At 46.6% G+C, this 72,089-nt stretch overlaps 1 protein-coding gene across 8 annotated transcripts; it reads right to left on the reverse strand.

The window, feature by feature from the left end:
* Positions 1 to 6,294: 6,294 nt before the first annotated feature.
* pbx3b (pre-B-cell leukemia homeobox 3b) lies at positions 6,295 to 58,269 on the reverse strand. Of its 8 annotated transcripts, none has more exons than XM_029160908.2 (11): positions 56,779 to 58,269; positions 56,151 to 56,230; positions 17,753 to 17,994; positions 16,737 to 16,927; positions 15,658 to 15,793; positions 14,870 to 14,899; positions 11,145 to 11,310; positions 10,531 to 10,608; positions 10,056 to 10,168; positions 9,167 to 9,256; positions 6,295 to 7,954 (listed from the first exon to the last, which is right to left on the reverse strand). In XM_029160908.2, exons 1-11 carry the CDS (start codon positions 57,024 to 57,026, stop codon positions 7,862 to 7,864), a joined length of 1,467 nt encoding a protein of 488 aa, XP_029016741.1. In that variant the 5' UTR covers positions 57,027 to 58,269; the 3' UTR covers positions 6,295 to 7,861. The 8 variants fall into 8 exon arrangements, with proteins under 8 accessions (XP_029016741.1, XP_029016742.1, XP_029016743.1 ...); XM_029160909.2 differs by having other exon boundaries at positions 56,151 to 56,224; positions 56,779 to 58,267; XM_029160910.2 differs by lacking the exon at positions 14,870 to 14,899 and having other exon boundaries at positions 56,779 to 58,268.
* Between the last annotated feature and the right edge of the window lie 13,820 nt (positions 58,270 to 72,089).

Genomic DNA, 72,089 nt, shown 5'->3' on the forward strand with positions numbered 1-72,089 from the left:
ACAGCAAAGCTTAAAGTGGAAAAATGTAAATGGTCAACAACACAGTATTGTTTCTGTCCCTCTCCCTGATTTACCCTGAAGCATGAGATCACTCAGTATAATCACCGATGTTGCTCTTTAAGGACCAAAGCACGGGGTCTTGTTGAAAAAAATATACAAATAAAGTATCATTCATGCCTTTTATTGTTCCAGGATATGGAAGTTACTGTATGTAGTCAAACTTGCCAGACTTGTCCTGTTTGGCAGTTGCAGTGTAATTTAAAATGGAGGTTTCCAGTTAAAAAGAATTTTAAGCAAGCTCAAGAAAAAATGACCCTGATTAAATTACCCAGAACCACATGAAAAGTGAAGCCTCTGTTTTGTTTTTCTGGGGCTGAGTGGTTCTCCAGGAGACAGGTACCTGAACGTTGGGTATATAATAGGTAGAGAGTCCTCATTAATGGGTCTTCAGTGTGTACTTCACTGTGAAGTGTACAGACTCCTTAAAACTCTCCCGTGACGTCTAAATCAAAATCCAGTAAAGCTTCATAAAAAGTGAATACAACTAAATTTGAGGAATCCTGGGTTGATTTGGAAATTTAAGCACACGTGTAGCATCTCCTGAGCGTCAGAGAGTCTTATGAAAGCCAGATGTTCACTCGCTGCAAGAACGTGGTTCAAGATGCACATTTTGCAAACAACAAATCGCACAAAAATCATGAAACGTGAGTTTCGATGTAGTAGAAATGTGTCTTTATTTATTGCTCTTCATGACGTCAGTGGGCAGCAGTCACCTCCTAATCACTGCCTCATGCTCGTTCTCTGTGGTCACTGGTTGGTGATGCTGATTATTCCTCTGTCATAGTCACAGACTTGTGTCATTGCTGCTGTCCATCCCCATATTGATCCCGGTGACCTGTGAGTCCAACTCGGGTGAGATCCAACCGTGTGATGATGTTTGCCAGCAAGGACTCTGGTCCTGGACAAATATGTCCTCAGCGTAACCACCTCACATCTGTATTGGCTCTGCTCTGAATCATAGGTGGCCCAAAGCTGTCTTGATAAATAGCTACTCCAGGCAAGTATGGCGTATGCTCTCTGACACCATAGGTCACATAACCTTGTTGTCGGGACTAAGACTAATGCAATGTGAAGTGTCAAGTTATTATACCGAAACTAGAGTGTGGAGCAGAACCGGAGCCACCGTGGTGATAGCAAGTAGGTGAAACAAGGCAAGGTGAGTGTAAAAAGGTCATAAAAGGAGGAGATACGCAGCAAATGAGAGCGTATAGAAGGGAAAATATGAAACGCTAAGTGGGTCTTGTTGGAGGTGAGAAGGGGCACGGGGGCTCTCGGCAGGCGGCGTAAATCATAATTGGCTGCTGCGAGCGGGAGCGACGCCATGCAAAACACGGCGCCGACTCGCTCGTCGCACACGATGCCAGGAAGGGAGCGCGTTTGTTTGTTTCAGGAGGACTAAATAATGCAGCAATAATCCTCGGCGCCGTGTCTCCCGAGCAAATGCCTCGGCACCTGTCAAGAATTTGCAGGATGTTGTCTGTTGAGAGGATCGCGAGACGAAAACATGTTATTATTACAAAGCCAAGTAAACTAAAGTAATTGTCTGCAGATGGCAAAAACAAGCCGCAGCTGTTAATACAGTGTGAAACATAAGATATGAAATATAAATGGAGCGGCGAGGGATTGAGAACAAACTGCATCGGAGCAAAAGCTAACGACTTCCCATTACACCAGGTAGCCCGTAGCCGCGCCGCGCTAGCTCGCGCAGGCAGCACCAAACGGCTCAGGAAGGTCCTATTGTTAGTCATTACGTACGTTAGATTCCACGTCGGCCGTCACTTGTTGACAGAGAGGTTTCCAGCACCCGAACCCAAAGCTAGCGGTTCTGTAGCGTACGCCGCTGGTCGTAGAGAACAGGCTTCTAAGCCTCAGGGATGCCGCTGAAGCTGGCACCTGGCGATGCCTCAGGGTGATATTCAAAAGTGTGCGACCTGAACCCGACGGACAGCTTCTGAGAAAAAAGATTAAACAATTACAAGGTCTGAGGCCTGTTGGATCGTTCTATGCTGGTGTAGAGGAAAACCTTGAACGTGCACAGGCCTCGTCGAATGCTGCTGGGAGATAATATGAGACACTGCAGCTCCCATGGATGCCGATATGACACCACAGGAATAGCAGTGTGTTCACTGAGGTTGCTCAGTCCACCCCCTGCCTGTGTAACACAACCCACATTTACAAATATTGGCTCTATTAGAACCGGATGCGGGCGGCCATGTGCTGCAGATCAGCGTCTTTGGAGGAGACTCATTTCTAACCGACGACCCCCCCCCCCTTTCCACTCGGTCGAACCCATGGTATTTATGATCCCGCGGTGCCCCCGCCGGTGCACGGCTCACGCAGACAAAGAGCCAGAGGAGAAGGCGCCGGATCATTGCGGCGCTATCTTCACACGCTGCGGGCAATGATCTGTGTCTGAGCTGCTGGAGAGCAGCGCTAAGACGACGGGGCTGCGCGCGCCGCGGTCTGCGCGTGTCTGAGTGGAGCGGCAGGAGGCCGGGACGACCCCCCCGGACCCCTCCGCCGAGGCCGACCCGCCGCCACGGCGGCGACGGGGCCGAGGACCGAAGCCCGTCAGGTTCGGGAGCGCGCGCGCACGGCACCTCCGCATCGCTTAATATCGCACGCGACGCGGCGCGGCGCTGACGGAAGCGTTTGATCTCTCCCAGCGTGACGCCATCGTGTTCGAGTCATCCAACCGCCAGCGCGTGGAAACGCACCAGAAGATATTTAACAGACCACTTTATGGTTTGAATAAAAGAAAGGAAAACATCACAAGAATCTAGTCGCAAACATGTTGTCACTTTAGGAGGACTTGTCACTTTCTAGCCTGTTTATAGCTTGTAAATGAATCAGGCTGTTGTCTGGTGAACTTATTCCAGGACCCCGCTGTCTGACGCTGAATAACAGATCGCTTCAGTCACTTTATCTGTTTTGTTTTGCTTTTTTTTTGGAAGCTGACAACAGGACCATTTGTATTTGAATGTCAGGCCGTACGTTCAAGCAAAGACGAGGAGACACACGAGACGCGCTGGGAGTAAAGAAGACATAACATAATCCTGGACGCTAATCACTGCAGGGTGCCTAGAATTCCAGGCGTCGTGCCAATAAACACTTACGTTTCTATAAACTCTATGTCAAATATTTAAATTTAGATCTTCTCTAAGATCTAAAGATCTAAGATTCGGATCCATATTGTGACCTTCCCTTTGTCCTACAGTAACTTACTACATTGCTCTTTATGGTGCTATTTTTTCTTTCTTATACAGTATTGTGTTAGTTCTATTCAAACAGTGACAATTGATGGAGCAGACAAACTTTGACAAATTCCTTAGATCAGAATAATGATCACATTTAAATTGCACAGTAAAATTGACTGTCATCTAAAATAACATTGTTGCAAGAACGTTCATTCAAGTTTTTTGCAGATGCTTAGGTGTGATTTCCTCCTGGGCTCTGCAGCGCTTCCCAGCGCTCCTCTGTGTTGGTTGGACATCGCTCCTGAACTCTACAGTCCAGCTAGAGGTCAGATGTGGTCGTTCTTTCACGATGTTGGGCATTCACTGTTTGCATGTGTGCCTAGGTCTTCATCTCCTACTAGTCTCAAGAACAGGATTTTTTTTAGAGATTTATGTTTGATTTCTAACTTAGAGTGCAGCTGGAGTTCTGGAGTTTCCTTTAGACAACCTCATAGAGAGCAGTGACGGCTGTACACAGTGTAGCCTAGTAAATACTGTAATGTACCAACTAATTTTGTTTTTTATAATCTGTGCCCAGGAGATAATAAGATGGGGACGCATACAGGATACTGTTTCTGTCCCTCTGTCACTTCTACATTGTCCCTGCTACTGTTTAAGGTGAAGCAAACACCCTTCTCCCATCACAAGCCTTCAAGTGCCTGCAAGGATGAGCCGCCGCCACTTCAGAGATGATGAGATCTTAGCAAAGTAGTGTTGAGATGATTGGGTGAACGCGTCGAAATGAAATTGGAAATGAACTTCGGAAGATGTGAGTAGCGGTAGGATCAAATGTTAATTAACTCTACTGTTTTAAGCTCAAAGGCCACTCAGGACTCATCTCTTAATAGGAGTCAGTGTTGCTGAAGAGATCAGTGCAGACAGTCTGTGGTCCATTATAGCCTTATAGCCCTGCTCAGTAAATCAAACTGCTGCACTGTGCATAGAAGTTCATGGCTCTGGCTTGATGAGTGTCTCACAAAAGCGAGAGCCGTGAAAAGGAAAACCCAGAAAGTGCTTTTAAATAAAAAAGGGAAACTGGTTAAGTGGATGCCAACACACCAACAAACACACACACGCACACACACACACACACACACACACACACACACACACACACACACACACACACACACACACACACATTTAGTTTGTTACAAAACAAAGCTGCTGAACATTATTTTAGGTTCAATTTCCATTTATGTCCATTTGAGCTGAGTTGAAGCAGATACAGCAGATCATTGCCACCTGATTGACACCTAGTGTGACGCCTTTCAGATCAATACATCTACTCACCACCCAACGCATCAGCCTGTGTCTGGCCTTTGCTCCGTACTCCGTACGTTTCCTCACTGGCCTTGTTGTTTGTGACGCAAAGCCTGGTGCATCAGGAGACGCTAATGTAGAACATGTTTGCTATTAGGTTTGCGGATGTATTGGTGTACAGTACCTAAAACGAGTCAGCTGTAGTTTATTAACCCAAATCAGCTTCATAGCCTTCTCTCCGGAGCAACCTCCGAGTGGCTTCTCACTGAATTATGATTTATGATCTCCGATCGAGGATCAAAGCTACAACATGTTGCACGTTGTCTGAACTTAGAGTAGTTATTTCATGTGGTGGAATTCCCGAGGCCTATTGTACATGAAAAGCTAATTCTTCTGTTAAACCCAAAGAGAAGAACGAGTATTAGCATTCACTCATTGAACTTTGTGAATTGCCGTAAAGAATGAAAAATACAAACACGCCAGCTTATAAATGTCTCTGCAAACCTCCTACAAATTTAATTTAGTATGATACAATTAGAGGCTTTTACATTTTAATCTAAACAATGTCTCTACTGAAATACAGTATAACATGGGTCTGTGAACAGTGCACTGTAAGCAATAAATCACACTGAAAAAGTGTATATTTTACATTTAATCTAATATGAACTCCACCTTAATAATACAAATGATATCTCTCTCTAATTTAATTGGCACTAGCTTGGTGCATATTGCTAATATAATTCTGCATTTCCATATTTAATGACGCATGCTTTTCATGGTGAATTTTACTTAGAAAATGTCGTCCTTAATGAACCTTAGAGAAATCTCTAATAGGCATAATCTCAGAAAATGTAACTTCTTTATTTAAAAGGCTCTGAGGCCAATTTTGCTGAGTGCAGTACTTAAAATCCAATAGTTCAAGCTCTCGCGGAAGCAAATGTATCTATTTGTAAAGGTAGACTGAGCAAATAGATTGTAATCCACGTGGCAGAGTGCAGCAGGGCTGGACCTCAAGCTCCTAATGCCTTCATGATACTCTGATAGGAAATACTATGGGCATGAATGTGCTTAACTGAACTAACCAGGGTTAAAACTATCAGCACTGCTGCGTCAGCCTCAGTCATTATCATTGTCATTATCAACAACTGGCAGAGATATCTGCGCAATGTCACAGCTAACATCCAGGTGAAGATATTATTTCCGGAGGATGAAAGGTGCTCAGTGAAGTTCTGCACTGGTTGAGTGGAATCGTGCTCTTCTGGGAGCCTGGACTTTTGTTAAGCTGTTCCAGAAGGTCCAGAACCGAGAGGCGCCACCGGCGGACACAAGGACGGGAGCCAGATAGACCAACTCTGCTTGGCAAATGAGAATAAATGGTTGTCAATTTCCATGTGGAATTGGTAACCAATGATCCATTAAGGCAGCCTTTTCACAACAGACAGACAAAATAGGCGGAATTAGAAGTGCCTGACATTTGGGCTAATTGCACTAACCACGTCAGCTCCGTAGCTGCAAACCAGCTCAAGTCATCTTTACCTGCTAGAGACGGCGCCAATGTAGAGGATGCAGCTCCACTAAATAATTTATTTGAGAAGGAAAAAAAATAATCATGATGTTTATATTAACGGACATGTTCGACATCCCTTTATTAAAATGCATCATTTATTGGCAGATGAACAAAAGTGCCAGACCTCTGAAAAAGAATAAAAAATAAAAAAAACACAAGCTACTGTCATCAAAGCAAAATGTTTATTCATGTTTGAAATTACACAACTACCACAAGGAAGACTTTTCAGTCCAGGGTGTAGTCTGGTTAGAAAGTAACACTAAACATCTTTAATACATTGGAATCACTGCCACAAATCATCATTTGTCATGACTTTTCAGTTTCAGAATCACATACAATAGAAAAAAGAGAAAACAAGTCTTGAACCCTGTTGGACAGAGCTGGAAATGTACAGTTCTGAATACTGAAACCTCTATGCATTACAGTTTTTATAGTGTTTTTTTCCTTTTTTTGCATGATTTAGTAACAAGATGAGCAACATTCAAAATGTTTTTTTTCTTCTGTATTTACAACAGTTTCACTGTTTGGTGTTCATTTATCCACAATGTTCATCACACCCCCTCATAAAAGCCGCAGCGACCTCTCCACCCCCCTCCCCGTCTAGTCCTCCTGGTATTAATATTGTTTTCATCATCATTTTTTAATTTTTGTCATTTTAAGTTGCAACGCAGCAACGTTTTATTAAAAGATTAAAATATACATTAGATTACATAGAGAATGACGAGTTTACAGTGTTACAAGATGTCGTCAAAATAACTACATAAAAACATGAACTTAGGGCAAATGAAGTATGGTGGTGATGTCGTTTAGAGGTAGTAAGTGAGCACTCTAAGCTACAGAAATGTTGCAAATGATCGGTTTCTATGGATTTAATTGAGGTAATAAAGCTGTGTATTGATTGGTGGGATGTATAATTACTCTTTAGCTATTTTATGTACAATTTCTTTTCTCTGTAACCGGGGCCTGGTCCTGTGCGCCGTGGAGGAGTGAGCCATTGTCGGGGATTTGTTGATTTCCATAAGCCGCAGAAAAAAAAAATGTTTACATATGTACATCAAATTATAAAATATGGAGTCGTGTCATGTTATAGTCAAGCAATCAATTACGCTTCTTTATGTTCCAGAGTTTGAATAGTCATTTCCTTGTACTAATATATACGGCTGTAAGGCAAAAATAAATCTTGAAAGGAACTACAAAGCTGCCATTGAGCTGTCAACGGTAGCATTGTTAAGTTGCTGGACAGGACTGGGAGCACTATTACAGTCAAAGAAACAGCTGCTTTAATCTATGTATTGTAAGAAGTGAAAGAGAGACCCAATTATCAAAATGAAAAGGGGTAATTAAATCAAGAATCAAACAAATGGCCATTTAAAATGCCATTAAATGTCACGTTAAAGTGTCATTGGGTAATTTGAATTCAGAGGAGATAATTATCCTGAAAGTCTACATCTGAGGGAGGCTTACTATGGGTGCATGTGTGTGTTTACCCCTACAACAAAGAAATAAGAGCGGTGGCGATTACAGCTGATTTATAAAAACAAAAAAATAAAAGCGACACTGAATAGTCAAGAAACACTTGGTGTTTGTGATGGAGCATGTGGTTTTGTATGGCGTGGTTATGGGACACTTTAAAATACAGGAAATTCAATCTGTTGGGAGATTTTCCTCTCCTCTCAGTTGGTCGGCCAGTTAGAGTCCGTGCCCAGTTTGAGGCGGAGATGCATTGAATAGCGGATCAATTCGAGGTATCGGAGTGCACACTTCCAGGGCCTTCTGTCGGCGATATCACAGAAGACGGAGTCGTCGCATCCTGCCACCCCCCATTAGCCTAGCGACACAAACGGAGAGAGGCGGCGGTTACAACCACAGTCTTATTTACACCCAAGACGCAGCAAAACCTCCGCAAAGTGTGAATAAAAAAACAGAAATCCACTGATAATAAAAACGCACTGATGCAATGTGACTCGCATTACAGGAGCGTCAGCGAGGGGACACTCGGAAGCAAATTTGTCTCGTGTCCCGACCAATGGGAGCGGCCCCTGAAATCAGTGTCTAAGCAGATTTCAGCAGCGGCCGACAGCTTGTCGCTACATATTCTCCTGTCAGTCAGGAGGGGGGAGGGCTCGGGCCGGGTGAGGTGGGGAGAGCTGAGCGAAAGTGACAGGGCAGGGCTTCTCCGAGCTCAGCCGGCCTGACTTCGCCTTGCTCCAGGCGTGACCTAGCCTTTACCGCCTCCTCCTACGTCACTGCCAACAGAGCTAAAGGTTAGTCTATGCTAATGCCTCCATGAGGCAGCGCTGGGACTGTTGCTGCAAAACCAGATCCGTGCCGCCGCCTGACGCGCGCTCCGCGTTTTGTTAGCGTAGCATTGTGCGGCCGTTTGGCCGGATGGCGTGGCGAGGTGAGGGCACAGGTCGGCGGAAGTGAGAGGCCTTGTGAGAAAGTAAATAAAAGAAATAAAAAAGAAACGCGCTTGATCCTGCGAGGAGCTGACGTGCGTAAAGAGCTTATAGCAGCTTCAGCAAAGCCAAGATGACACCGAGCGCATTCGGCGCTGGCAACGGCCTCCACACTTTGTTTATTTCTTTTCAAATAAATCATTACTTAAGTTAATAATAAAGGGCCGACGCTCAAGTTCTGCCACTGAGACGCAGAGGGAGTTGTGTGATGTGCAAGCGTTTCTCCCTCTCATCAACTAAATGAATCTTTACCCTGATGGCTTCAGATTATGCGTTTCGTTACGAAAAGGCGCCGTATCGAAGCTCATCAAGGAAGATGGAGCTCGTGTCTGGAAAGAGCTGCAGGCGATCACATGTTCATGAATTATCGCGGAGATAAGGCCGTGGAGGAAGCTGTGACGCGTTTCAAAACAGGCGAAAGATGGCGGCTGCTTTGGGTTTGAGTCCACAAAGTCAACTACAGTGAAGCTGGTGGTTTTATTAAAGAAAACGTTTAGTCACATCGTAAGTTGCCAAATCATAATTTAAAGTATAATCACACTACATTTTGATGTTTGTAAAGTGAGAAAAGGCAGACTTACACTTAAGCCGTGTGGACTGTACATGGTGTTGCCCCCGAGAGCATCATTGTATCCTGCCGTCTGACTGATAACATGGCGCAGGGTATCCACCTGGGGGGACAGACAAGGTGGACAAGCTGGTGAGCCGGGTGTCGCGCAGCCGTCCGGCTGTAAACATGCTCAGAGACAACAGTGAGCACTAGAGCTACATCACAAACACACTTCCGGACAGCGGCTGGAACACAGCTAGCTGGTTTGCTAAAGCGAAACACAGCGTCTCGATGTAACAGCATGCTTGTGCGTTCTACAGTGGCTATGGAATAATGAACCAAAATAAAGAAAAGTGACCCTTATAACACGTACGTGAGCTTTTTTATTATTTACTTTATTTTATAAAGCATTGACTGTTTTTTTATTTAATGGTAGCTGTTGTGTGTCGCTTGTGCAACTGCATTAAACTAGCAAAATGAAAAGACATCGACAATAAACAATAACAAGATGAGACAGAGAGCTAGAACAGCTACAGACAGAGTAGAGGAACAAAAGGGGGAGGGAGGGGGACAACAAACAGTATCAAAAACCCAATACCAACCCAAGAGCTCAAGTCAAAGCCAAATGCATTCGCTAATGTTTGCTATCGTGACCCGGTGGTTGCTTTGAGGCATGACAGCAGCGGGGTGGGATTATATTTTGGCTGCCAAAATATTCCATCCAAAGCGAAATAGTCAGTAAACACCGAAGGCCTCACTGGAGTAATTTGACCTGCCCGTCCGTGAGCAGCATTGTTTTCTCATGTTGTGGTTTTGGATTGTGTGCTTCAGACTGCACTGTGGATGGCTCAGTACACAGGCAAGACAAGGACAGGTCTCTGCACTGGTGGGCAGGAACTGTCCCCGATTGTTGGCCCTACCTGTGACTGTACATTGGCTCCGACTTGTGCCCCTTGGTAAGAATCCCCATTCAGACTCTGCATGCTCAAGAACATGTCCCCCGAGTTTGGGAGGTTAAAAGAACCTGAAGAACCTGGAAAGGGAAGATGTCAGTAGCTGAGTACATGAGAGGGCCATAAAGGGAAAAAGCAACAGACACACACACACGACCCAAGCCAACAAATACACCGAAGCAGGCAAGCCACGGGGGTGAAGGGGGGGGGGGGTAATGTGCAGAGAGGCTGACGGGGAGATTTGTTCTACGAACGTGGTGGACGCGAATGAGATGGATGGTCACATGACACACGAGGGGGGGGGGGGGCAGTTCTACATGTGGTTGGGCGCCGTGAGCTCCCAATTGTTCCACATCACCTACTTCCAGTCTAACGTTTGCAGGGAGGCATCACATGGTAAATGACAAAGAGGACATTAAGAAGCTTATGAAAAGAGCAGTACCAGTAAACATGTTGCTTAAAAGAGTGTTTTTGCTCTCGGCAGAATCCAGCTGAAACTCTTCGTCTTTCATCTGGAATCCTGGGTGCAAGAAAAAGGGACCACTTCGTGAGCTCACCACAGCCCTCCGCAGGTCAACCGCATCCAAAGTGATTCATTCACAAAGTGCACAAATGCCCATTTCATCAAATGCTACGACTGTCGTTTAAATGCTCCCAGCAACAATGTGTGTTATTTAGCAGAAAGGAGCTACTGCTGCTCGGTGGAACTACATAGCATTACGTTACAAATGACAGGAAGTTGACAGAAAGTCAAGAGAAAACAAATCCCATGGCGGCGTTCTGATTTCTAGTGTTTTTCCTCCTTTTTTTTTTTTTTTTTTTTGCCAAAAATACACGTGTTCCCGGTTCACAAGTCAGGAACGCTCGCTTTATGCATGAGTTTGCTCGGCATCAGCTGTCTTATAGACAGGAGACGCCGTGATCCCCGGGCTGGGAGCGGGGCCTGTCACTCTCGCCTGTGTGGAGGGTGCGTGAGAGAGCGAGGCAGGCGGGCGGCAGGTTGGGGCCGGGGCGGGGGGCGCGTCGCTTCTGGTGTCTGCACGCAGCGGTGCCTACCGGAGTTGGGTGTGGTGGGGGAGTTGGCCTGGCTGTTCTGCACCGCGGCGGCCGCGGCGTGCGCCGCGTTCACGGCGGTCTTGGCGGCGTACAGGTTGGCCTCCTCCTGGAACTTGCCGATGTTCTTCTTGTAGCGGATCCGCTTGTTGCCGAACCAGTTGGACACCTGCGGGGGAGAGCAGAGGGAGGAGGAGCAGAGGAGTCAGACGTCAGGCAGCCACAGCACCGTGCACTGAGCAGTGTGATTGTTTCAAGATGTCATGTTTGGGTCCATCAAGTAAGCAATTCCCAGCCCCTGCAGCAATGTCCGCCGGGTACACGAGCTAATTAAGCCATAATCAGGAGCCGCTTGTGTCTTCTCATGGATGGGAGCATGACATCCTCTCAGATCTGTCTCCTGACAAAACTAAAACACAGGGGGCTCCAGCTGCGCACACGCTAAAGTCAGTGTGTTACAGTCAGGGTTCCTGGAAAATTTTCTCTCAGTAAAACAATCAACATTCATATTTTAACTTCTATATGCGCACTAGGCACTGATTCCAGATCAGCGGGTCCAAACGTAGGCGATTTTACGATTACAGCAAGAAGGAGTAAAAGTAACAAAGGCTACACAGCAAATGTATGAGAAAAAAGACAAAGGGGGGTCTGGGATGAATATTGATACTTGACATGACATGATGTGTTATTATAAAAAAGTATAACCAGTGGAATAGACAGTTGCTTGTGTGTGCGCGTGAACATGCTCGTCACTGGCGTTTGAAGCGTCTTTGGTTTGTGATCGTCCAAACCAGGGGCCAACAAGCACAGAATCCAGCGTCAACTGATGAAAATGAACAAAGCCGAAATTAACCGCGAAGGCACGAGGAAGCAGCGCTAGTGGTAAGAGTGAAGCTTTACAACCGATGATGGAATCCGACATCCTGTCGGAAAGTTGTGCGAACGCTTGCACTGCAATAACAGCGGAATAATAATGAGATGATGCTTGTTTTTAATGGTCCTATAAATTAGAGTGTCTTGTCGCCGTGCCGCTGCCCCCCTCTCAGACCCTGCAGCCCACGGCTGGACCAGCCAAAGAGCAGCTGCCCCTAATGACACTTTATTTAATTTCCACCCATGTGCTTAAATTTTAATATCCCCAGAAGCTCGCCAACGCCGCGGCGCAGGAACCCACTGCGTTTGCAGGACATCGGATCATTTCTATCCTGCACGTCTCTGCGCTCTAAATCTTTAATATCTAGGCAATTAAAATTAATGACCATTCAGGCGAGGCCCACTGTTGGCAGGGTTTCCTTGACATCAATTGTTTGATGGGTTTACCTAGAGGTTAAACTAACAAGCAAGGTTTAATTGGAAGCAATGAAAGCCCCGGCCATCATCCTTTTTACTTAACCTGCTTATGGTGGATTGTGGAGCCAAAGACGACACAATATTGTTGTTGTGTTGGACAGCTCACAAAGTGGCCACAAAAGCCTGCAAAACCTTGGAAAATGTTTTACGAAGCTCATCAGTTCAGCTCATCATCACTTCACACGGTGCGATCAACACAACTGCACGTGTTACTCTGTCCGCTGCAGGTTCTACAGCACCATAGAGTAAAATGGCTGTGATGGATCCCAAATGTGCAGAGAACGAGTTCTGACGCTGCATCATTCACGATGCATTGGGTTATGGCCGCGTCCTGCTCCTTCACCACACCTGCCTCTTTCTTACTGTACTCACACCAGTGAGCTCCGGCCTCAGCGAGGCCCGGGTTCAGCTAAATATTGAACGAATGCGCGGCGCTGTAGGTTGTGGGGCACAGTCCAATCTACAGAACTAATTCCCTTTTATCTCGTGGCAGCCCATGCATTCAGCGGACTGCTATGTGCGGCGAGGACCAAGTTGTGAGACTGAATTACCTTTAGACATCAGCAGCCTCAGAGGCAGTGCTTGTATAATGACCACTCAGGCTCCTCGCAAGAACACGATACTGTGCTTTCGCCGAAGGAAGCAGCGGAGCCGCGGTTAATAATTCAGACGCTTTCACCCTAGTTCAGGTCAATACTCTTCACTTGTCTATGTCCGCAAATGTGTGATGTATCTATCACTGCAATCTATCTAAATATTAATATTCACTTAATCGCCTAAATATCAATAGGGACGATTCTATAGGTGTTCTTGCAGATTCTTGCTCAGAAATAAAACCTTTACTTAAATCATTTATTCATCAGGGGAATCACTTTTAAAGGCTGAACCGTTCCTGCAGGTTGTATCATACGTGGCTTCCCTGAATCCTGGGCCTCTCTGCAGCCAACCAATCTCACGCCTGCGTTCAGGAGCCCAGCAATGTGCATGCAAAGTGACAGCATCCTTAGAGAGCCACTGGGGCAATCCTAACAATGTCAATACCTCATTGCACCGCAGCCGCGCGCTCCCAACAATCAGGACACAGTGTTAATCAAATCAGACACATTGACACAGTCAGATAATTTATACATTTAAGATTTTTTTGTTCATTAGAGATGATCGCTGCAGCGCTCCACTACACATAAAACACTGCATATGAACAGCAGAGGTCTCTGGGGGAAGCGAGGCTTTTCTCTCAGGGACGACAGCTGACATCAAACGATCTTTGCCAAAATGACGCGGGGTGTTTCATCAGCGATGATGTATCGAGCCAAGTCCCGGACTGATATCGGCAAACCATTGAAAACGAATGGTTTTTGCCTAATGAGCTGGTTCTGCGATCAAAGCGCCGCGAGTAGCGTTTGGGGGTTGCTAGAGAAATGACTTAGCCGAGCCGTTGGTGCGGCCACAGTGAGCGGACTGCGACTGCGAAAGGCCAGAGCGCGGCGAGGGATAACAAATTTACTGTGCGCCCGGCGCCACGTCAGGCCTCTGACATTGTTACTCACTTAAAATGAGCCAAAGCACAAAGAATAAGTCAATAAGAATGTCTGGCCACCGCTTGTCGAGGACTACGCCACTAATGGGGCCTGAGATGAGTTCAAGTGAATTTCTAAAAGCCCTCTAATTTCTGCATGGACTGCCTGGTTCTCATGGGAACGGGTGCTGCTGGCTGTTTGATGAGAAACTCAGGAAAGAGTGGAGCTCCATTTGTGAGGCTTGACGGCCATTTCTTTAACTGCTCTACAGCACAAGGGGGGGGATCACCGTGTGTGTGTGTGTGTGTGTGTGTGTGTGTGTGTGTGTGTGTGTGTGTGTGTGTGTGTGTGTGTGTGTGTGTGTGTGTGTGTGTGTGCGTGTGTGTGCGTGTGTGTGCGTGTGTGTGCGTGTGTGTGCGTGTGTTTGTGTAGTTGGCGCAGTGAGAGCGCAGTTAGAAGATTCAGAGGAACCACACAATTAGTCAACGCTCTAGAACAGACAAACGATGTGGTAAACAATAGCCAAAAAGTAAACTTTTATGTGACACATTAGTACACACAGAATATTGTGAGAAGATGGGGGTAGTAGAAAAAATATGAATGAATCAATAATTCAACAATGTTCTTGTTCTGCTTGAAAAGGTGGAGTGTGGATGCTGAAGATTCTCATCCACTCTTTTGAAAATGCAAATTCAAACTTGAAATAGTGTCATATATGGTACAGTAGCATTAGCATTGATCCAGTAGTGTGTGGGGAGGGGGGGGGCGTTCTGTGCAGTGGAAAACTGTGAGGCTATTACATACATAAACATAGAAGGTACAAAAAATGAAAACAGTGGATCAGGAGAAGTTATGACATACCTGTGATACTGTGATGGTGCTTCCCACCCCCTGAAGGCAAAAAAGAATGGGCTTTTACAGTATCTGACTCTTCATGACTACACTCAATAAACCCCCCTCAACACGCCCTCCCCACACAGAAAAAACACTGCAGATTATTGTATAGATTCATGTTTCCCTGATACCGGGTCTCATGAGGACAACCACAGAACAATAGAGTAGAGAAATCTAGATAGTGTCACAGTAATAGCAGAAAAGGAGAGCACAGGGTAATAATGCCTTGGATGTGGGGGGTGGGGGGTGGGGGGGTATATTGCCATCAGGTTTACCCAACAAGGAGGCTTTGCTATGCATAAAGTGGGGATTCTAGAGTTTTACTACTAGAACTGTCAATTAGCAGAGTCCTGTCAACATACGGATACAAACACCGGACTTTAACTACTTTTCTTACAGTAACGGCAGAAGCTGTATTTATTTTTTCTTTCTGACTGAGCAGGCAGCAGAGAGAGCACACGTGGCGGATGGGAATGAGAGAGAAAAATGGCAGGGGACCCGGTGATGGGGCGGCTAAGGAAGGGCAGCATAGTGCTTTGATTGAGGCCGGGGATGATATAGGCCTCCCCCCCCTGTGGCCCTGCTCTGACTGACTGGGACCAGCCTTGACTGAAGCATCATTAGGCAGTCACAGTGTCAAGGTTAGCTAAGGACATTGTGCCTCGGTGGTGTGACCCACGGTAACTATCCCTCTAGGCCCTGAGCCTTCCCCACCCTGATTACCCACGAGCTACTGTTAGATGAGCACTACCCACCTGGGAAACTGTGATGCTGCACTTCTTGGCCAGCTCCTCCTTAGCCTCCTCGCTCGGGTATGGGTTGCTGAGGTGCGAGTAGAAGTATTCATTCAAGATTTCCGTCGCCTGCTTGCTGAAGTTTCTCCTTTTCCGCCTGAGTGGGGAGCACAACGAGAGAAAGGCCGAGCAAACCTATTAGTGGGGCCGGCATTAACTCATCCATTTGGATCGCACAAATTGCACAATCAATCTCACACATAAATGGTGAAAATAATGAGGAATGGGCTCGAAGGGCCCCTGAGGAGCGGGATATCGTGTCCTGCTCCAGGAGTCTCATCAACACACGGAGGGGCAGGCTCCAACCAGTACACTGACAGGCTCGCACACGTACATACAAACACATACAATGTTTAATTTGGTCTGTTGGTCTCCCATCTCCAGTCCAAGCGTGTAATGTGCGGAGCTTAGCGTAGCGGATGGGTGGGCTTCGTGATGGAGCGCAAAGCCCAGTCGGAGTGCATCCCGGTGCATTATAGAAATCACAGCATGCACAGTTGAGCATTGTTCCTCAAGTGCCACAGCCCCAGGGATCTCCAGTCGAAACAAGCTAACTCTAACTAGAGCTGGGTCCCCTTTCCTCCCAAGGGCACTGCTTATCATGTTGTTGAGCATTTGCTTATTTTGCCTTGTTTACTGGGCTTCACACAGGCAGTGGGCAGCAAATGTGCTTCCACTTGGCTCGTTTGCCCCTGAACTTGTGCCGCTCGCTGCCGAGCTGCACACCGCGCCGCGCTGCTAGCGATTAGAGTAATCCACAACACCTGCTGATGACCTCCCCTCCATCCATTACACACGACTCGGGCCCCCATTTCATTTGGTCTTAACTGCTCTCAGGTGTGTGAGGCCATGATTGTCTTGGAAATGGATAATGCATGGAGCATGGACGTAATTAAAATCATGCATCTCTGCAGCGCCCATACTGGATGTTTTGCCAGAAAAGTGGGAGGGGGGGGCAAACTTCAGACAAAAAACATCTTGCTCACTGGGTTTGCATGGCTTATATGGGTCATAGGGAAGCAAATGTACAATCTACTGACCTGGCATCAAGAAATCTGGAGCGCAGGATCATGACAGCCTCGCAGGTGCTCTGCTTGAGCTGCATCTGGATGGAGCTGAACTTACGGTGGATGATTCCCACCATGCGCTCGATCTCTTTGGGGGAGATGGGCCGCGTGCGAGACTGTTCCCTCAGCAGGTTCATCACATGGGTGGTGAACTCGTTGCACGCCTGCCCGAGAGAAGGCAAAGAGACAAAACGCACCCGGGGTGAGTTCCCACGAGAACGTCCTTCGACTAGAAACAAGCCGCGGACCCCTCCGACAGGAAGCGAGTTCATCAGATGCACTCGCTCAGCGTTACTGTGGTGACACGAAAGGTGAAGTCATCGTCGAGCGCTAATGCAAATGTGCAATTTGGCTTGGTCCTAATGCAAAGCGAATTTAAAGAGCTTTTTGTTAAACCAGTAGTTCATACATGATTAATTAGAATAACTCATTTAGGTAGTGCACACTTTAGCTCATTACTCTGAGTAAAATTCGTTAAGTATTTACATTTAGATAATTAAAACCTGGAAACACCCTTAAGAAAGATGCATTTACTCCGGGCGAAATGTTGTGTGCCCCCGCGTACCCACCTCCTCTCTCAGAGAGCAGAGTAAATTAGTCTAATTTCCCTCACCGGGTTGCTGAGGCATCACTACACCTTCTCTCCTCGCCCGTAATGCCGCTATGTTTAATGGCAGGCTCAGAGTGCCAGGTGAAGGAGCGGCCCGTGCTTTCATTTAACACAGACCCCGGCGCTCGCTCTTTAGGATCCCTATAATCAACTACAACAAAGTTAATAATACTGCAATTTTTTCCCAATCTGCTAACACTTTCTCCTTCATCACGTATATGCTGTGTAATTTTCCCTCTAATGCAGGGGATAAAGCGTTTTGGGTGTTCGGTGGTAACGTGCGTTATGGAGTAAACTCCAGTAGATCAAGTGAACGCACGCTCACAGCTGCTGGTCACGTGTTTATTGAGGGTAAAGTGTTTCTCGCCTTCCTCCTCACCTGCTCGTACTTCTCCAGCTCCGTGTGGTAGATCTGTCTGATCTGAGTGAGTTTGGCCCTGTAGTCGGAATGTTCAATGGAGTTGTCGGCGGCCCCGCCCGAGGCGGCGGCCGCGGCGGCAGCGGCGGCCGACCCGCCGCCCTTCTCGGGCCCCGCCACGCCCTCGGCCAGCAGCATGTTGTCCAGGCGCATGAGCTGGGGGTCCGGGGGGTCCTCCTCCTGGGCGCCGCGGATGCTGAGGCCTGGAACGGAACAGAACACGCGCGCCGAGGGTGAGCTGATGCCATCCAGGAGCTGAATAGGATTAAAACAGGGCCACAGAGCGAGAATGTGTGTGTGGGGGGGGGGGCAGTCTGTTTAAAAAGCACCGCATCTGCCAGCGTCGTCTAGTTCGGCGTGATGTTTCCCCTGCAGGTATAAACTAGGTGCCTCCTGTGTGTGTGCTGGCTTCCTGTCGCCCATGTCTATGCCTGTTCTCTTTTATTTACACACTGCGCTGCACTCTGTGTGTATGGGGAGGCTGACATGACAGCAACATCCATAAACTGACAAATGCTCAATGGTGAAGTGGCACTTCTACTCTGCGAAAGGATGCTAAACAGAAAACTATACCTCTAGTAAGTGTCTCTGCTTTTGACAGAGTGAACGCCGCGAACCCCGGAAAAGTCCCAACGCTTCCTCCTCGTTTCTATTTTGCTTATGCCCTTTAAATCTTGCGTTGTTTCCCCCGTCCTGCTTTTGTAGAATTATAAGGAGCGATAAAATAAAAACAAACACACACTTGAAATAAAAATCTACAAGAGGCAAAATGAATACAGCCGGCTTTATGTTTTTGTTCCCGGCGCCTGTTGTTTATTTCCTTCGCTCCCGTGTCTCGCCAGTCTTGTCAGCGAGCCATAATCAGCCGGCAGACAGCGTGCACGCACACCTGGACGCGTCGGCAATGCAAACACAATGGCAGCTTCGCACGGTCTAAACAGCAAACAACAAAAACACCGCAGGTCGGGATCGCAACCAAAACAAGCCGGGGCTCGGTTTAATGAGTGGATAAAAATGTGGCTCGATGGGCAGTAAATACTGAGTGGCCACTCAAACGTTATGATTACCAGAGTTGTTTCAATTCAATAATCCCTCCCGCAATTCGCGGATTTTCAACAGCTCATTACAGCTTCATTAAGATATGGCCGGCCTCTGGATTCTAAATAAGAAGATTAGTGGCTCTATTGTGTCAGCCAGTAGGCATGCAATCAGAGGAGGCCCCGTTACCACGGCGTGACCGACTGACCCTGCACATCATCCACACAAAACGCTCTCTCTCTCCGCTGCTGTTATTCCACACACAAAAAAGGGGGAGAACGCATCACGCTGCGGCCACGCCTCCGATGTCCTGGACCGTGTTTTCTGTCGGCGCTTTGCTCGGCCGCCGCGCCAGCGAAAAACAAATTTGCCTCTATTTATGGATCGGCTGGCTCCGAGTCTTTTAGGTGTAATGGTGTGAGAGGAGTGGATGAATGTGGCTATTTGTGTTGGAGACATTGAGATGCTGGACGGCGCTCCGGCGGCCGCGTCGAGCCAAGCCATCCATGCGGACAATGCGCCGCTGCTCCACTAACCCTCAGCCACAGCGCGCTGCATCTGCACGGCTCCGCCCAGAGCTCCCGTTCTGGACGGGCCCGGCCGCTTCCGTTCCAGTTCAGAAGCCAGATGCCCGGCTGCACGGCCCCCGCGCGCCCTAATAGCCGGCGGGTTCATCTGCCGCGCCGCTCCATATTTTCCTAATTCACTATTTACTCCCACCTTCTGATTGAACAAGCTCAGCAGGTCGCCCCTTCCTTTGTGCTGCAGGAGCTGGTAAGTACCGTAGGTAGGCACGTTTTTCCCGTCAGGTATATTAAATATAACTGTGGGACGCGGCGTACATTTCCACACCAAACCCAGTTGTCACTTTCACTCCACTCACTCTATATCCAGGGGAAATGCAGCTGAGGGAATTTACAGGGCTTTTGAGCTAAATGGGCATAAATCACTGGTTTCATTCAAACTAAATAATCACAGGCCATAAAGAGCTACTTGTCTCTTACCATATATTACCACGGTTCCTGTGTGTAATAATGTGGCCATTCACGGCAAAGGAAAACAGAGCGAGACATTAGAAAGTGACATGTAATCCTGTTAGTCCACTGACATGCGGAGTGGCCGTGACATTTTTATCATACGTGTCCATTTCTATTTGGGAAAATCAGCAGGATAGAAATTATTACTGCGCTGCCCTGAGAGGCAGACGGCCCTGCAGGAGTCCACCAGGGTGTATTTGTGCCACAGCGGCTCCGGCTGGTCATTCATAACGCACATGTTGGGAGGTATGATCCGTCTCAGACACATAAATACTGAACATTAAACGAAAATCATAAAACACAGCCCGCGGGAAGAAAAATCAGCAACGCGCCGCCGCGTATCTCCGTCTTGGCTTTTGTTGGAGGCGCTAAAAGATTGTGGCTTCACTGTCTAAGCTCGGCATCATCACACGACTTCCGCAAAATAGGCTCCGGCGAGATAATATCTTTAATTTGCTGTGTGGTTGACAAATCTGTATAGTAACTTCCAAAGCCACAGCCACGTTCTGGCGCCGCGACGCTGCTTCGCCTGCTCAAATCTTTATCCTGTTTTTGTCTGATGATATGGGTATTAAAACAAGTTCGGGCACCCGAGTTGAGCTCTAATCCACCTCCACAGTCAAAGTGGGATTAATCTTAGTGCAAAGGGAAAGTGGGAAAGTCGTGTCACCTTGGTACGTAAAGCCTGCAAGCGGCGGGAACTCGAGAATGAAAAATCCATACGTGGTCCAGTTCTCTCACAGAACTCTAGTGCCGCGGCTCAGTTAATTACCTGAACGCATTTAATGATGTCAAAGGAAAAAAAAATCTAAAATTGTAATAATAATATAACACGTCTCTAATCGGCCTCGTTTGTCATTCAACAATACAGGTGGCGGAGCACCTGCCCATACGAGTGCTCCTGGTTTCTCCTCTGTGGCTGGAACAAAAGGAGACGCTGTGATTAATCCATCCCTATCAGTCAAAGGTGGCGGTGCCTTTCATTTGTTACAGGTTCCGGCGTCACTATCAGATCCCAGGAAGTAACAAATTTGACAGATAAAGACAATGCGGCCTTTCTCCCTCATACACCCTCCTGTGTTCTCTGTTTATAATCATTTCCGGTTCGGAGCCGTCGTCTCGTACATCACTCCCTGCTTGAAGCCCTGACAGTGATCTGAGCACCGCCTCGGGCCGCTCTCCTTTCCCCACCACCTCCTCCCCCCACCCCCCCGTGCCCTCTTTTATTCTGTGGGCTTAGCTGACCTTTGGCCTGCTGCTTGTTTACTCTCATCACTGAAGTGTGAGCAGGAGAGCCATAAAGGCAGAGCCCCGCTGAGTTAATGTGGCCTGCTGAAGAGGGAAGAGGTGGCTGCGGGCTCCTGCGCCTCATTCTGCTGCACTGACTGCACTGTCAGCCGTCAGACAATGGACTAGAAGGACGGCGCTTCTTGCAGATAAAGCTGGAGATTTTTCTTTATTTGTGACCCTTTGTTGCAGTGACACTGTGAAGCGTCTGCCACTCGGATGCCGAATGCGATGCAGTAAAAAGAGATGCCTTCCATCACCGCTTCCAAAACATCCTGCTCATTACAAGTAACCCTGACCTCCTGCGGCTCCTCGCCCGCCCAGCGCCTCCGGCGAATGGCTCCGGCCGCATGCAGTATTGACACCCTGTTCATCTAATTGCATCGATCCACGGAGGTCTCCCAAAGCTAACTAATCGAAACAGAATTTATTTTCTGTCAATATTTGCAAAGGTCATCTCTCCTAAAGCTGTGTCGGTGTGAGACGAGAGGAGGAGGAGGAGGAGGAGCGCGGCACCTCGGCCGTTACCGGGGCTTGTCCGAGGTGAGCCTTAACTCAGACCCGGCGCTCTGGATCCAAATCTTCTAATCCACCGTGTTATTAAAACCCGCTGCCAAAGCGAGACCGCGGCGACTACACGGGGCTCAGAGGATCCGTTTCACAAAGAGGCCGGTGTCACTACAGCCGCGCTCCACGTCTCTTTTGACTCCAGATCATCTCCTCCGTCGTGGCGCCTGGATCGGTGACTTTCAGCTCCGGAAGCAGAGGGCCGGATCAAATTACCATTGAAAATCTTTTGTTCTGACAAATGAAACATAAGGATCCTCTTTCATCGACGTTCTTAAAGGCTTTTTTAAGCTTGGCCTACATCCACATGGCACAAAGAATCTGAGAGAACGCCTGCGGGCTCTCTGTAGCATGTACAGTAATTAACATGCCATTAACACATTAATACACATTACCTATCCCCAATGTTAATGGCAGAGTAATTACCATACCTGATACCACACTGTGGGGACGCCAACGCGCTGCCTGCACTTTGTGTCTCACTTTCTTTGTTGAGTGACTAGAATAATTTGGGAAGATGGCTCATTATGGTAATACTGTATCTGCGTCCATGTTGCTCAGGAAAGTTAAAATTTAACATACCTGAAAAAGAAATAACACAAGGCTGACGATGGGCTTTAGAGGTGAGGCTGAAATACTGGAGGGGACAGAGAGCCGAGTGATTAAATGTGGAGTAAAAGGCGGCAGGGAATGGGCCCTAAACCGGGGAATCCCTGTCTAGAATGATGATGTATTTCCTCCCAGTGCGATGAGTGATAAGCTAATCAGGCGCGCTGACAGTGAAGTGTTACAGCCCCCCAGTGCTAGGTCAAGACTTCTCCCATCATACACCACCAGCACACACTAAACAGACAGCGCGCGGAGGTGGTGGTGGGTAGTGACAGACCGTGGCTCCGGTCAGAAAAGAAGATCTCTGTCAGTTCAGGTAGCCTTTGTCCCTGGGTGATGATGATGAGGATGATGACCACGCGCTCACTCCTCCCCAAAACGAAGAGGCTGTGACAGCAGGGGACGGGGGTGTGAAGGGAAGGGGGGGGGGTGCTTGCCACTCTCGACCCACGACTCGGAGATGCGCGGTGGAGCAGGGGTGGGCACGGGGGTGGGAAAAGACAACCCAAACAAACATCTTGACGACATTTTGCCAAGCACACCAAAATTAATCACTGTCCCACGGTGGCACTGACATTTGTGGGAAGTGACACGCAACATGACAGACTAGAGGGAGAGGATGAAAGGAGTGCGAGGGAGGGTGGGAGGGCTGGGTAAACAAGAGCCACTGTCACTCGCTGCGATCGTGTGTGTGTGTGTGTGTGTGTGTGTGTGTGTGTGTGTGTGTGTGTGTGTGTTCATACGTGGACTCGTGGAGCTTTGTTTCCTGCTCTCTAAGACCCGGCGTGGGCAAATGGCCAAGTGGTGCAGTGATGGCTGAGCAGGCCCGGCGGTGGCGGCCGCTCGCAGCGGTCGGGGAGGAACCGGCCAAATGAGTGGACAGGACCTCCGCTACAGATCAGCACACCGACTGACCCTACAGGACACATGCAGCACGGGGCTGCAGCGCAGGGCGCGCATGGTCCACATGCTCCGCTGCGCACAGAGTAACTCACCAGCACTCACGCTTCGCACGGATATTGTGAAGCGGTAAATTACTTATATCATGAATATAATGAGTCATTTATTATTATGGGTCAAGTCTCACAGCTGTGAACAGACTCACGGTTCAGATCTGAACGAAACATTTTATTTCATATTGTTTTACCCTGTTCTCCTTGTTTCTTGTCCACCGTTTCATTTTATATTTCATATATTGATGGTCTTTAGCTGCTAGCCTCAATTTGCTGCAAAGGTAGGCTGATTTGTTATTCAGACCTCAAGCAAATAATGCAAATGTGGCACTGAAAGCCACTTATGAAATACCCAAAGGCAACTAATCACTCCTCCTCTCGTTCCAGCCTTTCTGCAGCCTCCTAATTAGAAGATGGAGATTGCATGAAACCAGGTCACACAGCGGGTCTTTTACACGCTGATAACCAGGCAAATACACAGGCAAAACTTCATCCAGACACAGAGCCAAGCAAGCATTATTTGAAAGGCTAGGGGTGAAGGAATAATGCTATTCAGGTTATTAATCCCATATTTTCACTGTATGCGTCCAAAGAAAGGGTTTAAGCTCGAAGCATTTTGAGAATGTGCTTCGTATTTGTTCGTCTGCAAACACGTGCGCGTGTGTTCATGTTCAAACGCCCATGTCTGCATATGTGCATGTGAAGGCGACACGCATAAACAAAGAAACGGCATTGGTAGCATACAGCCAACCATGATCCACTGCCAAAGAGATTATTCTTTGCAGTGGCATTTCTGCAAGAGAGTTGACAGTCCATCATTTAGATTTTGCAGTGTATCCACGAAAAGGCTGCACTGCCTGAAGCAGAAGGAGCTGTTCTTTCCTTCAGTGTCTTTTATAGGAACAGGATTCGGCTCCAAATTGTGAAGCCCGACTCCTTTGCTAGCCGTAGCGTTAGCGGTAGCGCGTGAGTACTCTGCCACGAGGCGACTTGAGGTTGCGACACCGGAGCGCGAGCGGGGGCCGACGCCCCGGCGCCGCGTCCCCGGGTCGGCGTCCGACGGGGCTCCGGAGCGTCTCGGGTCGCACGCACCTGAGCGCGAGCGCTGTTTCTGGAAGCGTCCTGCGCCTGATGTTTGCGGCTCGTCCCTAGCTGCGCGGCGAGCGGGCGCGTGGCCTAGCTGGGCCGATCAGGTCCGGGGCAAACAACAGCTTGTGACAGAAGCAGGCCAGAGAGGATGTTGAGACACGCAGGGACTTAACAGGCAGCCGGCCCGCCATCCACTCTTTTTCAGCTCTCCTTACACTCAACGCATCACTTCAGATTCGTCGCCAGCGTCTCCCAAAGTCCGCGGCGAGACGAGGGTTTCGCATTACCATGAGAAAGGACCGAAGCCACTCTAGCCATCAAGAGCAGAAGATCATCTCCTTCATTGCATATGACGAGCTGAATACTTTTATTGTGTACCCACAGATGATTCTCCACCTTTTTTGTTGTCGTTGTGCGATTCCCCCGCGAACAAAGTAGCGAAAAAGGGTTATTTGGCGCTAATTATTCCCAGCATGTTCTTTACACGCCATTTAATGAGTGCGACTGGAGGCGTGGCCGTCGGCCGTGCTCGCCCAGTTATCCAAGATGAACTGTGCAATCTCCCTCATGTCACCTCTGTCATGTGCATCAAGCCCCCCGCACCCCCCCTTCTGTATCCAATTCCCCGCTAAGGCTTCACTGGAGCAGAGACAAGGCGCCACTGAAGCAACGCAACAGCTCCCGTAGCGTCTCCGCACACCGGCAAGAAAGGGATTGGAGGATGGGGAGCGCGGTGGTGGTGGTGGGGGGGGGTACGGGCTGGGAGCTCACTCTCATAATTACAATAATTAACAGTTGCAGATTTAATTGGAAGGGAAGGCATTAACAGGAGGAACGCTGCGGCGGCGCGTGCAGGGGGAACCTTTGCTGCACGGAGCCTTTGTCTTCCCCGCACCTAATGGTGCCGCGGCTGTGGTCGCGGTGCTGACACGACACAACGCAGCGCGAGCACGCCGAGGGTTCAGACGCCGGAGCTTGTCAGGACTCAGACTGGAGGCAGATAATTAGGTGCCAGGTTAATGAGAGCGCAGGCTCTTGATGGCATTTGGTTACTGTATGTGGGCAATTAATGACTTTGTTTTTGTGTTTTTATTGCCCACTTGAGTGGAAAAAAATAATGCATTATTCACCCCAGGCCTGCGTGTGGTGGTGTTTGATAGAGCAACAGTGACTCTGGCTAAAGAATCAGTTCCCTTCATCGCAGGCAAATGGTTAATTTATAACAATTCGGTCGCCTATACAGAGCCGGAGAAATGTAATCTCAGCTCGCTCATGGCTACCACGCAGTATGACCTTTTCCGAGCGCACCGCCTCACGTCACCAGGCATGATGTTAAAAAATTCCAAAGATGTCAAGCAAATGTTGAGGTTGTGGGTCAGGCACAGGACACAAACAACACATCGGGACAAAGGAGCTAAACCCTGTGGCAAGAAGTGTTCAGTGAAGTCAGCGTATCACGATTCATAATGTATTTGCAAAATTCCATACCCTGGAAAGTCCCCGCTTTCATTCTAGGGGATTTATTGGCAATGAATCCACTGAGAGGTCTTTACACATCCTCTTCTTTAGCCCAGCCATTCGACGCCTCCTGTTTTGGAGTTAGTTGTTCTCTTGCCTGTGGTGGCCAATTAGAGTGCTATAAGATAAATGGGCAGCCACAACTTTGATGTCCATCTTTTTAATAAGCTTTGGTTAAGATGACATCTGTGTGAAAGAGTTCAATATCTTCACAGTGGGAGAGAAAAGAGGTTTATTCTAAAATGAAATATCATGTAAATACTGCGGGAGCTTTAGGCCGGTGGGGGGAACCGTCGCCTCGGCCGCAGCTCTGCTGCTGCTGCTGCCGTTCATTATCTTCGGCAGCAGTTGTGCAGATTAGTCAGCGAAAGAAGATTTTTAGAGTCTTGTGAAATTTGAGCGTTTATCCGACGGAATAAAATAAAATAAATGTTCAAGCAAAATGGCTGCGATGTTACAAAGACAATTAATTGGGGCTAAATACGAACATAACGCTAGTGTAACAGGAGAAACCGGCAACGTTACAATCACTAAAATGGGGAGCCAGTGAAATGGTGCACCAGTGTATATGAATATAAAAGACAAAGAGGAGAGCATATATCTAACGTAGCCGGCGGACGTGCTCCTTTATACCGAGTGTAACTCAGTCAGGAATAATGTAAATGTCTGGAGAGCCTTAAGACTGAGCAGGCCCGTATAAAAGCACCCTGTTCCCCCGCTAGTAAAACAAGTCAATAAATAGAGCGGAGAAGCCGGCGCTGTCTGCTGCACTCTCCTGAATGAAAACAGAGGTGAACTGCTTATTTTCAGTCTGGCACCAGCGCTTGACAGCGGTATTATGGGCACTCATACATTCTGACTATCACTCGTCACAAGCCATATCTGTCAACATCACACCCGGGCACGTTTTAGATGTAAAGCGAGCGTTCTCCCGCAGACTATTTACGGCCCGATGTGGTCAGCTGCTAAATGAGTTAAACGCTTCCTCAAGCCGTGGGCGCGTCGAAGGCTCCTCTTCGTCATGGTGTCTTTTTTTTTTTCTTTTTTTCTCTTGTTGTTTATTCTCGCAGGCTGAGCAAACCGGCACCTCGGCGGAGGCCCGGCGCTCGCCGTGGGAGAAGCGGCTCCAAATGGGAAGCTGATGACACGGACTCACGCGAAATGGAAACACCATTAGGTAGGCAAACACTCCAGCGCGATAACTGCTACCTGATTACAGCGGTGGAAGCACAGGCGCCCTTCTCCTTTTTTTTTTTATATTGTGTCAACACTTTGGGAAAGCAAATATTTCAGTGACTACCCTCCCTGCGCTTTAATCCATATGGTGCATTCTGTTTGTCACCGCAGATGTTAAACTCCCAGGGTTTGTTTGGCTTCCTTTTTTTTTTCTGAGATGTAGAACTACTTACTTGGACGAGCAGTGGCTCACCTGCTCCGTGCAGCACAATGAATACACAGAGGTCACACACCGTATCACACCAGGGCCAGCGTCAATCCTTTATTAAATTACCCAGCTATCTTATTCTCTGTCACCGCGCTGATAGGAGGGTTATCTTTTTCATTTATGTAGCGGATTTTCGGGGATTATGCATTAAAGATTAAGGGCGTGTATACCTAACACCTCAGCACAACAAAATGCAATAGCTCAGACAGTGCGCGGCTGACGTGTGTAAGAAAAGCGGGGCGCCATAAAACAAATCTCCAGCAGCCAGAACAGGACAGGGTTTATTCTCCTCAGACAATACAAGCTGTGACTATACAGAATGTTTCAACCCTAAAATACTGTGGTAAGCAATACAAATCCCTTGGACAAAATGAAATGTATTAAACATGTGGATTTCATAAATCTCCCTTTCCTCGGCGTGGGTCAGAGGTATATTCACTGTAGAGCTCAGCAGGCACTTTTTCCCCCCCAGCATTGTTACTCTGAGTCGCAAGTGCTCCGAGTGGTTTCAAAATGAATGTCAGCAAAAGCGGCACGTGTACGGCAAACAGCAGATCCACACAGTAAAATGGTTCAAATCACTTACCCCTGCTACTTTATAAGGGTGTTACAGCGGTGCAGGGATTTAAAGGTCCGCCGTAGGAATATTACAGCCGGAATGGAGACCCAGGATCAACGGGGCTGATGTAAAAACGCTTCAAAGATGAACTGCTCTCATCTACAGTTAGATAGTTCTCCACAGTGTCAAAGGAGGAGACAAGAAAAAGCAATTCAAACGCGAGCGCGTCGCCGTTAAACGCCCAACTGGGATCCCTTTAACCTTGAGTAGCGTACCAAAGGTAGAGGCAGCCTGGGGCTATGGAGGGGGGGGTTGGCCACCACAACTCCCAGTGCCATGCTGCTCCACAGTGGGGGCCCAACACGGCCAGATTGCCAGAGAGGCCGGCAGAGGTGGTGCTACAGAGTTAGCCGGAGTCAATCCTTCACCCGCTCACCTCGTGGGTGTTTTAGCATCTCTATGAGACGTATCCATGATACCTTGGTGAGAATATTCGACTGTTAAAGACCTGGAGATCAGATTAATGACTATTATTCTGCTGTTCCTGTTAACAAGAGTTTTGGAAAAGCAACAAATAGCTTAGGTATAAAGTTGAACACTGCTCCAGCATTTCGATTTGCTTCAGACTAAAAGCTGGTAAACAAAGCATGAATGATATATGAATCTTATACATAGTTGTGTTCATGTGGGGGGGATAAAAATGGAAGATAAATTAATGTGTGTAAGGGATATTCTTCCCCTCGAGCACACGCTGCAGCCGAAGCCAAATAAATAATCGAGCCTACAACCTGCAAGAGTCACTTCAGCCCCATTGTATAATTCAATCACTCCGATGACAGCTGACGATTACTTCATCATCGCATAAAGACAGATTAAAAAGTTGTCAAATTAAATATTAAAGGGAGACTGCAGGCAGTGCTCCATCTTTAAAAGGAATAACACAAATTGAAGATGAAATGAGGCACCTATATGCATATTTTATGCCATAGGGAACAAATGCATATATTTTCCTCCAGGCCACCTACTTTGTAATAAAGAACAGTGAGTGTATGGATGTGGTAATGCAGCACAGCAGAAATGATATGAAAGAGAAATTGGTTTTACATAATGATGTCAAAAGGAATACGGCTCTGCATGGTCATGCGGAATAAAGATAAGATTCTCTTTCTCCGTGAGTGAATATTTCGCTAATGGTTTCTTCATTTCCTTAAAGAATAAAGACGCCCGCTTTGTACGAACCCCCTGAATGAGGCGCCTATTGAAAGAAGTTGCCGTTTATCTTTCAATAGCAGGGGGAGATCTGTTGAAAATAGCCGTGTGCGGAGCGAGAGCTCTGTCATGTGTTGAAATAAAGAGAAAGTGACAAGTGACAGTATCACATTTGGAGCAGCAGGAAGGGTTTGAAGATGGGAACAAAGCGGCGAAATACAACGGAGGGTCGAGTCTCGGCGAAGACCAGAGAGGATGCGTTTCAGCACGTCGCCATCGATTGGGGGTAAACAATGACTGATCAATACGCACATAAAAAGCCTCCCTCTAACAAAGACTCGCATGTTGATTCCTTTTACTGTATCATACCTCGCCAGCAGACACGGAGCGCTGAATTAGCCGCGTTCCCTTTTTCTAACTCGCCCCCTTTCGCATTCGGCACCAGAACGCAGACGCGCTCCCCGTGTCCATACACACTTACTCATGCAATAAGCATCATTGTCACAGAGCTTTTCCTTTCCAAATGGTTCAGCCTCCACCATCTGCAGGCACTCCCAGACACACCGCTTTGAGTCTGCCATAATGATGCATGACTAAGTACAGTTAAAGTGTTGCAGTCTGTTGGCAAAAAGCAGTCAAGCACTTTGCTATAGTGTCACTACGGATAAACCGTACGGCTGAAGGTTGACGATGGATAAAAGGCAGTGACAGGCCCAGAGACGCGACTCCGCGCGCGCGAGCGTTAGCATCACCCGCGCGGATTCACACGTGTGTGAGAGGTTGGAAACCATGGCACAGCAGATTTGTAAGTGTACTTAGCCGCGACGTGAAATGGGGTTGGACACAGTGAAATAAAACGCTGCGCCCGAGTCTGCTGAAAGTGGGACACGGTTTTAAGAGTTATTCCCCCTGCCAATAAGCGCCCGTCTCCCGCTGGCGCAGGTTTTATTTTTTTTTTAAGGAAGTCGCAGCTTCAGGCAGTCGCTAATATTGTTCGTCTCGCGCGTTTCTGCAAATTGTTGTCGGGCGACACAAACACAGCGCTAACGGACAGCGCAACGCTAGCGGACGGCGCAACGCTAACGGACAGCGCAACGCTAACGGACAGCGCAACGCTAACGGACGGTGCAACGCTAACTGGCGGCGTGAAGCTAACCGACGGCGCAACACTACATCTGCTACATTATCTTCCTTTGCTGATTTATTTTTTTATTTATTCCTTTTTTGCAGAATCTTTGCTTGGGATAGAAGAAGAGCAACAAAGCTCACTCGTTTACTTATCGGGCCTTGAACACTTCGGGCAAAACAGGGACTCAGCTCCCACCCAGTCTCTCCCCTCGTCCTCAGGGTGGGTTTTCAGCGAACGCTGAATGCAGAGGAGACAAAGAACTCTCCATTATACTGTACTTTGTTTGCCAGAGTCTTTAGTGTCAAGGCGCTCCGCAGACTTCGCAGGGTTCACCGCTGCAGCCGCTTTCATGTAAATGATCTTGAATGTTATTTTCCAAAGAATGCATTTTAAAGAGAAATGCTCATTTCTGCCTCCGCGTCTTGTCACAAACCTCTTTCCCCTCCTATCTCCTCCCCTCTCCCCCGCTCCCTCCTGCCGCAGCCTTAGACTGCATAATTGATGCAAATACTGTCACATGTGTCAGCAGCGGAGGCTCTTCTACTTTACTTCTTTGCTACACTTTATCGGGGAACATTAAGTGGAGAAAGCAGCCTCATGCCAGGGGTGGAAAATCAGCTTGTCAGTGGTCTCATTCACACAGCCGTTGCCCCAGGATTGTTTCATCAAGGTGATTGAGAACAAAAAAGTACGGCAGCAAATTCCAGCTCATGTTTAGGAGCCCTGCCACATCTATTATTTATATTTGTTGCCCACCCCAGTCTCTCCAGCATCTGAATACATCATTGCCTGATTCTCAAACATTTCAGATCGCCTTCCACTCGCGCTATATCTTTCCCACATCAACCACACCAAGCCATTAGGCTTGTAGAGCATGCTTTCTGTGTGTGACACAGACCTGAAATTATAGATAGCTGCTTTCAAGAAGTGCTGGGGCCTGATGGGGGGAGCTGTAATGGCTGTTGAGTGACTGGAGTGCAGTCAGAGACAGAAGCGGGATTTCATTTACAACAACGATACAGGAGGAATTATGTAAAATGGTAACATTCCATGCCATTTAATGAGCCATATTCGCTAATGTCTAAGTCTATGGTCTAGCAGTAATAGAATGCGCCGCCTGCCAGAGTTCTGCTGCTACACGCTTTCTGTCTATTTCCAGCTCTGTATGAAACAATGGTGCATAACAGAACAGACAGACATTTGCAGTTCTTTACCCAGCGTGCTGAATGCTCTGCCTTCAGACCGAGTGAGGCACTTGTCTGCTACTCCTTCCCTCCCTCCTCCCACTCCCATGCGTTTCCCTGTCCTCCTTTCTCTCTCTCTCTCTCGCGCTCGCTCGCTCGCTGGCCCGAGCCTGTGCTACAGATTAAGTGACTTGATCCTGCAAACATCTGAAGAATTCAGCTCCACAAAGGGGTCAGACAAAGGCCAGGGGATAGCCTTACAGGTCCTCCTCCATTAGCGGATCCGCGGAGGTGTCATCAAGAGGGCCCCGCGGGCAACAAAGCCGCCTCGAAAAAGAGCAGGCCGCCAATTCATGCTTATCTCCAGACTTATTATTAAAACCTTTACAGTCTGCGCCTACTTGGACATATGATCTCTGAAATTAATGAGCGACGTTGATTAGCCTCACACTCGGCACATGCTACGCACGCGTGACGAGCAGAATTTTTCATTTAAATATTTTTTGGCTGCTTCTGTGCTCTTTGTCATATCTTCACAGTTTTTTCGCAACACGTTTTTTTTTTTTTTTTTTTGCACAAACAAGTTCTCGCCTGTGAACCGCTATACTCGCACCAAGTAAGCTGCGAGTGCTGACTGCCTCTTTGTTTACATGTCTCTTGATATAGACAAACAAAAATACCCCCATATTTTCCAGGCAATAGCATTCACAAAGAATATCTGGGGCCGCTAGAAAAACATTTCAACTGTAATAAGCTTTCTGCATGAGAGTCTAAACCATTTCAGAGAGTTCCTTTGAAGCTCTCACTGTGTTGACTGTTCATATACTGACAGTGCTTGGAAAGCCCGAGCGCCATATCGCTGTAACCTCTCAGTGCTTCTGCATTAATAATTAATTGCCTGTGTGAGTAAACACCACTGTAAATACAAGAATGCCCCTAACAACGCCAACTCTGCGGCTCCCATTAAAAATGTACAGTCTGCGCATTTAGCTGAGTTTCCCGATGCGCGCTTATGTTGCGCGTCTATCGCACGCACGCCGCCACGGAGGAAATCCTTTCCGCAGCCTGTGCGCACATACTGTACAGTACGAACATGTTGGGCACGACAGCAGAGATGATTTGAGAAGCTCGTGGGCCTGACCTGCTCAGGAGCTTCTCCTTTCGCTCATCAGTTTACAGCGAACACAACTCATTTTTACTAATTATAGGAACGACGACCCTGTTCCTGCGAGGAGTTCCCGCTTCCTGTTTGCCTTATACGTTAAGCACAAACTAGGGGCCTGTGAGCGCAACAGCAGGCACCAACGGCTGCTTATTGAAAAGCCGAGCAGTAACGCGAGCGCTGATTAAAAGCTTTTATTAAATAAACAGCGTGAGCTCATATAGAGCAACATGCAATATGTGCTTTTAAACGTTGGGCTCGTTCCTGAACAGAAGCAAAATGGGACAATTTGCAATACAATGCATACACTAATCATGTTACTGTGGCTGTGCATGCATCACCGATGGTTCTTATTTGGTTTTTTGGTGGAGGAATATGAGCGGCTATTCAGAATTGGGGAGAAAAGAGAGCGTGTTTTATCTTACTATAAATCCTCATTATTCCTAATAGCACTTGTGAAGGCTAAAGAGTAGAGCCGAGCATGTTCTCTTTATTCTGCAGTCACTGACAGACATGGCCAAGCACTATGGGTTAATGTAATATCACAGTTGGATGCCTCCTCAACTCACTTACATTCCCTGTTAGCTTATAAGTCCTTCTGTGGAAAAAAAAAGAAAGACAAAGTATGCAATGCATGAAAGGAGGCTGCAATTGTGAGAGCCAGGATGGCAGAGGGCCACGAAAAGTCCAGAAGAGCTGCACCAATAAGTAACCTTCACAGGTCTAATATGAGAATACTACTGATTCAGTCAACTGTATTGAAATATTAATAACGAGGTGAAATAACATCTGAAGAAAACAATACGTGCAAACCTTGCTGGTATCCACAGCGGGTTTATCCATAGAAACATTGGTCTAAGAATAGAAAAATGGACTGTAAAAAGTCCATGGTTCATCTACGGAGACTGGCATATCAATTAGGAATGTGAATAAGAGTGTAATTGAAAGCAACAGGAGCAGAAAGAAACGGAAATTCATCAAGGCAAGCATGGCAAGGCACAAATGAGTTCTGAGCACACAGAGAGCCTCGTCCCTATCCTTCTCCTCTGTCTTTGCCCAGAACAGGCCCAGCTAATCTCTCTCGCCATTACCAAACAATGAAATCAGCAAGCAAACAACTCTGCCCGCCGAGTTTCCTTTAACAATCCTAAGCCAACTAATTGTTTTATTAGAGGTACAAATAAATATTTCTTGGGCCGTCTCTCCTTGCAGCCACGGCAGATTCATAAACTTGGAGTTAACGGCGCGCCGGGCTCTAACGGCAGCAGCCTCGGGGGCCTCGGTAAGTGGTAAATCTGCTTTTATAAAGGTGGGGAGAAAAGGAGGTCCGTGTGTAGCGTCTCACCAATTACTGTTGGCTCATCACTCACCACCTGTTGAACCCCCTTAATCACCGCTCACCGTGTAATTTTGAGCAAACCAAGAAATGTAAGTGCTGCAGAGGTCAAAGGTCGCCTTGCTGGGAGTTTTATTGGTGGGTCTTATTGAGTGCACTGGGGCTCTGCGCTGGTGATTGCACCGCGGTGCCTGGCTCAGTGGCCGCCAGCATCTGTGGCTTCCTGTACTCTTATCTTTGCTGGCAAGGCGACACGCTGGTGCAGGCCTGCCACGCAATCATTGTAGCATGGCTCCACTGTCACTAAGTGGCACGTTCTCTCAGCCCCAGTCCTCCCTTTTCTAGGCACGGGCTTCTCCAGCTGCAGCCTAATTTCCTGTGACTTGCCTAATTACTGTAATTAAGGATTAATTGCCATTAATTATTCACACATAAGCTCATCGCAAATCATGGGGTAAATGTCTTATGAAAGCTGCCATACAAGCCATGTATAAACACACTAGGATGCTCCAGGCTGCTGAATCGATCACTCAGCCCTCCAGCAAATCTCCACGCCACACTTAGGAAAACAGCGATAACTCTCTCCAAAATCAACAACCTATCCAGGTGATGAAGGAATCAATTCACATGCTTTATTTGTCTTCTGAAGCAGCAGAGAGAAGCGCCTGTGAAACTGCCTGTAAACAGTTGCATTTGATAAAACAGTGCGGCGGCTCCGGAAAACGCGAGCTAATGGATGTTGAGCGAGGGATAAGCGTAAGCGCAGGCTAATTCTCCTCTGATCTGTCTCTGTTGCCTTATCCTCAGCAGGATCAGCATCAATCCGTCCAACGCGCTTTTCACAGCAAACAGGTGAGGAACATGACACTAAGGTCGTTTCCTGAGGCCTGGCTGGAAACTGATTTGTGAGGCACTTCATTTTCTTCTGTTTCTCTAATTTCAGGGAAGTGTGCTTCAACCTGAGACTCTGGTTCAGGGTCAAGGACAAACACGCCGCACAAACCTTTTATCTACAGAGCTTTTATCACTTTGTAAGAGAAAAAAAGTGAACCCTGACGTCTGGGACCTTCCGGCATTTGGTGGGAGAAAAACACAGTACGCAAATATTTACATTTGCTAACACTGTAATCCTTCCCATGCATTTTGGGGGGAAATAGTTTTTAGGGCTCGAGTGTCATAAAATCATAATAACAGCCGTAATGTAAATCTGCTGAGTACGAAGCGCCTCCCGGGGATCTGCATGCAAACAGTGTTTAAAACCAGACATTTTTATAAGGCTTTAAATCAAGGAGTGGAGCCATGTGTTGATAGGAGGAGCAAAAAAAATAGAAGCAAACTGTCTGGTGCGGTACACCAGGCCGCAAATGTCACGCGCCATAATATTCAAGACTGACAATGATTTTTCCAATCGATAGCGGAGCCGCTGGAATGTTGCTGCCTCAGCTGCAACTGGGCCGTACCTGCTGCTCCACGTCCTCCCCTCTGGAAACGCAGGGGCCGGATCAGAAGCGGGACTCGTTAGACCCAAGGGCTGTTGTGGCAGATTAATGCCGGAAACGTCTTCATTTTGGGCATATAAGTTTGTGTTTCTGATTTAAACATTTATGCTAATGGGCCTTCTGGCAGCTCCTTAATGCTCCACACTCTCTTGTAAACAGCCACTTTGCAAATCCATCACTGGGCCATCCTGCACAAAATCCGAGCCGCGCGGGGGAGAAGGATAACACTCTTCCAGATCAAGACAAGGGGATAACAAGACTTCAGACGTGGAGAGGCAGCTTGGGCCAGTGCTGGCAGAATTTCCCCTGATCAGCATTATTGCAGCCAGAGTTTAATTTATAGCGCTGAGCCGGTCCTGTTTTATGCATTTGTTAGATTAATGTGCAGAGCCATACTTTTTTACTGCTATGGTCTTTGATCAAGTTCAATATATCGGGATTAACCTGAGGCTCCAGCGTGGTCCGTGATCCATTTCGAGTGATTATATGAAGCCTCTATTTTCTCCAGCTGTGATTGAGTTTGCAGTCCTTATAATTAAGCGCGAGTCAACTCTGCTCCTCCACTTGTGACCCTCGGTTGTCACACATTCATGTCTTCTCGCGTCGAACTAACTTTTATACCTTCTGACTCTGCGGCGAGAACCCTTAAATTAGCACGCGTTAATTGTTACCTTAAACGCGGCGCAGCGCTGCGATAAATGCCGCTTTTCACCCAGACGCGGGAGAAAAGGGCCCCGATCGCGCGGTGTTAATGCGGGAACGTGTTGCACGGCCGACGTGTCAGCGTGACGCGTGTCAGCGCGTGAGTTACGAGACCCCGCAGCCCGGGCGACTCTGCGCGGACCCCGCTGCCCCCGCGCGTTTCACACTCCCGCTTCCCTCCGTGCGACACCTCCCAGCACGCGCACGCATCATCGCGCCGCTGACGCCTAATTGATACTTCCCTATTTATTGTCACCTTCCCTCTCCGTCAGCTGACTCGGTCCTCCGTGTCGCTTTGCGTTTATGGACTCCCGGCTGCCTTGATCTCAGTAATTAGAGTTTATGTGCTAATTGGTGTAAATACAAAGATGGGAGTTGCAGGCGAACACTTCACACCGCAGCTATAAATTGTGGCTCTGATAAGTGTGGGTTGCAGTGCTGAGGGGAGAGCACGGGTGTCTCTAGGAAAATGATATTTCTGTCAGCGGCCTCTTCCTTCCTTACACATTCAAAGCGCAGTACAGCTCGCAAAATATTTGGACAGCTTAAGACATCATTGCACGGTCTGGCCCGGAAAGTCTCATTTACTTTTCGAATGTCAAATGTCACCGTTTCTATTTCAAGACTTGAGTTGTCAACTTAACATTCAGAACATGGGAGCACTTCCATTTTAGATTAAATGAGTATATGTGGGCCTGCACCTAAATTATACCACAAATGATTTTATCTGTTCTTTGCTGTGCGTCACATATGAGCATTTATCTTTATGTACATTGTACTGTTAGTTTACAGCAAACCTTGCATGCCTGGATCTTTAAAGATAACGAAGCATTGGCAGCATAATAACGAGAATGTACATGTGTTTACAGTAGTGGAAAAAAAAAGAAAAAAATATAGGCCACTCGGGTTTTAATCAGTGAAAGTTAACAACTGCCAATGATCATATGATTGCATCTTCCCAACACCAGCCTAAATAATGTCATATTCCTCCAGCCGCCAGCTGAAATCTATGCTGAGACAGATAATACAGATAAAAAACATTGGTGAAAACCTTCACCGTGATTAAAATTGCACTTCAAGCGTGTGCTTTTTCACATGCAAACACATCGGTGTACGTTTCTCTCCCCTCTTTTTCATTTTCAACGTGGCTCTTTTTAAACTCTGTGTTGTCAGCAGATGTCCTTCTAACAGAGACAAAGAAAATGAGAGGGGGCTGGATATCATCAGCATAGAAATGAGCCTCCTCTTGATGCCCCTTCCAAGGCGCAGCCTCAGCGCCGCTCCAGCCACTGTGCTACCTTTTCAACTTGCAAATGACAGTGTCACCAAATGCTATCCTTCCATCAATCAAGTCGGGGGGGTCATGAATATACAAAAGGCAAAGCGGAGACTGGCTGCCTCCCGCAGCTCTACTTGGCCCAATTATACAGGCTCGGCTTTCTCTTGTGAGCCTCCACTTTTTGTTTCAGTCTAAAGGGTACAGTCCTAGGCAGCCCCAGGCTTAATCAAGGTAGGTCACGCATACTGGACCTCTCAAGTGGACTGCAAATGCAAGTTAAATGTGGAAACCAAATGTCATCTTTCTTTTGCATCATTACTGCTGGGGGGCAGAGACAGCAGGGGTCAGTTCTGCACCCCCTTTTTTTTCTGTGCACACGCTGCCACATCCCATGTCCTGAAGTCCTCGTCTTTACCCAAACACAAGACCAGAACACTAGGCCGCTGCAGCCCCCCTCCTCTCCTCTCTCTGCGGCAGTCTGCTCTGGCCCTTTCTTTACCCCAGCTGTCAGATCATAGTAGTGCATTAGCATTCTAACAGATACGCCTCAACCCGGGATGAATTAGCACACAGGAGTAACTAATGACCTCCCTACAGAAAGAGGAGCATACAGTCGATGGCACAGCTGATCAATAGCGCCGCTGCAGCGTTCCTTCCCTCGTCTCGTTCCAGTTTTCACCAATAACTTCAATTATAATAAATCAAATTTTTATATTTTATTACTATTTTATTTGTATATCACAGAAGCTTGGTGTTAATTTTTCACAACTGAATTCATCAATGCATGCGCTTGAGTGATGATGGCTCAACACGCAGCCCATTGGTCAATCCGGTCTACACATATTCATTATGCTGGAGTAAACAAAACAAGTCTGTGTGTTAGTGCAACAAGGTTGAAACATAAGCAAATACACAGGTGAATGAATTAACTTTCCACCTACTGGAGCAAATTTGATCCCTTCCAAAAGACGTCGCACACAGACGATTCTCAAAACATATATATGACAAGGGGTTTTGAACAGGCTTTCATGTGAGACACAGCCATCCAGCTATAGTGTAGTGTGTCTCAGAGGAGTGTGAGAGCGCGCAGAGGGTTAATGTGGGCCTACGGCTGAGGAAATAAATGACTCCAAATATGTAAGTGGATGCTAGAACGAGCCCGTTAAGAGCAGAGTAGGTTCGGGTAAACTGGCAGCCGGCAATAATTTATAGACAGTTATGATAAATACTGTTTGTCTACGACAGTCACATGAAATAATAAAGCACGGCTGGCTATGAACATTACTAAATCCTGACACTATTGATTTATAATGTCTAACAGTGACATCAAACCAAACAACTGACAGAAACAATGCCGGGGCTTTAGGAGCAGTTTGTCAACTATTAATTCTGTCAAAGGGGGTTTCGCTCTAAGCCGAGAGAGAGCTTGTCTCGCAGTTGTCAATCCCTTCCCTGGAAACCAGAGCAGCACGTCCGTGAGTAAGGGCCCTAGGCGCTGCTCTGTTAGCCCTAATTACCCCCATCCCTGCTTTGGCAACGACAAGACCAGCCTCTATTTAAAATGCATGTTAATTATGCAAATTATTAATTGGGCTGGTGCTTGAGGATTTGTGTTTATGCCCGGATTAGAGTTAATAACTGTATCAAGCCACGTTTTAAGCCTGACCTATGACAAGTAATGCTGAGGTGCTGAAAGGGATATTTTCCAATACATTACCCTTCTCTTCTCTTCCAAGCCCGTTCCCCATTACACCAAGCTGAATAAATGGCACACACACTCTCCAGCATCCACACTCCGCACGGCGACACACCATCTAACACTGCAACACTCCAGCCGTTCCGTTGCAGCGCTAACTGGCAACGCACACGCCGCGTACACCGGCAGACAGAGACACATAAACAGTGGAGGGTCTTGTTTCAGGCCAGGCCAGGACTGGCTGTCAGGCTAATTGCACACACCTGTGATGGGGACCACACATGCTCTGTCACCACCTGTCAAGGAGAACACTCAGCAACGCTCTGCACCCCGGCCACGCAGTTATCAGCAAGTTCAAGCAGAGTGGAACCAGTCGCGGGGCCGCGCACACACCATCCAGCTCCTCGAAGGAGCGTTGACTTCCCATTGTGTGCGCATAAGTCACACAACAGCGTGCACTTTGCGCTCCGCCCCCTCGATCGGGTTGCGCTTGAGTTGGCGTGCCAACAGCCATGCGTGAATGGGGAGATGCTACATAAAACCCGAGATGTATGACGGCGATGTGAGGTGGTGTTAGAAGGCCAGATGAGCATTTCATTATTCCGTTGGCTTTGTTTGGATTTATTGGCAAACTGTACGGTCTGATCAATTCAATTTATCCCGCTTTCGTATTTTTCTTTTGTTTGGTTTGGTTTTTCGTGCATTAGTCACACTTTTTGATTGGAAGCTAATTATGAACAGACCTCTGTCGGCCCTGGTGTCAGAAAGTCAGTAGTCTTTCCACTTCCTGCCACCACTGGAATGGTTAAGAGCGCATTAAGCTGTTTTGCTCAATGGCCCTTGACCAATATAAAGAAGTACTGAGATAGCATGTTCTGATTTATGCCCTGTGACAACATTATGAATGCATGCAAGCATGCATGAACAGCAACACACGGTTTAGATAGATAGATAGATAGATAGATAGATAGATAGATAGATAGATAGATAGATAGATAGATAGATAGATAGATAGATAGATAGATAGATAGATAGATAGATAGATAGATAGATAGATAGATAGATAGATAGATAGATAGATAGATAGATAGATAGATAGCATTTTATTCTAAATGCAAATTGATTTTCTGTTTATTCTCAACAGAACCTTTTGTTTGTTGCTTCTAAATTATAGCTTGATTAAAGTGTAACAGAAGTCCGCAGTAAATCCAGCACGAATGTTTGCTGCAGTTCCTCTAAAATGGGAAATATTGATCAGTATGATTTCCCTGGGTACTAGGGAGCTGTAGAGGAAGAGTGAGAGACATTATTTAAGGGACATGAAGCCTAAGTTTGAAAAGAAAAAAAAAAGTGCCATTATGGCGCCTGCACTGAAACATGCTTTCGTCTGAGTGGCCTTTGATGGTGAGGCAAAAAGGTAGTTCATCACTGTCTGCATGGGAGCCGGGGGGTGGTTGTCTTGTGTTGATTTTACATTATTAATTTGAGCCACAAGGTCACTGAGGCCGCTCTAGTCATGAGAACCAGTTGTTATCTTAACGCAGCTGTCTGGCTAAATCTGCACTGACTGATTACGCCATTGATTGTTAGCGCCGTGCAACGGGAACCTTCGGAAGATCGCCGTGTGTTCTGACGTCATTACCTCATAAACCCGGTGAGAACTGCCCCGCAGCTCGGGCCCCGCTGTACAACCGCATCTCCAACACCTTCCAGACGCTCGTAAGCAAATCAAACGGAAATGTCAATTTGCTGCAAACATATGCTAATGCGGGGGGGAAAAACTCATGTGCGCGGGGAGACGGGGGGAAGAAGCTAAATAGAAAATAAACATTACAACAACTGTGAAATCTTAAACAAAGGGGGTTGAATCCTGAGCAGCTGGCATGGAATGAACTCTTCTAGAGAGGGAATGCCAGTTTCAGAGCGCCCCGAGCATCGATTTGGAGCCAAGGCAGTAAACAGCTTTTATCAGCAATAATGATGGCATAATCCCAGCTAAAGAGGAAAGTAGCATATGGTGCAAAGCTTACAACTGCAATACCAACAAAGTAGGGGGGATTTTCATCACTTTGGCCACTTGAAAGACGTTCGTCTTTGCAAGGATCATAATTTACACAGTGGAATTAACATCGCTTGCATAGGTACATAGTTCTTATCGGTTGACTCTTGTCCAGAGTAATGCATGGTGCAATGCTAAAACGCATTAGCAGCATGCCAGCAGCCCCTGTGCCACAGCCGACCAGGCAGCCACCCTGCATGTACAGGACGTATGAAAGTAGCAGTAGCAGCAAGTAGCACATGCATTTACTGCAGCGCCCGGACTCAAGTGAGACACGGCCCAGATTGCAGTTTTAGCCACATCCGCCTTCGTTAAACCAATCAGGTTTTCCCTTTGATCAGACAACCAAGGCCAGCAGACAGCTCTTTTCCAGGAACGGTATAGAGCTGCCAAGTAGCACTCTAAACTGACTTCAACCTCTGTCATTGATTTTCCTCCAAGCTGTGACCATTCATTGTTTGTGACATTCTCCTGTCAGCTCTTTAACACCCTTCAACCAAATCAATTTCATATTTTTGTCAATGCCTCGCAACTGGATGAGCCAGATGGGAAGGGACGTCACATGATTTAGGATGTCGATTGCCTGGCAACTGTTTTATCCGCACTTTTTAGAAGACCCAGACTCTGAAAGCCGGAGCGGCGGGTTTATTTAAAGAAATACAAGAAGGAGGAGCAACGATCGTCTGGCATGTGTCACAGCAGCGCTGAAACGAGCGGAACTATTTTACTGGTTGAATAATAGTTCGTGTTCCCTGTTTCCAGCTTCTAAACCATGATGATGTGCTGCTTTTATGTTATACAGGAAATATAATTGTTTGTTTAAACGCTAACCGGTGATGTTTTATTTAGCGTATAAATTAATCAGAGTCGTGAACATCGTTGTTATTCTTATTATACAGCAGTAACAGTCGTGAATTTGCCCAAACGAAACCCAACAGCAAAACACTGCTGTCCTCAACTCTAACAAATGGCTAAATGCATTCTTTGTCTCTTCATAAGCCCAGCAGACCATATGGCTTTGCCCTCTATTATACTCCCAATATCACACACTAACAATGACAACAATAATAGCACGAGCGACCTTGACTTCCCGTCTGGACTCTAAGAATAATATTTGATAACGATATTAAGTGCAGCAATAATGAGATGAATATTCCACATTTGGCGTAGACAGCTTTAGGACACATTGTGAGGGGAGAGCTGCCCGCTGCAGCTACATGCTGGTCACTCTTAGTTGTCAAGGCTGATTTATTGCCTCCTAGCTGTTCAATTTCACATTTTGTCCTCGTCATATCCCCGACTCATGATCATTCTGCACTGACCCTTGTAGGGCAGGCAGGGAATATTGATAAAACAATTATCTGCTTGCCGTTCATTTGATTTTCCATTTCAATTACGGATTGGAGCAGGCAAAAAGAAAAGATTGCGGCATTGATTTTTTTTCCCTCCCTACCTTACAACAGGAAGGAGCCGGGCTTTGATGGGATGCTTTGGTGACATGGCAGTGGCGACAGAGAAGCGCTTTAGGCTCTGTGCTTCTCTTTTGCTGTTGGAGAGACTTTGCTTTATGGAGCATTTGTGAATTAGGCATGATTTAATGCGGCCAGCTACATAAGAGTGCTTTAAAACAATATCCTCAGAGCTCATTGGCTTCGGCGGTTCCTCCACCAGGGACCATGCACGTTCGTGCTGCCGTTGACCCGCGGTAAACACTGCATGTGGCTTGCACTCTGGAGGCTAAAGGACCCAAAGGTCGCAGCAGTTTGTCAGCGACACCACTCCACTCTTTCCCCCCTTTCTGATGCTCTGCCACTGTCTATCTGTCACTCTAAAATGACAACACAGTTGCATCATCCTTGTTTTTCCTGCAGCACCGACACAATGCTCCACCACCTCCACATTGTGCAACACTGCACAACAGCGTGGCGACGTTATGAACGAACCTATGAGACAATTAACACTGCACACGATAAGAAGAACAGAGCACAGTGTGGGCAAAGACTCAGGTGGGGCAGAGGGTGCGTTAACTGCTGAGTTTCTTCAGAGCGAGCCTTGTCAAATGAATCCATTACCACATAAAGTAAATAGATTCTTCTGTAAATGATTTGGAACATTGGTAATGGGTAAAGACCTAATGGGAATCCTGGTAAAATAGCCTTTGGGGAGCCTGGGAAAATCTGCCTCAGTGAAGTGGCCGGCTCATGGCCAAAACCTTGTGTAAAGGGGAAGAAGGAGGGAGGGCAGGCGAAGCCTTCACAGAGATGACAGCGAGCAGGAGGAGGACAGACAGAGAGGGAGAGAAAGAGAAGGGACTCTCAGGGAATCTCCACCCACGGACGGCGTTGAGCAAAACCACGTAGAAATGCTGAGGACTTGAAAGGGCTGATGGTAACGCCGTTGCTCTCCACTGATGCCGCACGGTCAGCGGCGGTGGCGCCGTTCTACTTCCTGTATCGCTGTCCGCTTCAGCGATTCAGCGGCTCCCGGGGGGATTTCACACGGCCGACCTTAAATAAGTTTGGCTTTGATCAAGGTTTAGCGTTAGCATTGCTACACATCAGGGGATCAGGGGGACGATGGAGGTCCTGGCAGAGGCTGCCCAGCAAAAAGCGCCGGCGCTCCCGTCCAGTACCGGGATTACGCTGGTCAATTAAGGTAATGAGGTGGCTAACGTAACGGCGCACAATCATCCTTTCTACCACGCATATCTGTGAGTAAAACAATCAACAGTGCCCTCGTTCATAGATCAGGCGAGGACCACGGCCCAGAACGGTACCGCGGAAGGAGAGCGGGCGCCACGGCACCTGTGTGGACGTGCGGCGCTCGTCCCGAGGCGGCTCCCCCCAGTCAACCTCCCACCCCATCAGCGCGAGGCTTGTCGGCCTGCTCCCTTTTCATTTGAACACATTTTCTAGCCAAAAATTTCACTTCAATCTCACCTCATCTCTCCATACTACATTAACCCCTGGCAATTGCCTTCCAAATGACCCCATTAAGCTGTAATTGCCTCAGCAGGCCTGCTCCCTCGCTTGTAATTCTGTGCAGCGAACCCACCAGACGTTCCCCCGGCATTGTTTCATGTTCTGGCTCCCATCAGCCCGCTCAGTACGCTGACCCGCCTCCTCCCAGCGCTGCCGGCGCTCGGCCGCTGGCACACTCTGCTCGTCTCCTGAGTGAGCTCACGCAGGAGCTCCCCCCTTCAGTCGCCGCGACAAGGCCGTCGCGGCGTGTAGGCGTCGCCCCGGCGATGACGCCCGCCCGCCGCAACCTCACCTCCTTCCTTCCCAGTCGAGGGGCCGGTGTCGAGACTTCCTGACGAGGGCCTCCGCAGATAGCTAACGCGCGGACGCAGATAGGTGGAGAAAGTGATGCTGACAGTGATGTATTGCAACTAGCTGCAGGTGTCAGAGAGCGGACGCTCCGCCAGCCATCAGTGAGCATGCACTGTACACATGCATGCATGCACATGTCGGCGCCCATGATTGTTTTTAGGTGAACACGCGTCCCTCTGTCCAACACGTACGGGTATGTTCGTGAGAGACTCTAAGACTCTGGAGGGGGGGGTCGGACTAATAATCCGTTCATCGCCCCCCGTCTCAAGCCACACGTCCCCCCTGCTCCCCCAGATTGGTTACCTAATCATGGCTCACCCCTGCCTCACGCTCACACAGATGCTCTAATCAAATTAGACATATTTGATCTACACAAGGAAAAGTGAATAACTACTTACTTAGACTTCGCTTCTTTTGCTCTGCAGCCAGTTTTGAGCTGCAGTTTCTAAACAAACTCTAAGCTTAAGATACACCAGCTTTCTCTGAACGCAGAAACCTTCAGAAACGCTTTAGATCATCTTGTTCTCCGGCTTCTCGTTTGTTTAAATTCATTTTTTTTTCTTTCCTAAGCAAATGTTCCCAGGAATATCAAGGTGTTTTTGTTGCAAAGCTCTAACTGATCCGGGGGGATTTGCTTCCAACAGCCTGTCTCTCCCTCGCCTTTCAACACAAAACTCTGCGCTCCAATCAAAATGAACCACCAGGGACCCCCCCTCCTTACTCCCCCCTCCTCCCCCCTAAGCTACGCCAGCTCCGAGTGCTGTGATAGCAGCCTCTCTGCCATTGATCGCAGAGTTTAGCACGGAGCATGCATGCCGCTGTTGGAAAACAAAGACCTCTCTCCCTTTAATAGTGGCGCATGCCGTTAATGCAGCTAATGTTTTCTGTTTCCCTCCGCCCCGAAGAAAGAATGAAAGAAAGCAGATAGCAATTAAAAAGGTTAACCCGGGTCTACGTCTAGTCACGGCTCATCTTTTTCATGCAAATCCTTTTACCTCATGAACAGATTGATATCTTTTATGTGGCGCACATTCACTTGCCACGAGTGATAAAAATCCACATTCATGTCTTACTTATAATTGTGTTCCACGTTGCTAATCTAATTGTAAACACTGAATTCAAAAAGGAAACAAAGCTTTATTGATCCACCTAACACAAACCAGGAGGATCTCATGAATTAGGAATGAGATAAATCACCATTAACCCCAGCTTGTGGTCGACCACTGAAATACCGCACTGATTTTTTTTTTTTGATTCTTCCTGGCAAAGTATAAATATAAGTCTTCAATGAATACAGCATGTGTCTGTTTATTTAATCAAGAGCTGATTTACTTGTGACAGAGAATAAATTTTTCTATTTTCTGTGAGCCTCTATAAAATTGCCATCATTTTTAATTAATTCTTAATTAAAATATATTACACCACAGCTTCTACCCATCTCTCTTGATATTCTAACATAATCAATTCAGGACCATTTACATATCATTAATTAAAAGCTTTCCTCTCTCATCCTTAAAATCATAATGAGGGCCGATTCCTCATTAGTAACCTATAAGGGAGAAAATAACAATACAGTAGAGAATGGATGGCACATTCCTCAGCAAGTCCTTTGTCTCTGAGTTTCTAAAAAGCATTTTAAAATGATTCTCAATTGGATTTAAGAATAACTGAGTCAATTTAGTGGACTCAGCCAAAACAAGTGAAGCTCCCTTAGTATTTATTTTACTGCCCCACTGCTTTAAACCATAAAACAAAGTCAATCAGCAGCATCAGGTGAGTTCATTTTGCTCTAAACTGAAAAAGTTAATTGAAAATGATTAAATAGCAAAATTTATCGCTACACAATTTTCATCAAAATGCAAAATGTCTGATTCTGCAGAAATCTTCATTCAGTGTTTGTCTGTTAATGTTGACGCTGGTGGCCTAACCTGAGCCTGCAGACAGACACGGCAGCATTTTTTTTCCGAGTGTATAATAATAATATAAAAGCCTGTTCAGGACTCGTTGACATGCCATTAGACTGCATAATTTAACGTAAGTGTAAATTTTAAGTGCATCTACAAAAACAACAGGCCATTTATTATCCAGGCGTTGGGAGAGGAGACGCGAGCTGTGCTATCGAGCCATCTTGAGCTCTCTCTTAAAGAAGAGTAATAATATCAAGTAATGATAGGTATTGTTATGCCGGGGATCAGGCATATCCTGATTTTTATCGCCCGTCTCTCACAGGTGCTCCGGCGTTACTTGTCAGGACTGCATGTCTGGGTCTTCCACATGTCAGATAAAAATCGCTGCACTTGGTGTTTCGGCAGCCTGACAGCAATTTATTTGAATGTTTTGTCACACTGGTGTTGGTGCATTTTGTGTGGGCTGCTCACTGGAATGGCAACAGCTCGCAGCTTCCTGACACTTGTGCACACAGGCACACACACACACACACACACACACACACACACACACACACATGGTCCAGCAAAAAAATCCTGGATACACGCTGCATCTACTTTGGGTAATTAAAACCTGCATATGGAAAAAATAAAAATAAAAAAGGTGTTGGTAAACTGAAGGTGTTCATTAATATTTAACACCCAATAAAGCAGGTGGCACCACATCGTTAGCACTAGGTCTCCTTTAAAAATATACTTTTTCATTTACACCGCCGTGACCGAACACACTACCCTCTGTCAGCCCGGAATAAAATGTTACAGCAGTCGGTAAACAGGCTTTAGTGAGATCAAGCCACAAGCACGACATATGTATAGGAAAAGCTGCTTCATTTATTCTTGCTTCTATTTCATGTAAATAACGCCTAAGTGATTAAAAGACTTGGTTCAGAGCAGGTTAAAGACTAACCTCATTGCAGTCTTGTGATTCCCCGTACTGACATGGAATATTGAGTAAGTTAATGAAATCCTCTCAAAGACAGGAACTCTATTTTTACACCATGATAATTAAAGTACGACACAGTTATAATTTACAGCCCTCGCTTAATTGCATAGGAAAAGTAAAATGGGAGAGGTCTGGTATGAGAGGAGATTAAATGTGTGCGTGCGTGTGTGTGTGTGTGTGTGTGTGTGTGTGTGTGTGTGTGTGTGTGTGTGTGTGTGTGTGTGTGTGTGTGTGTGTGTGTTGGTGTGTTGGCATCCTCGTTCAAGAAGAGGGAAAATAAAAGAGTGCATCTAAACAACAGGGTTGTATCTTTCAGCATCACAGAACGTATCAAAGATTAGGTAATGAAATATGCACCGTCCCATTTCTCTGCTCCTCGGCCCTTTGACAAATCGAGTACAATCCAAAATCTCCATAAATCACTATTAAAGACAAGTATATCATCACCAGCGCATATATCTTCCCCAGCCTGACCTGTAGACTAATGAGAAAAGGCCCAGACTATCTTGTCTGATTAATTAATTCAAAATGTCGGCTGTTATTCAAATGTGAGGCCGGTGTTATTTGAATAACACTTGACAGCGACGCCTGAAGAAATAATTTCTGGTTTGTGAGGCTGCGGCGGCATTACTGATGATGGCTCATGGAAATGTTAGGAGCCGAGGAGTATTTTCTCCCTCTTCGCGCTCTCTCACTCACCTTCTCAGTCATGATAGCTCCAAGAAGTATTTCATTACTTACACCCCCCCCCCCCCCCACCCCCCCACTTCACAATTATGGCCCTTACTGGTTTTTTCCACTGTCTGTGCTCTGCCTCCGTGTTTGTATTCCCTCCCGCAGCCAGCCCAGATCTACAGGGCAGCGCTTTGGCTCTGCGAGAGACATGCTGGCAAAGAGGAAGGTCATGGTTTTTACAACTGCAGCTCCCCGATGCTGACAGCCCGCGCTGCCAAAGTGACACACTCTGTTTGGCTTTCCCACGTTCATAGAGCTCCATGGCACTCCGTCTTTATCACAGAGCACGCCACACATACACACGCACACACGCGCGCGCACGCACACGCACACACACACACGCACACAGACACGCACACACACACACACACACGCACACAGACACGCACACACACACACGCACGCGCATGCACGCACACACACACACACACACATGCGCACACACACACACGTGCACGCACACGCACGCACACGCGCACACACACGCACGCGCGCGTAATCAGCCTCAGAGCTGCATTTCCTGTCAACGTGCGTCAAAATGATCACACGCACAATCACAAAGACGTGGAAATTAGCCTGATCGCAAATGCACTTGTTCTTTCTTCCTTCCTTGCTTGACTTGAGAATAAGGAATAAGGAAAATCAGCCCTGGAAAAAGGGGAACGCGTGAAGGTACGTGCCTGGGCCTGGGGGCAGCGCGCACCTCTCTATCGCTTCCCTCATCAAGCATGGATTCTAATCAGGACTGGGGAGATATAAGACGTTCACTCATTAAATAAATTAACTCTGCCACTCCATGCTCCCCTTCAGCGCCCGCGAGTGGTCCGCCGTGCTCTGCATACTTACAGACGCTGTGAGCACCGGGCTCCTTACCTCCATACCACACACACACACACACACACACACACACACACACACACACACACACACACACACACACACACACACACACACACACACACACAGGTTACAGGAAGGAAGGAGAGATCCACACCTCCTGTCTCTCAAGAAGCCGAGCTTTTACACGATTGCATTAATGAAAAATTTAATATTGGTGTTTCTTGTGCATTTAAAAAAAAATAAAGTTGCGTGTGAAATAAATCTCCGAAAACCAGGGTTGATTCGCGGGGTCTGCGAGGGAGCATAGACATGAGTTTTCTGAGGATCTGTGTAGTGCGCTGCCATTCATCAAGAGGAAGCGAGTGCGGTGACAAACAGTAAGAGAGCTCAGTGTCGGCTCGGATCACTGACACAAACAATCAAAGCTGACACAGTCTCCGTACAGCACCTGCCACTCCGGCAACACAAATAGATCAATATGAGGGGGAACTCATTCACTGTTTAAAACTCATATCCTCGCACCCACATCATCTTCCGGAGCACCGCCATGTAAAAAGTCCACGCTTAAAACATATCAATCACCCTGACAGTGGAAATGCTTATTTGAGAAGCCAACGTGAGGCAAACACTCGGTGTCAGCACAATGTCCGTTGTCAAAACTTGCCATTTGAATTTCCAGCCGCCTTGTGCGGAGACAAATGTCCCCAGAAATCCCTTACATTGCAATTCATATGGTTTTAATGCACGCTTTAATTCTCCATTACTTAGAGAGGAAGTACCTGGGAGGGTGGAAACACATTAGAGAAAGTAAGAAATGAACAGAAGGGTCTGGGGATCTCACTAGCAGAGACAATTAAATATTCATGTGTCTCCTCCTAGGACACAACAGCTACAGATCATTATCATGGCAACAGCACACCACCATTTTGTTCACACGTTTGGCTCTGAATCAGTGGCTGTGTGTAAAAAAAAGCATCATCATCATCATCACTATCGTGCAACATCACCGGGACTGAAAGCGGTTCCTTATTTTTGGGTTCCGGTGATCATTTTGAACGACACCGCACAAAATATTTCTGTAATTATCACGGCGACATTCAGACTGTTAATTATCCCAGCCTCGGTCTCGGTATCACATATTCGAGCGGCGGGGGAATGTTTAGCGAAGGTGTGTCTCATCAGGCCACACGCCACGGGACAGGGCTGTAGCTCAATGTTGGCGAATGGCTCCCAAATTCATCACGAGCGCTCGGCCTCTTCCTGCCTCCCGCTTGAGGAAATGCAGCAATGTACTCTGGGTGACCTCCACTTTCTAAAGAGAGGAGAAACCAGGATTTTTTTTTTTTTTTTTTTTTTGCTGCTTTTCAATCCCCATCAAAGAGGAGCAAAAGGAGGGACAGCGTTCCCCTGCTCGCCGTCATTAATCACGGCTTTGCGGGAGCGGGCGCATATTAATTTCTGTCATCCCAAACATCATTCGGTATTGTTACGCCGCGGCTTAGCGCTCATTCAGCGGCAGACGCCGGGGCCGAGCCTCCCGGTTCGAGGGGAAGACGGGGGGCCTGTGCGGCTGCGTCGCGGCGCGAGAGGCCTTTATCCCCGGGGCTCTGACACCAATTAAGCCGTTTCACCGCGAGACGAAAACAGGGGCGGCCGCTGCGTGGTGACGCGAGGCCGCGCCGGCCGCTGGCCCCTCGCCGCCCTTCCATTACCTCACGCGCAGGGAGCGACTTCAAGGGCGCAGGAATTAAAACGCGGGCACAATTAGGAGCATTCCTGTTTCGTTATTTTTAAATGTGTTCACGCATGTGCAGCCAGTGCCAGCGCGTATCACGGCGCAGTGTCACAACTGATAAGGCAAACGCTCGGCGTGCACTTGCTTTTACATCTTTTTTCCCTACAGTTGCCTTCTGGCGGGCGGCAGAGCGGAGCTTGTCTTAGGGCAAAAGCAGAATAATGCAAGGTTTGTTATGAATTAAATATTAGAAATCTTAACACAGCAGCCAATAAGAATTATTTGCCTTATTAAAGCAGCAGAAGACGCTGATTAAAATTTCATTGCATTGCAGTCTTTTTCCCATTTCTGCCTTCAATATATCATTCTAATGTATGAAACATGTGGAACAATAGCATCTGGAACAATGGGAAGAGAGGCTTCATTTTCAAGCTTGCAAATGAGGAAAAGCACACATTCTTTTTTTTAACCCTCCCCCCCATTTTTTGGAAAACAGTCTATGAAGGAAGGACAGGTGATAACAATGGATCACTGTGTTTCTGCCAATGGTACAGACTGCTACAATCTCACAAATTAGGTTTAAAATGACTCCTGCCCGCCTTCATCACTTCATCTGTAGAAATCCATCACCTGTAGGAGCAACGCGCAAACGCGCGGGCAAACGACGCCAAACTGCGGTCGCTCGGCTGCCGGCAGAAACTTTAAGTAACAGGTTTTCTGCAAAGCAGATAAATACAGCTGACGTGTCTCAGCAGAAAGCAATAAGGAGCAAAAGCAGCACTGTTTTCAGTGTTGTTGCTACTCACAGATGATGGGTCATTTAGCTGTCCACATGTAATCTGTACAGAGTAAATGAACAACACGGTGTCTGTCGTCCCATGAGGAAAACTCTTCCCTGAAACACTAGAGCTAATGAAATAGGGACCTATAAATAGCAGAGTCATTACTGAGAGAGGACATGCTTTAACCCTTTTTACACTAATAACAGCTCCATGGTGTTACAGAGACTCAGATACGCAGCCACAGCGGAATAAACGTGTGACACAGGAGAAAAAGTTGGTGTAAAAAAAAATCCTTGTTTTTTTTTTTAAATAAATACAAGAAAGATGAGAAATATTAAAAATATAATAACGACACACACTACTTCCCAATACAATAAAAGCACCACACTCCAAAAATAATGATGCATTTTTAATTGTATTTTTGCTAAATGTTTCATTATATGGGACTCATAAAATAAAAGGGGTCAAATATTAAAATAGTTTTTTTTAGCATGAAGAAAGAGCCTCAGATCTGTCTCCAGGTCCATCTGTAAAGTCAGCTCTGATTGTTTGTTTGTTTGTTTGTGTCTGCTTTGACAAGAATGCGGAGCCTGTGATAGATGAAAATAAAATTGCTAACTCATGTAGACAAGAACGGCAACTTGTATCATTCACACGTCTATGCGGCGTTTGAAGTCCTCGTTTGAACAGGCTCCTTCCTGTCTGCTCCGGGTTCACATTTCCACGTTCGGCGGCAAACGGATGACACAGAAATCAAAAGGGGCCATGCAAAGTGTCTCCAGCAGCCACGCTCCTGCTGTAAACTAATTTCAATCAATCCTTCCCTTTTGCATCCAAAGCAGCCTCTGCTGGCTGTCACCGCCTCAAGATAACTATTTCACCACCTCTGTCATGCCTAATTAACAACTCAGATGTACAATTCAGAAATTTCACAATTAACCTACTAAAATATTGTTGGAGGATGCTAATTGTTATGCCAGTTGCCATAAAGGCTCATTTGCATAACGTATGTGCAAGAAACAATTATGAGCTGTTGATCGTGCAAGGGGCCGCGGAAAACGCTCGGAGCGACGGAGGGGGAAGCGAGGGAGACGCGTGCAAGATGGGTCCCGGCGTGTGCAGATGGAGGGACAGCACTGAATCATCGCACGCGCAGGAGGAGAAAAAAAAAAAAAACAGAGAAAGAGGAGCCGTGCGTGCAGATACCAGGCAGCACCGGTGCAGAGGCATCTATCTCCACGGCACAAAAGCGTTTACCCTTTCAAATGAAACTGATACGTATGCTCAGGAGTTTTTTTTTTATTTTTCCCCTCCTTTCCCTCTTTGTCTACCTCTGGTCGCTGCTGATGAGGATACGCAGGGTATTTGGGAGCTACTTAGATAATGGCCACCCCCCCGGTCCCACTTGTACTTCAGAGGAGGAAGCACAGTGGCCCTGCCATTGAGCCAGCCGGGAACCCAGCTGTGTGCAAGCCATTCGCCACAACACTATCTAGTCACTGCAGCCGCATCACTGGGGCTCTGTGAGACAAAAAGCAGCCACAGTCAATTGTCTCTGCTGCTGAATAGCTTTCTGTTCTTTGTCATGCATGTACTGCAGCTCTACACCAGCAAAATGTTAGTTGCATATACTGTATACTGTATATATACATGTATATGGTTATGTACACTAAATAATAATAATAATAATAATAATAATAATAATAATAATAATAATATAATTTTGCAGGGAGAAGGCTCATTAACTTTGTCAGGGAACATTGGAATGAATGTTCCCTGTAGATTTCAGGAACGCTTACCTCCTCACTCCTAACTCTATTTACTCCAGGTAATGCTTTTAGTCAGCCTTGCATGTGGTTAATTACAGGCTCATCCTAAACTGTATTTAGTTGACACAGTCTTTCCAGCAGCAAACCACAAACAGAGCGGATGGACGCGCGTGTGAACCACGTTCTGGAGCCCTGACACCGGCTCGGACTGCTCTCTAATCCACTGCTCTAAACAATGGATCAGAGCATTTATCAGGCTGATTCTGCCACACTCTAACCCTCTCTCTCTCTCCCCTACCTCTTTAGACCCCCCCCCCCTCCTCCCCTGCTTTCTGAACCTGACGAGTCAAAGGTCAGGAAAACAACAAGTCAATACACAAGCAAAAGAAGCGCCATGCAGCTGAGAGAGCTGTGAGCAGGGCTAAGCCTCTCTGTGGCACTCCGTGATTTAGCCTGTAATAGTTTTCTGTAATCTCTTTCTATTGATTAAACCTCACATCAAAGAGGAGTCCTGCTACAGGACCTCTCTTTTCCCTCGTCAGAAATACCATATGGAGGTAATCTTTCACCTTTGTTATTCTTGCCGCTGCCGCCGGGAGCCTCTCCTCCAGAGCGAGAGAGCAGGACGAGGGAGGAAGCGGCAGGATGAGACAGAGCCGGCCGGCGCACGGGACTGACTGCGAAACTCGTCCGAATCGCGGGCCATTTTGGCTCAATGCGCTCATTGTCTGCTGCTGCAGCCTATAGGAGGAACGCTCCAGCGTGAATGCGTCCTTTGTCCCCAATCAGCGGCAGATTAAAGACATTTCAGCTGTCATTTCTCCCTGTGCGTAGCAAAGGGAAAACATCACACACCGCGAGGACAAAGAGCAGCACTCGCCAACGCAGCCTCACGTGTAGCTCATCTAAATGCAAAAACCAAGACAATTTTGGAGGGAGGAAAAAAACATCCTGCTAAAAACACTCAATTTAGTGACAGGCAAATGACTTCATGCTGCCACTTAATCTCATTTCTTGCATAATGCTCTCTAATTAGCATATCAAAGTGAATTAATACTTCTAGGGCATTAGCAATGCAGAAATATGCCGTGGCTTTACAATAACAGCCAGAAGAGCTCCAGAAACTTCCAAACACTCGGAGAAGTCTTCAACTCATCCGGTTTGTCTAAATCAGAAGTAAGAGGCTTCTCACGCGGCGGTCCGGAAGCTTTGAAGCTCAACCCTGCGTCTCCACATGATGCACGCGCGCTAATTACACCCGCGATTCTCGGGCCCTATTAAAATTTCATATAAAAAAAAAAAAACGTGATTCCTGCCAGCGGTGGATCCGTGCTCCTGCGGCACCGGAGCGGACGTGAAAAAGGGCCGAGCGAGACCCGAGAGCGCTGCTGCGGGAGGCGGTGGAGGGCTCAGCGTGAGGCCGGTGGACGAGGCCGGCGCAGCAGCTGAGCTCCGTCAGCGGCCGTGACTCCACCGCACGGGTCCACCAGCACACACACACACACACACACACACACACACACACACACACACACACACACACACACACACACACACACACACACACAGCTATCGCTGGCCACATGCAGCCGCTCACGCGCCACGATGTTCGTCTATTCCTTGTCATTTTCCTCTCCCTTTTCTGGCTTTGAGCGGGTCGTTTAAACCTGTGAGCTTGGTTCGCCGTCACGCTGGTTTTGGGTTGCGAACGGTTGGAACATTTAATTTAATTTTAAGTGTGTTTGCAGAAGCCATGCTGGGACTGGAATTATTTTACAATAATTAAATATGTAACAACAACCATATCAGTTTTACAGGCGCTCTATGTGGGCAGCGCCTTCACAAACAGGTTCATCCACTGCTGTATATGATGTGTAATGTGCCTCCTCTGACTTTCTGTATATTTACTATATAACTTTTTATACACACACACACACACACACACACACACACACACACACACACACACACACACACACACACACACACACACACACACACACAGCTCAGAGCCCCTGCCTGCCCCTGTGGACGCCACCTGTGTTGGGGGAGTTCATAAACTTTAATGATCTCCCCCAAGCAAATTTCTTCATAAAATGCTCAAAGGTCACAAATCTGACAAAGCTAAATTCTACTAAATTCCGCTCGCTTTGGATTCATCCTCTTTTATGCTCTTGGTCTACACATATACTGCACTACACAGAAAAACAAGCACTATTAAGACTATTTGAAGCATGTTTTCCACCAGAACTCAGTGATACATCTGTAAGGGGGTGACTTCTACTACAGGAAAGTCTGAGCCATAGAAGAGTCACAAAAACACGAGGTAGAATTTGAGCTGTCTGTCACACACGTGTTCAGACAGTGCGCGGGGACTCGCACTTCAACTGGGTGCTAACAAACGGCAGCTGCACAACACACAAGAAAAATATGCCATTTCATTTTCCCTGCCGTACTTTCCGGCGTGCCAATTTATTATTTGCGTCCCGACCAGACTCTGAGCACACATTGGCAGGAGAGGAGTCTGTCGCTGCGAAACAATCACTGACTGAGCGTTTTGTTGCCTGCGTGTGTTGATAAATGCTATAACGCTCGGGTTGTGTGTGATCTCAGTTATGTAGAGCATATGCCGCGGGATTTCCCGGCGCTGTGCTGCGCCAGGGCGCCGAGGGTGAGAGCCGGGGCGCAATTAAATCCAAGTGCTGGGAAACGGAACCAAGCGCGCACCTCTGCCTGCGACGGCAGGGACGTTTCTGTGTGGCACCGTGACATTTTTAACTGATTGATTGATTTGGGCAGAGGCTCCCTGAAAGCCGCCGCTGTGTCACTGGGAGGGAAATACCGGCACTGGTTTGCTGAGCTTCTAATGTTATTTTTCTCCTATGAGTGAATATTGTAATATTTGTATACAAAGGTCTTACCTGTCTTTTCTTTGATTTCACAGAGAACGCTGAAGAGTGCTGGTTTCATTCTGTGACAGTTCAGCCCATGTTTCCTGTTTCAGTATAAGAAAATAAAATGCTGAAATAAGTACACTGATAAATCACATCTTAGACATTTGCAGGTCCACTAGTTACGTAAGATGCCAGTTGTCACCATGTCCTGCCTCACTTTAAATGTAAAAGTTCTAATTTTCCACTGTACATTTTACTATTTGCTCAAATATAAAATAATAATATTGTTATATATATATTTTTACATAATATTTGAAGTATATTAAGAAAAATACTTGGGTTCAATTAGCTTTTTTCTACACCAATTAAAGTTTTGGGGATGCATGAAAATCTACTGTTGGACATGTGCACACAACTTTGTGCCCAACACTTGGATTCACAGGCGGTTTAGGCAAAAATGCTGCTGTTCTCTCAGTGACAACTTCCCCGTGTGTTAACACAGCAAATGCACCTCAGTGTAATATCATCATTAAAGCCACCAGCCTATTGTTATGCATGGGGGAGTTAAGTTAAACGGGCTACAGCTCAGTAATGATGTGTTCAGCGTTTTCGCGGAGGGGGGGGCGAAGTTAATAAAACATATAAATCAACCAACTTTGCTTGCGCCTCGTCCAGGCTTTGATCAGTTATGGTCATTATTTGATGGAGAATGTCACCAATGTCTTGCTTTCGTCCGTCGCCGTCCGTCCCGTCGTGTCCGTGCGGAGGCGGCAGTGCCATGCCTCCCTGCACCGAGTGGCCGGCCAGACTCACGCCGCCGATCGACTGCATGATCCGGGCTTGATCGTCCATAGTCGCCGCTAAAGAGTCTGTGCACTGAGCCACGCAAATTGAAAAACTCATATACGACGCTGGCTACAACAACATGCGCCGCAGACGAGAGGGATGTCGGACCGCGTGCTTCTTCAGCTGTCGAGAACACGAACGCGGCTTTGCGAAGACTAGCAGCGATGCTTTAGCCTGAACCTTGTGTCCAAGTTGTCGCTGTCCTCTCGTATTTTACGCGCGGTCCAAAGTACCAAAACGCGTGTCTAGGTTCGTAGAAAAATGCATAAATATATTTTTTCTTCTCAAAACTTCTTGGTCAAAACTGACGGTCCGCCGTATCCTGCACGGATCCTCATGCCAATCTGTCTTTTCTCTTCGATTTGACGGGTGGTGTAGACAGAAACGCTCCTTGGTTATCTCTCATTTATTAGCGCGTCTTCGTGGAACACCCGGCGCGTTTCCTCTCCAAAAATGTCCAAATCGTCCTCTCGAAGCGCCGCCAACAAAAATATCCAATGTGGAAACGTGTAAACAAATAAAAAAAAAAATCTTAGGCGTGCAGGTGTTGCCAACTATAAATGTACAGAAATGCTTCCCGCGACAACTGAGTGAATTTTAAAAAAATACACAATCTGCGGCATCAGCTGTCCAAATGTGACTAGAAAAATATGAAATGTACAAAAAGTTGAGAGATTTCTGATTTAAAAAAAAAACGCAACAGCGAGAAGAAATTAATTGGGATACAACGCTGTATAAAGGCGATGCGCAAAAAATATCTTGCCCTGCTGAAATTTATGAGCTCCAGCCTCTGCCTGTGTGTGTTTTATGTTGTTTGATGGCAGCGGTAGTGAGCGATTGACAGTGTGCCAATGCCACTCACTCAGTGCAGACGTGTCAGAGCAGGGAAAAGGGCTAGAAAAAAAAAATAAAAAAATACAAAACGCGAAATGAAAATGCACGCTCCGCCCTACAGAGGAGGGGTCTATATTCTTGTCACTTCTCGCCTGAACACCGAAAAACAAAATGTTAAGAGCTACTACTTAGGATGGTGATTATAATGATGAAAGCACAGCAGAGTCCCCTCTTTCCCTCTCTCGCTCCCTCGCTCCCTCTCTCTCGCGCGCTCTCCCTCTCTCTCCTGCAGTAGCAGCGGCGGCGGCGGGGTATCCTCGTTTCCTCGCGCGTGCACGTGCAGCTATGTGCATATTCCCCGGCAATAATAAAGATTTAGCGCTGCGACGACGCAGGCAAATGCATAATGAGAGTTTTTATACAGTTTGATGTAGAACTGCACAGTCCCCTGTAAGCCCTGGTCCAAGCCAGGCAGGCAGCAGACATGTTTATATTATTGAAAAGTAGAGCTCCTCGGCCAATCGCAGGCGAGGATGACGAAGACTGACGCCCCGCGTGTCCTATAGCTGCCGAGTGCTTGCTGCTGGAGGCCCTCCCACTCCATCCCTCCATCTTCGCGCAGCTCGTGCATTCGGATGGGAACTTCTGATTGGCCGTTGCTACGAGTGACATCCATTGTACGAGCAGGCGGCGCTGCTCGGTGCCCCGCCGTAGTTGCCATGGCAGCAGACAAGTTGTTGAGCTGGATGCGAGGCAGCAAATGCACTGTGCATCTCAACATTAAGCATCTATCGCTGATTTATAAGGAGAACCAGGGCGTCAGCCTAATTCCGTGGGCATCGTATCATGATCATAATTATATCAACTTGGGTTATTCTGAGATTTTGTGTTTTCGGGGGACTTGTGAAATGCAAGACCTTGGTGCTGAACTCTGGACAGAACGGTTGTATTTGTTTTTGTTTCTGACCATGGAGATAAGTCTCAAAGTCAACATAAACACAAACAAGGACAAGGACGCTCGCAGTGCAGTTCGGATTGAATTAATCCTTTTCTAAGTAGTTTAGAACTGTTGATCACTCTCTTGCTGAACCCTAATGTCTGTTGAGTACAGTAAGTACAGGTTCGATTGTTAGTACATTTTAGACAAATTTCTACTTTTGCTGGAATAGATGATCATGTCCCATGCATCAAGGGAACTGGGAGTCAAACCCGCAACCCTGGACTTCTAACATTACTGTAAAGCCTGTATATGTTCTACCTACCAAGTCAGTCAACTCCTAACATAGAACCCAATAATATGACTTTGTTGATATTCATTCACAATATAATGAGTAAAATGACTTTTTTCGTGCTTGTTTTTTACATATTTAATGATGTAGTCTTATGTAGTGTTTCTACATTACTACATTTATTATTGGTTGGAGCTTTATCCAGCAAAATCTAAATGAATAAATGTGTAATGAGGGGGAAATTCCCTCTCCAGCCGATAAGTACATTCCTTTGTTCGGACTTCTTTCTCATTATTCTTAATTTAAATGTTCATACAATGGGCCAAGCAGAACCCAGACTCCAGATAAACGCTTCCTTGGACCACAGGAAGCCGATCTAGCGTCGAGGAACTGAGCACGTGCAGCTGAGACGGCGAGCGTGTCAGTGTTTCTGTGCGAATCAAATATGAATAACAACAATTAGACCTACACATGTTTCACAGGTGTTGTCTTCCATTCAGCCCGCTGATTGTTGCTGCGCTCAGCCAAACCAACCAGATCCAGTTACACAGTGAGAATAGGAGAAAACTGCATTATTTATTAACACCATCGTATTTATTATGAACAATGAAAATAACTAGGGGTGTGATTCAGAGCGGAGGGAGTGGATTCATCGTTAGACAAGGGAAGACGTCAACGGAAGTTCAAGTGAGTCGTAACAGTTGTTAACTGAAGAAATAGAAATAACCGACCGGATTTTTATTAACTTTAGTAAATCTGTAATATTTTTTGCATTTCTAAACAGTCGGTGTTGATGTTGGAATATCATAGACAACACATTGAGAAATTTCCATATAATAAGATTTTAATATGCTGGAAAATACAGATGCTGCTTAGCTGCGTGTGGCTCTGCCCGTTCATTTGACCTTGAAGTATCTGAGCTTAGTGAACGGGAGTCCCAGGACTACTGCATTTATCATTGAAATACTGAGCTGTCAGGTCGCACTACATACCTGTCAGGAAAGGCTCAAAGGTACAGCTCCGGCTCCTCTCCTCCGTTGCAGTGCATGATTCTTCATTGCATTGCATAGCAGGTCTATTCAGTGTTGTTTTCAGCCATATGTCAACATAATTCATTTCCGCGTGTGACAGCGCCGTACAGTAAGACACTGTGGCACTGCCAGTTCACAAAACCGTGTTTACACAACCGGGGGAATGTGCTGCTCTCCCGCTTCTCCTGCTTCACGTGTCATCTCGAACCCGTGACGCCGCGAGGAGCGCCCTGGAACGAGGAATGAGGCGCGTGCAATTAGGCGCGCTGCTCGTTAGGTTAAATGGAAGCACAATATTTGAACAAACGATCTAACGGAGGTATAGGACTGAGCCCCTATCAGCGCAGAGACAACACTTTGTCACCATGCCTCTCATTGTGACATCTGAAAAGACCCACAGGTGCTGTAGAAAGTGACTGTGTTGTCATATTTCATTTAGGCATCCTTCTGCAAAGCTGTAATTGCCTAATTAGCTTGTTAATTAGGAGATTAGCATTTACTGATAGAGTGGCTTGCTCTGTTGTGATGAGAGTAATACAGATTAAGTGAGAAGTTATGGGTGTATAATTTCATAGTTTCGCTGGCCACGGAGGGGTCACAAATCAGGAGGAGATTTGTGACACGGCTGCTTGCTTTACATCTGCAGACGTTGCTCGTCTGTGTGTTTTTTTTTTTTTTTTCTGAATCGTTGTTTGATACTGAAAGAGTGAAGGCGGCCTGTCACGCAGCAGAGTGATGCTGCAGCTCCTGGTCTGTGTGTCGCCTGTTTGAGCCCCTGTTGCTCAGGGAGGACGTTCAGGAGGACGGGGCCATTTTTTCAATGTCGTATTTGATCCTACTGTATTAATTACATTAAATGAAGCAACTCCATATTTGTTATGTATTGTATAATCCTCACAAATGCAGCATTAGCTTCACTGTGGTGAAGGTTGATAACTACCCAGGAAATATTGCATCTTCTTGTTAACGCCCCCTGTGGTCATTAAATCATTCCCAGTGTTAGTGTGGGAGGTAAACTAATAAATGTCCAATTACAGAGTTGATACATTTCCAACATGTTTGTGGGACAGGAGTGAATCCAGGTCACGACTTTGTCGTTCGGTGCTCAACATGCAGATGAACAAATGTTTGAACTGAAAGCACCTTTAATCCACAAACGCAGCCGCTCGGGCTCCGACCACCTCCTTCAGGTGTTTCCCCACAATGTCAAGTGTCCCCTCGAACGTCACCACTTCCACAGAGTTTCATTCCTGACACCATCGTACACGGATGCAGGGAATGTGCTCTTTTTCTTTCCTCAGCGAGTCCGGACCGACGCCAGAGACGGGCAGCAGACAGTAATCAGGGGGAGAAGGTGAGCGGTACACAGCCGCGCCGCTCGCCACGATCAATCATACTATACTTGTCCTCCCTCGACTCGCTGGCTGTTACTGTCTCCACTGAATGCACTTCTCTCTTTGCTTAAAATTATTACACAGGCCATAAACCCAGAGAGGTGAGTGTCCTGTTAATGTGGGCACATGTAGTGGTTGCAGTAACCTTTAAGACCGGCCGGCGAGTGTTGGTGGCTTGGACACGGGCCATATATTCTGGTCAATACCAGCGACGCGGTTTGACCGGAGGAGGCGTTTTTAAAGCCCTACATTTTAATTGTCATCCAGGCTCAGGAGCAAAGCAGGTGCTTTGATTGCGAACTCCATTTCATTTTTTAAGACGACCACCGACTTTACCCCGCTTTGCCTCCTTGGTGCTGCATATTCAATTTCAAAGATTTAAACATTAAACGTTGCAACTTTTCTCTCCTCCTTTCAACATCAATTTGTCTGGTAATGAAGAGAAAATCTGGGAAGGGGTCAGAACGCGGCGCGTCTAAATCACGGCGGCCAGACTGCTCTCGACTCAGCCTGAGTATCGACGTTGTGCCAGCTGTGACACCATAACTCAGCCCACTGCGATGGTCATTTGATAAATGGTGTCATAAATTGTTGACAAAACAATTTGTGATGTATTATGTTACCGATGGGTTGTACTGCTTATCAAATCAAGTAATCTGGCAGAGCTCTCCATTCATCAGCGTAATGCGAGCGCTCGCTGAAGATAGTGATGACTTTGTTGCTTTGTCAACATACAGTGGAAACGCAGCGAGAGCTTTCGTTAATGTTATCAGCGTCGTGTGGAGGTGGGTGCGACCGGCGTCGTTCCCGCGGAGAGGAGGAGCGCGGCGGCCGATGTTGAGAAATAGCTCGCCTTATCTTAAGTGGTCATTATTTTAGGGTGAAGGCGCGAAAACGCAAATGAGTGAAGCAAGAAGCGGCGCGGTGTGTTTTTCATTAAACGCCGGCGACAAAGTCAAATATTAAACGCGTGCGCTATCTTTGGTTCTCAAAGGTTCAGATTTGAGCTGATGCTGGTGGGCCGGGCTTTAAGGGCACCACGTCCAACACTAATACCACACCTGCAGCAGATCTGACAAGTGCCACGGAGAAATTAGGAAACGTTCAGCTACAAGACGTGAAGTTGGAGTGAATAAGCTGAATGTTATTGACTGTAAGATAAGACACTGGTACACGAGTCAGTCTACTGGGACCAGTAGTAGGAGGTTCCACGTAAAGTACAGACACCTGGTGAACAAAGAATCAAACCCAGTCAAACCTGGGATTGTTTAAGCATAAAAAGCATAACTATCAATACAAAATTATCTAGTTGTCACTTTATTTTGACCCGTGCCCCATGAGCTAATGTTTGACTTTAACTTAACTAAATTTATGAAATATGTGAATTCATGAAAATGTCATTACATTTTTGAAATCTATGCGATTTTGCACATTTCTTCACCACAAAGCGCCATCTATTGATTAGGACCCGTCTCAAAATAGTCTGTTTCTACAGCTTCTCACTGGTTGGAGTTGCAGGGGTGCAGCATGGAGCAGGTTTCCACATGCTGACACGCGTGTCAGTAGCCACGACAGCTGTTTTTTCCCCCCTCCTTCCAAACGCGCGTCTACTTTTAGGTCTCGTGGAACATGCCAGACTGAAAATAAGCCCACGGTTCCTCAGCTCAGCGGCGAGTTCATTACTGTTAGCGTGTTGACAATGTGACCGCACACACCAGCAGCTGTCTCGCTTCCCTCTCAAGTGTCCTGTACGGAGAACTCAAAGCGAAGACAAATGAGAAGCGAAACAAAGCGGGAGCCTCGCGCGCGTCTCAGCAGTCGGCCCGCGTCGCGTAATCAGGAGCGTTTTAACACGCGCTAAAAGCGCGTTTCTTTATTTTTAGCTGACGACGGCGCGTTTCGTTGTCAGCCTGCTTCAGACGTCTCTGCTCCAACGTCTGTTTGTTAGCGGAGGTACAGCATTCGTGTGAAACATACACCATTACATCTATGAAGTACATGCGCACGTGCTGCACGCTCTCCACCCGGTTCTCCGGATTATTTGATCTTGAAAGGCGGCGCGCGATAGGAGGCGCGCGCTCTTGATCAAGAGGCGCCGTCCTTTTCATCATGGCGCTGTTTGCGGCAAGTCGCCTGTCCGTCCTCTCCCTGACAGCGCCACTCCCGTTTGCGTGGCAGTGGGCGACCCCTGGGCTTCAAAGATACATTGAAGCTGCGCAAATAATCTGTCAAACGCGGAGACCGGAGATTAGAACAACATCTGTCCGGCGCATGTCAAGAAACCCGCGCGTGAACGAAGCGCTCGTTGTTGACGCGACGGGAAAACGCGCGTTGGCGTCTGGGTGTTTTGGCGCAGCGACGGCCTCCGACGCTCGTCCCTTATCATTGTTTTAATGCAGCTTGTTTGAGGGAAAGGGATTAGATGACCCACTGCTTGGTGACATTTAGTCTCCGCAATCTCACAGAGGAGGAGCGGGATTTATGAAATGGGTCACACACATGCACATGAGTCTTACTTAAGCCTCCCGTTAAAGCTACATGACCTTAAGAAACAGGGAAACATATCGCTGGAAAATGCTAATGTGGTGCATTTGGTGCACATTAATTCAGTGCATGAATATGACACATATTTCACCGCTGCAAAAATAAAAGTGGAAGCTATTACATGATGCATTCTTTTCTTAAACATGAGCAAAATCTGCTCTTGCGCGATTTAAGACTCGCTGTAGTTTGTTAACCACTGAAAATATATTAGGTTTAGTTATTATTATTTATGTGATGATATGGAAGTGAAGGTAAATTACTGATTTGGAGTGTTTTCAGAGTGTCAGAGAGCTCATCCTGAAATTTGGTAATTACCGTGTATGTGTGTTTGTCAGCGTCTCCGACGGGTGGAGGGTCTGTGAGCATCAGACAAGATAAATATTCAGACTTAGCTTTGACGGCATGTGGCAGATTAGCATTCAACAGCGCTAGACTTACTTTGTTTCATAAAAAACAAATGTTTCCACATCCCATGGTGATTTTCTCCTCAAGCTGCAGCAGCACTTTCTCTGGAAAGTGGACGGCACCAGGATCTCAAGGTTAATGCTTCTCAGGAGTCTTTAGCTCTGGCCTTCTGTGCAGATCACCGCAATTAGGCTTTTCACTTGTGAATTAAAACTGCTTGAAACGGAGAGGTCAGCTTTCATCATCTGACCCCGCGTCCTCCAAGACTAAGATAACACCGAGTGTCACATTACAGGGCGAGGTTAACAGTGAATTCCGAGGGCTGGATAATTTGATGTGCACACTTTGGGTTTTGACAGTTTCTCCTGCAAATATGTGCACGCGTGCTTTTGTTTTTCTCACTAGGCCTTTATTTCTGCACTAATTCCACATTTTCTCTTTTCACCTAGAAATTGTCGTTCGAGTCAAACGTTATACTGTTGCAAAAATGCTACAGACATGACACTGAGGTCATGGGGGGATGGAGGAAGGTGGCCGTGACATTGCACATGAAGGTTGTTAAAAGTCCCTCATTGTGTCCCTAGGTCGCTGCTGACAATTAAGACGTTTAGCCCGTGATCTTTTTCTGACCTCGTAACTGCAGCAACAATATTTTTGATCATTCTTTAAAATGGACACGAGACATTTTGTCCACATCTGTGAGCGTTTTGTTCAAAATGTGCATGTTACTCAACATTGCACCGTGTTGAGCAGCCGGCCTGTCTGAAGTAACTCCCGGTGTGGCTTTGAAGGCAGCCTCTGCAGCATCTGCAGCATCTGCAGCCTCTGCAGCCTCTGCAGCCTCTGCAGCATCGTCTTCATGAAGCATGTTTGCTTGCTTACGAAGTCTCGCCGGAGGAATGAGGATTAGTAAGTGGCCGTAACGTGAAGACGACGCAACACGACTGACTTCAGTCACTATCTTATTGATATTCTAGGACACGTTACAGTTAAACGTACTGGAAGACTTCAGATGGACGAGTGTTGCCCATGCAAGCAGAGATAGTACAAATAGTTCTGCTGATCAGGGACAATTTTTTGCCATTTTATTGTACTGTGACATATCTTTCATTAAGGTTTAAGCATTAGATTAAACTAGAACCAGTATCCAATAGTAATTAACTTGAGTATATCGGGAGGCCATTATTCACATTAAAGTAACCTTTTAATAGCTGAGCCTTTAACTCCACTGCAGGTAATGACTTTAAAGAGTGCTTATTAAAAGAGAAATGGTAATGAGCTTTAATAAAGCAGAACAACTTTGAAATGAAGAGAGCTTTTCAATAGGAAAGGATGGAGGGATTGGACCTGTGATTCCATTAACGAGACTAATGATTCTTTATCAGCCCTCTTATGTGTACATGGAGTTAACATTAACAGTGATTGAGGAGGGGTTTCAGTGGAAAGATGGGCCCTTTCATTGCCCTTTAAAAGATCAGATAAGAGAAAAAGAACTTTAGTCATTTAAATCACCGAGAATTGATAACACGAGTCCCGCGACCTCAGACTCGGGGAGACGAGCTGGAATCTCCTTCAGCACTTATGGACTGTAACAATACAGAACATCTGTAATTATAAAACGAATCGGTCTCATTACGGGTGAAAATGAGCCGAAAGAAAGGAAGTGGGAGAAAGCGGCGCGGGCGTCAGAATTTGATTTCGCTCATAAAAGCGTGCGTGTGTGTGTGTGTGTGTGTGTGTGTGTGTGTGTGTGTGCGCGCTCCTGTTTACATTCTATTGTGTACAACCTACTCGCCGTCCTTCACAGCCACAGACGCGCGCACGCAGGTACACTGTATGAAGCCTGAGTGGGAGGCCACATGGCAACAAGGTACGGGAGACAAAGAATTAAAGGAACACGGGGACAGAGAGAATGGAAATAATTAAATCAATCTTTGGCGAGCAGCTGGAGCAGGACTCCAGCTGACAGCAGCACCTGGGTGTGGAGCACAGGCTGCCTGGGGCGGCGCTGCCTCTCCCCGTCGCCACGCAGCCCCCCCCACCCCCGCTTCCCGGTGCCCCCCGCGGCCCCCTGGCCCCTGTCGCGGCTCTGGCTAGTGCCTCCGCTTTGTGTTTTCAGACGGCGTCGTCACTCCGATGCTCACAGACTAATTAAAGGGATGATTTGTGAAAGGGCACGGTTTTATCCAATTAATCACAAACACACAAAAAAAAAAAAAACCCATAAAAGCCATCATCTAAAAATATTCCTGTTGGTTTGCCGTGCACCTAATAGATTAAGGCGCATTAACGGAGCGACGGGATGATCTATTTTAAAACATGACAACGCCAGAAAAGGTTGGCGAGAGCTCTCGGCGTCTTTAAGGCCCGTCAATCCGTTTGGTGCGTCAGCATCCCGGCAACAATACAAATGACTCCCTCTCGCTATTAGTGACAACAACTTGCTCTGTGTTCGTACATCACTTCGCTTCCTTTAAACAGGAGCCAAACATACATGTCTGAATGAATGACTGTGCAGTTCTCCAACAAATGCTCCCCATCGTCCGTGTTCCTCCTCGTTTCAACATGTTTTAATTAGTAGTGAAAAATGAGTTCATTTGGAAGATAAATAACGAGAGCTGTGCATGTCTGTTTTTGCTTGGCAGGACTGACGACGGCTGTTTTTCCAGCCCGTTCCCACGAAGAAGAGAGAGACTCCATTTGCATAGCTTACGAAGCCCGAGCAGCAGCACAGAAGCAGCGTCCGTGTGAATAATGTCTTAAAATGTTAATTCCCATCCATGATAATAAAACCGTTTTGATGTCATCTTTAGGTTCTTAAACAATTTCACCACATGCACAGAAATTAACACAGATCACCAATAAATATTTATTTGGTGTTTGTGGCAATACGGGTGTGAACCCAGGTGTGATTCGGTTTCAGTCTATCAAGATTAATTTTGTCAGGAACATGATGAATGCAACACGGGGCAACGCTCTGATGCATCAGTGTCATTCCAGATGAGATTTTTCACGGGACTTGAGAGTTTCCAAGATTAAGTGCAGTATTAGTCAATGTTTTTGGGATAAGACTTCACACTAATTTAGTGAAGAGCAACAACCTGCAGAGGAGAATCCATTAGCAATGACAATGAACTACAGCTCTGGTGGGGGGAAATCTGATTAATGCCGCTTGCTGAAATTGTAAAGTCGTTTCACTGGTCGGGCGATAATTCCAAATGTGCAGAAATACCAGCTCGTAAAGTGACTCTGTCCGTGCCAAAGTCTCTCTGTGCTGGAGTATTGTCATATTTCACGGGTCCCCAGGAGCCAGAACAGTGGTTGGTCCTGACTCTGAATTTATGCCTACGTCCGGGGAATGTTGTACAAGAGCATATGAAAAAAAAACACATCAGAAGAGGGGTAAATATTGGTGAATTCTGAAACGCGTACGGCGTCTTGTGCCAAATCTCAAACAGGAGGAGCGCGAGGTGGGTGAAAGCACCCAGGGAAGATCAATGCGTTTTCTTAAAATACCCGCCCTCGTTAGAACGAGCGGCGTGTTGCGATACAGGCCTGACCTCACGTCACCGCATACCTCTTCATTACCCCCTCCCTTCTTGAGGAAGTTCCCCTATTGAGATCAGATGTTTGGAATATATAACGCTGACAAGCCGCTGTCAGCATTGATTTCCATTCCTCCCAGAAATATGGCGTTGAAATCCTCTCCAGGCAGATAAGTATCTTTACACATGACTGCCAGATTTGATTGCCTTCTGTAAAGCGGGGCTGCGGCGGAATCACTCTCAGCGCGTGCCACAGTACATTGTATCCGTCCTCTGTTATGCCACGCGATGCCCCTCGTGGAGCCCTCGTCTAAATATGAAGGCGTCTCCATGCTTTGCTGTTCTCAGATGGATGGTGTGATGGCTGAATGTACTGAGTGGTGTGTGTGTGTGTATGTGTATGTGTGTGTGTGTGTGGGGAGGGGTGTCCCTCTTCACTGCTGCAGAACATGTGACCCGACTGTACCAACCTGGAGATTCTTTAAAAAGAAGTGTCATGATGTACTTTGAAGATGCTTATTAGCAGCTTATTACATATATTTGGTCCATCTATCCATCATCTTAACTGCGTGTCCTGTTTCCACTATGTGTTTCATAGTGTGCGAGCAGAGACGAGTGTGGTGATGAGGTGTACTGGGTTTGATAGTTGCTGCTTCACATGGTGCAATAATAAATTTGGGGCTATGGGGGTCTGACATTGTCTGTGCTCAGTATAATTAAGCCGTGCATTAGAGAAAAAAAAGGGGGCTGGAATAAAACATGAGTATGTAAATGCAGCCCGGAGCTGATGTTCTAGTGATTATTACAATGCAGATAAAGCATTTCTCACAACTGCCTGTGTCTACTGAAGCCTCCGAAAACATCTGGACCTTTTAATTGAAAAATGGCGTGGCGTTCGGCGCTAAGTGAAGTCAACAATTAATAGCAAAATGTAATTGATAAGAATTGCGTTGCTTCATTATTTGGTGTTCTAGTCAAGAAAATTGATTTATCAATTATTTACAGGTCACGGAGCAGAGGCCGCGCGTTTCTGCTTCCATTGCATCATCATCTCAGAACATATAGCGCAGGGCCGAGAGCATCTCCGAGCTCCTCTGCAGGAATCAATCATTACCAGCACATTATGTTTAGAACTAATGGCTTTTTTTTGTGCTGGTGTGTTAGTGTATAAGTATTCTACATGTTGAACTAGAATGCATGGCTTGTGACTTTTTTCATGTACAGTAGCTGCTCAATTCCAACTCACAATGAATGTGAAATGAGGGGAAGACAAGTTTGTGAGTTTGTGTAAGTGTTTATTTCCCTATAGATGACGTTTATGTCCATGAGGTAACAAAGACACTAAACTATCAGTTTAGTGTTGATTTTAAGAGATGATTAAACCTTATTTACTATAAAAATGTTCAAAGTTGTACATTTTTACATTGAGCCCATCCTCATCACATGCCTGGCTAACTTTGCTTTGATGTTCAGTTAGACAGATAGATAGATCTTCATTTTAGAATATCAATACAGTATATGTATGTAAACTGGATGACCAAACATGTAGCTCTGGTAACAGTTTCAAATAATTGCTCAAAGTTGTTGCAAAGTGTTGTGTTGATGATGCGACATGTCTAACAGTCTTGTATCTGTTAAGTAGCTCCAAGGTTGGACAAATCAGCTCTGACAGCCCTGCATACAAGACATATTTAATCTGACTCACATGTAATCAGACCCAAGTCAGACCCAGTGGTTATGCTGCAACCATTGAGCCAAATAGGTTAATGCTGAATACTGATAATTACGCACAGTTGTTTATTCATACCCTGAATTTTAAGGCAAAAGAAAAAAAAAGCTGTGTCCATTATTCTGCCTTCACGCTTACAGTAGTGGAGCTGAAGGAATTGTACGTCGCACTAATTGATGCTGAGCATTCTGGTTAATGCAAGGGGAAAATAGTGACTCCGGTGTTTTTGAAGCTCGTCGAACATTCCTTCATCCTCCCTGTCTGCAGTCTGGAGATTAGTGGGCCCGGGGCAGGGGCTGTTCATCTGCCAATATGGCACCAGCCTGAGTGATGGGCATGTGGCGATGTCACTAATGATCAAACCATAATGATTCGCTGACAGGGGAGGAGAGCAATAGATTGTCACTGGGGGTTGAGTTAAAGAGGGGCCCTAATGATCTTGCTGCAAACACTGCCGGAGCACCTCCTATATCACTCCATCTCTGCGCCATCCTACTCATCAAGTTCCTCTCCAATGGAGGGAGCCACCGCGTTGTGTCTCAATGCCATCTCGCGACGCACTGTAAACATCTGTCACCCCAGTATCTATATTTCATGCTATTACCTTTTAGGCCTTGAGCTGTGCGCTGTAAGCCTCGGGGTACTTGATTTCCACCAGCATGAGCTTTCAGTGGAGGGAGGATCAAGTCGTAATCATGGTGCTGCATGGCGATGTTTTAGCAGCGGGTGTCCTATATACCAACATCCCAAGTGGTTCCAGTTCTGTGGCGCTCAGCAAAAGGAAGAATACCTCATGACCTCTATTTTTATCAAATGCTCCGTTAAACCCAGGCGCTCGTCTGTAATTCCGAACCCACCACGAGAATACGTTTGACAGGGTCAGTATTTATTCAGAAAGTTTACAAATAGAAGACATTAAGGCTTCATGCTTTATTCAGCATATTGCCGTCGTTCGGAGCAGACGACTCCATTCTCCTAAAACGCAGCTCCGCTATAATGAGCCCCGTACACCACCAACGCTAAATGTTGCCGCAGCAGAGCGGGATTTCAGCTGTCGCCGTGACAAATCCGGTGTTATTTTAGTTTGTTTGCTGAAGTTCTGCCGCGTGTTCATCTCAGTTAAACGCCTGCGCAAGAGGACTGATGCTTCGCATTAAAGGAAAAACGGATTTGATTTCACATGGAGTCGTCACCCTTGTTTATGATTTCTCAAACCAGTATTTGAGAGTGTGATTGCCTCATTCTATTAATCGCTTGCTCTTGGTATTTATTTGTTATCATGCTTTTTGTAAATAATATTAATCCTAGACAAAAAAATAATACATTTTTGCTGCTCAAAGGAGACACTAAGTGCATGATCCTAACGTGTAGTAAGCTTTTCAAACACCAGTGGCACTTGGGAACATTTCACCCCCCATCAGTGTGTTTAATTATGGTTGGACTTGATTCAGCACTCGTCCTCTCAATATTATTTTATCTCATTTAAGGAGAAAAAAAATGAAAGGTGGAGGGAAAAAAAGCAGAAAGTACTTTCGTAATTTAAGAGAGTGTTAATGAGTGGCTACTAACCTTTCTCAGCTATCCATCATCCATTAATGGAGGCGAGGATCCCGTTTCCAATCTGCTTCATTAAAAACTTTCTATTAAATCTAAATATGACGCCACGTATTGCTGAAATTAATAGAGTTTCTGAATGTCTAATTCATCCTTGTGGTGCTAAAACCCTCCTTGAACATTTTAACCGCATTGATTTTAAATGAATGTTATTTAGGAAGACAGGGGTCTTTAAAAGCACCCCCCCCCAAAAAAAAAAAAAAACACAGAATCAGATTTACATCAGATTGAAGCTGTCTCATTAGCATTAAATTAACTGTGGATGTTGTACAGCATATCACTGTGGATTGTTTAGGACTTAGACTGTCGATGACTCGGCTATATGGGTTCATGGACTCTGTTTGAATGGACTAATGACCTGGGGTCAATCAGACACACTTCTCCTGAGTAATGCAAAAGTTACATTACAATAAATATTTATGATCTTTCTATTACTGTATGTCTCCTTCCAACATAATTTTTTATACATACATTGTTACTGTTTATCTCTGTGTGAGAGCATATGCTTAAAAGATCCGCTTTATACAAGATCATTTACATTTACAGCCTTTGCACAGTGTTTTTTGTCCAAGTACTATTAAAGCGCTGCTGAACGCCAACAATGTGAAGCTGTAATGATCCTCCTCATGGACACTGTTTCCTTTGTTGCCACATTACATTTCCATTTTCTCCATTTCCACCTAGTTCCTTCAACTGGTCATTGACTTGAGAAAGGTCTGGTTCCAGTATATCTCCAAACCAGATGTGTGCAGTTGCTGTGTCAATCCAATCCCCCCAAACTCCTTTAGGATGATA

Source organism: Betta splendens, chromosome 9 (genome assembly GCF_900634795.4).
Source record: "Betta splendens chromosome 9, fBetSpl5.4, whole genome shotgun sequence".
Taxonomy (NCBI): domain Eukaryota; kingdom Metazoa; phylum Chordata; class Actinopteri; order Anabantiformes; family Osphronemidae; genus Betta; species Betta splendens.

Coding starts and splice junctions, on each gene's coding strand:
- pbx3b (XM_029160908.2), bottom strand. CDS start 57,026: ATGAGTTTTTCAATTTGCGTGGCTCAGTGCACAGACTCTTTAGCGGCG. Junction 15,794..16,736: donor TCCAGATTTCTTGATGCCAG/GTCAGTAGATTG, acceptor CTCCCCACTCAG/GCGGAAAAGGAGAAACTTCA. Junction 10,169..10,530: donor TTTAAGCAACATGTTTACTG/GTACTGCTCTTT, acceptor TTCCCTTTCCAG/GTTCTTCAGGTTCTTTTAAC.